General features: G+C 40.6%; 1 protein-coding gene across 2 annotated transcripts; it reads left to right on the top strand.

Moving 5' to 3' along the window:
• Positions 1 to 41,374: 41,374 nt before the first annotated feature.
• Positions 41,375 to 71,099, top strand: MEIS3 (Meis homeobox 3). Of its 2 annotated transcripts, XM_063431271.1 has the most exons (13): positions 41,376 to 41,609; positions 48,526 to 48,728; positions 51,581 to 51,728; positions 53,342 to 53,392; positions 53,791 to 53,841; positions 55,614 to 55,763; positions 58,187 to 58,298; positions 63,095 to 63,240; positions 66,405 to 66,481; positions 66,562 to 66,620; positions 67,894 to 67,983; positions 68,994 to 69,080; positions 70,286 to 70,376. In XM_063431271.1, exons 1-12 carry the CDS (start codon positions 41,598 to 41,600, stop codon positions 69,050 to 69,052), a joined length of 1,158 nt encoding a protein of 385 aa, XP_063287341.1. In that variant the 5' UTR covers positions 41,376 to 41,597; the 3' UTR covers positions 69,053 to 69,080; positions 70,286 to 70,376. The 2 variants fall into 2 exon arrangements, with proteins under 2 accessions (XP_063287340.1, XP_063287341.1); XM_063431270.1 differs by lacking the exon at positions 68,994 to 69,080 and having other exon boundaries at positions 41,375 to 41,609; positions 70,286 to 71,099.
• Positions 71,100 to 72,089: the final 990 nt, after the last annotated feature.

Raw genomic sequence — 72,089 nt, 5'->3', positions numbered from 1 at the left:
CCACACTAAAATAGTTCTAGTTTGTGTATTATTGTGCAGTTCAGAAATGTATTTTAAACTTGATATTAGGTTATACTGCCATCTGCAAACCATGGATAATCATTAGATTGTCAGCTCTGTGGGTTAGCCCCAATTCCATCATTAGAATGTAAGCTCACTGGGGCAGGGAGCATGACACAGCCAGCGTGCTCTAATTGAACACACAGGGTTATTGACTAATAATGTCTGAATTGAAAATGAATGACACATTTAAGGCCAGACTAGTCAAACTGACAGCATAGCTGGCTTGGAGAATGTTTCCAAGTTTGGCTGTGATGATCTTTAGTTTGAAATCTCATTTTAGTAAATAGCTCACCAGCGTTGGTCAGCCATGGACAGGATATACAGAGCTATAACTCCCCCTATAAACTAGCAGACATATCTCCCAGAGATAGAATGCAGCCCCCTCCAACGCCCAGTGAGCCTCCCCCCATGAAGGACATTTAGTACATGGCTGTGTCAGTAAGAAATGGGGGGGTCAAAAAAAGTTCACTCACTACAAAAATGCAGCTTCTTCTATGTAAATGGATCCTGTTTAGGGTGAGGGGGAGTCTGAGGGCCACATGTCTGGATTTCATCAGACAGGGAGCAAAATGGTTAAGGAATGGAAGGGTGGGGGCCCTGTTTACAGGATTCCCCAAACCCACTTATTCTGTAGAATCAAGAAATAGGAACTGATATAAAAAATCACCAATAATGATAATTTATTTAAAAAAAAACAACTATGGTCTCTAGTAGTTTTCTCACCGCATTAGTAAATATAAGAGAGTGTATATTTGTGTGTCAGGGTATGGGCTACAGCGTATTACTGTTTGTTTGTGTGTTAGGGTATTATGTTAATGTGTATTAGGGTATGTGTGTGTTAGAGTATTATGTTAATGTGTGTTAGGGTATTATGTTACTGTGTATTAGGGTATGTGTTACTTTGTATTAGAGTGTGTATGTGTGTGTTAGGGTATTATGTTACTGTGTATTAGGGTATGTGTTACTTTGTATTAGAGTGTGTATGTGTGTGTTAGGGTATTATGTTACTGTGTATTAGGGTATGTGTGTTAGGGTATTTGACTGTGTATTAGGGTATGTGTTACTGTGTGTTAGGGTTTTATGTTACTGTATATTAGGGTATGTGTTAGTGTGTGTGTGTGTGTGTTAGGGTATTATGTTAATGTGTATTAGGGTATGTGTTACTATCTATTAGTGTGTGTGTTAGGGTATTATGTTAATGTGTATTAGTGTGTGTATGTGCTAGTGTATTATGTTAATGTGTATAGGGTATGTGTTACTGTGTATTAGGGGGGGTGTTTTAAGGTATGTGTTACTGTGTATTGGGGGGGGTGTCTTAGGATATATGTTACTGTGTATTGGGGGGGTTTAGGGTATGTGTTACTGTGTATTAGGGTGTGCGTGTGTTAGGGTATTATGTGACTGTGTATAGGGCATATGTTACTGTGTATTAGGGGGTGTGTGTATTAGGGTGTGTGTTACTGTGTATTAGGGTGTGTGTGTGTGTGTGTGTGTGTATTATGTGACTGTGTATTAGGGTGTGTGTGTGTGTGTGTATTATGTGACTGTGTATTAAGGTGTGTGTTTGTGTGTATCAGAGTATTAGGTTACTGTGTATTAGGGCATTTGTCTGTGTATTAGGGTATTGTGTTACTGTGTATTACGGTGTGTGTGTGTGTATGTATTAGGGTATTATGTTACTGCAGGGCTCGACAAATCCCAGGTCACCATGGGATGTGTGAGCCTGTTCAGCCTCCGAGGTGAATGGCTGCCTGAGAGCAGAGGCCAGCTGTCGGCTCATGGAGGGCTGAGGCAGGCGGCTGAATCGTGCACCTTGCAGTGATCACGGGAGCCGGGTTATGACGTCACTCCGGCCCCCGGCTCACTAAACCGTGCGCGAGAGGGAGCAGAGCAGGGAGATGACAGCAGCCCCACTGGACCCCAGGGAAAGCCTATCCTTTCCAGCTCTCCAAAGGTAGTTAGGCTGGTTGGATTTAAATTAAAATACAAAAAGTAATTTTTTGTGAGTATGTCTGTCTGTGAGTTTGTTTGTGTGTGTCTGTATGTCTTTGTGTCTGTGAGTGTGTCAGTCAGTGAGTGTGATTTCCCTCCAATCAAATGGGAAAGGTGTTTTTACTCACCTTTTTTTCCCACGCCATGCTGGTGATGCCGCGGCTGGCCCCACCTCCATGGCTGAGATCATCAATTTTGACGATCTCAGCCAATCCAATGCATCCACAAAGGAAAACATTGGGAGACTATAGTGCATGCACGGCAAAATACCACTGCGGCAACTAAACTTCGCATAGAGATGCAGTGAATCAATGTATCCCTATAGGAAACATTAACGTAGGTGCTGTACACCTAGTCACTCTAGAGGCCGTCTGAATGACTGTCGCTAGAGGTGTCACCAGGCAGCAATGTAAACACTACCGTTTGTCTGAAAAGTCAGTGCTTACATTGAAAAGCGTTTAGGGACAGGAAATAGACTTCAGAACAACTACATTAAGCTGTAATGGTTCTGGTGACTGTAGTGTCCCTTTAAGAATTGTGTTTTTGGCTTTGATTTTTCTGGCTCCTAACTGTTTTAACTGGCTCCTAGATTCCAAGCAAATTTGTCAAGCCCTGTGTTACTGTGTATTAGAGTGTGTGTTTGTGTGTACTAGGATATTATGTTACTATGTATTCGAGTATGTTTGTGCATTATGGTTTGTGTGTGTATTAGGGTATGTGTTACTGTTTATTAGGGTATGTGTGTGAATTATGGTGTGTATGTGTTACTGTGTATTAGGGGGTGTGTGAATTATGATTTGTGTGTGTGTGTATTAAGCTATGTAGTACTGTGTATTTTTCTAGTTGCATATGTGTTTATAGGGAATGTGCGTGGTTGTGTGTGCATGTATTAAGGCTTGTTTATATCTATATGTTAGTATTGGGGTATGTGTGTATAGATCTATATGTGCAATGTTGGGAGTATGTGTGTGTAGATCTATATGTGCAATGTTGGGAGTATGTGTGTGTAGATCTATATGTGTAATGTTGGGAGTATGTGCGGTGTATTAAAGTGTGTGTAGATCTGTATGTGCGTGTATTAAGGGATGTGTTGGGATATGTGTGCGTATTAAGACGTGTTTATATTGTTAGGTGTATGTGCGTATTAAGGCATGTGTATTGTATTGTGTATGTTCGTGTGTTGTATTAAGGTGTGTGAATATCTGTACGTGTGTTTATAAAAGTCAATCATTAGGATATCATATGGGGTGTCTGTGGGTTGGGGGGGTTACTAGAAGGACTCCCTTAGTTTGTCCTCCCATGTAAGTGCTGTATACATGTGTGTTACCTATGTATGCAAGATATGTTAGTTTATAAATGCATACAGAGCTATTTCTGAGTTCACAGAAATATTTACATTGATTTTATATGTGAATAAATCTCTTTCAACCAGAAGCTATAAATAGAGCGTAATATGTATTTTCTGTGACCTGTCATTCTCTGCATGGGGTATAAACACAGAATTGCAGTAAATTGAAATTTGAATTGTAAACTCCAACCTATGACAACTATAGCTCATTTAGAGAATTTGTTTTTTCAAATCAAATATTTTAGCCTCAATTTAGAAAATTTGTTTTCAGTTCCAACTTAGCTTTTAGTTAAAAATACACAAAGTTAGAGAAATGTTTGGCTACTTTGGCCCTCGTCAATCCTTCCCAGTTCTCTGTTCAGTGAATTTGGCCATCCGTGCTCAGCGGCAGACGGCAGCAGGTGAAAAGATGTTGGGAATAAATATAGTGGTTTAATGCGTCCAGCGTGCTCTGCTGTTACAGAACAGGCTGAATGCAGAATTCGCTCACTGTCTGCCCAGTGCTACATAAATCACATTCCTCCTTTAAACTGGATTAATGATTCCAATTTCCAGCAAGCAAAAAAAATAAAAAGGTAAAAAACTCCCGCCTGCTTAGATATGCCTAATGGACTGGCACCAACAACCGCCTGCGTTATTGGGGAATTAATGAAATAACCAACACGTTTGTGTAAGGCAGTGAACTAGGGGCCGTGAACATGGGACACAGGGGGCTGAGAGATTTAGCGGGCCTGCTCTCGGGGGTGGGGGGGGGGGGGGGGGAGACTCAGACCCTGTTTAGGACCTTTCAGTCTTGTAACACAATCTGCAGCCTTTGTCACGTTTTATTTACCCAAACATCAATCCGTCTCCCCCAAGCTTCCTGGGGATGGGGAAATGGGATGTCACAGCTAGTCTGACCTCAGACTGGCACACACTGACTGGTGGGCATCTCTTCAAACGCACAACTTAGATCCTAAACATTAAACTTGAATGTTTGCCCGGCAAGGTTAAATCTCTGCAGGTTTAGTTTTTTCTATGCGTAGAAGAACATCACTCTAAATAATATTATATATATATTATATATATCTTCATAAGAATGAAGTTTATGTATTTATAATTCTGATATAATGTCATAATACTAGGGGAGAAGGGATTGTCCATGGAAATCTAAAAGAGTTGGCGTGTATATGTTGCTGCAGTGTAGGATACCAAATTAGATATTTTAAAAGGTGCAATGTCTAATGTTAAGCTTTATCCGTTTGCTCTAATTACATACACCTGTACAGTGTGCGTAAATATATCTGAATAAACTTTATACATAATTACACAGCTGGTGCCTTTACAAAGTTTAATGTCCGTTTCAGACTCTCTATACTGTACAGGTGGACTCGGACGCCGAAAAGAGGACTGTGGCACGACAAAGTGATCTAAGAGTTAGCATCCCTTGCTTTACAACAGTCTTGAAAACAATTCTTAAGCAGGATTTATTTTTACATTTCAGGGCAGTTGTTAGTTACACTGAGGCTCTTTCTGTACAGTTAGTTGTGTAAATTGCGGACTAGTAAAATTAAAAAAATAATTGTAAAATAAGCGCTCTTCTCAACCGAAAAACATTTGTAGATAAAATCCCACGCACATTCGCTTTTATATTAAGAATAAAGACACTGTGTAAGTATTAAAATCTAAGCACTAGCCCTGTTACTGTATATATTTCATTTGAATTCGCATTTCTATCCAGTAAGTGACCAATGTGTCCTGGGGTCTGTACTTTGAACGGGGAAGGTAATTCTAAACATAGCCTACTTTACCATACATATTACGCCTTAACCCTTTTATTACCAGCTCTACCTTCCCAGGCGCAGCATGAAAACACAAGGTGCCGGATTAAAAGATTGTTTGGTTGTATTAATGTGCAGGATTTGCACAAATCCTATGTTTGGGATGTAAATTCCCCCTTCTCCACCCTCCCCCATAACACTCCCACTCCTATCCATCTTCATAAGAGTTTATTTTTCCAAAGCCAGCTGACACTAATTGGCTCTGCAAATAAACTCATCAGTTAAATGTTTAACAGTTTGTTCTGAAAGGAGATCAGCTGAAAGGAGAGGAAAACCGTGCAAGCCCTCCGATTGTGTGTATGTATATATATACATACAATATATATATCAGATTGTGTGTATATATATATATATATATATCTTATACACTATGCATAAGCCCTGTATTCAGCCCATTAACCATTTCACAGATCCCACTCCTTGTGCCAGCCATCTTCAGCAGCAGTGTGTGTTCACATCGGCTCTGACCTGTAGGGCGTATAGCAGCAGGAAAAACGATATCTGCTTTGATTTCGTTTGGATTTCAACAAAAGAAAACATCCCTTTTTTATCTTTTGTTTCCTTTCCTTTTTGGCAATTTCATTTCTTAGTAAATTTGGTGATTGGGTTAGAGATGACAAATGGAGAGTTGAAAGTTGACGCTAGTAAATAAATAAATAAAAAAAAAAATATATATATATATATATGTTACGATTCTTCAAAATAAGTTAATTAAAATTATGAAATGTCTCCAGGAAAACAAGGAAAAGAAGAGAAACGTCTTTTGTAAATGTTAATAACATTTCATTTTATTATTATTATTATTTTTAAATAAAAGTAATTGTACATCTAGATTTTGATTTTAGGATTATGGTGTTTTACAACTTGCGAAGCATGTCAGCCGAATTTAGTTTTCCAAATATCTCATCAAATCAGAGTTTTATGACCAATAAATCCTCAGCCTCTATTATAATTCTGCATTTTGGTTTTTAACCTTTTTATATTATTTTTTATTTTGTTAAATGTATAAGAGGTAGTTTAAAGGTACATTTTATAGCGAGTTATATAGTAAATTCCGACTGACGTATCGCGCTAACTCCGTACTCACTGCTGCAATCTATATCTTTTATCAAATAGTGTGCTTCTTAGATATTAATGTATAACATATTTTTCATATAATTGTATGATAACATTCAGCCTTTATTCAGTAAATTAGTTTTCTTTTATGATATACTTTAACATAAAATAAATTAAACCTATTGCACTTTATTTTATAATGTGCTCCAGTAATTTTACAAGAAATAAATCATTTACACGGAAAGCACAGTTGACATTTTACACCGTATTTTTCTTTTTGCTGCAAGCTCTTAAAAAGAGCTTCTGATCACACTGTACTTGGTACGCGTCTAAAAATTATCTTAATTCTGTCTAGATTGTTAATAACTTAAAACCTCTGAGAAAATCAGCAGAATCTCAAAACCAAAGGAAGCAGAAAAAAAGACGCCCCATCTGTGATTTTCTGCAGAGCTCTGTGTGATAAATTTGACTCTCGGAGGCGGACATGTAACTCTCTGTGTATTGTATCATATCTTTATATCAAGTATCACATAAGGGACCCTTGGTGATAAATTGCCACAAGAAGCGGAAATCTGTTCTGTGCTTTCATATTAATCTTTATTTTTACCCCTGGATGTGTTACATTTCTTAAGAAATCATTTTGAAATTCTTGTTTTGGATTAAGATCGATCATGCACACATAATTCTCAGTGGTTTTCATTTAATTTAATTCTGAAAAAAAATAGGATCATATCTGCGTTTAAACCATATACCTACATTTTCCGCAAAATATGCTTGCGCTATATAAAAAATAAAATAATACTTCAGATGTTTAACCCCCAAAAACACAAAAGCCAGTTTTTGATTTTTACATTTTATATATATATTTGAATATTTTGTTTTTCCTCATTAATAGTATTCCGTACAATATATGCAAGGAATGATTTGATGGGTTTGTGTTAATTTGCACGTAAATTGGACAACAAACAAAGAATACATGGCCAATTTTTGCAGAATAACGTAAAATGTTAATATGGTATTTACATGCTCATTCGCCAATAATTCTTCCAGTGTCTGCATTTTTACACGTTTTATTGTGAAATAAAAACACATTCCTAAAAAAATAAAGGAATATATGAAAATGGCGTGGGAGGGAGCGCAATATTCAAAACATCACAAAATAGTTAATTGAATTTCACCAACACATAAAGCCATGCGAATAACACAAAGTTAGGAAAAAGATAAAAAAAGAATGCTCTTTTTTATATCAATAAATTAATGGTAAAAAAAAAAACTCACAATATTTTGGCACAACATAGAATAAAACTTTCACAATACCATTAGTTTTAGGCAAAAATAATCTTACAGAAAACCGCTGATTTAAAAAATTTGCTGTTTTGGCCTAAAATTTGAAATTCACTTAGAATTAATTCTAATTTTAACATTGGTATCTATCTATATATATATAAATTACTGACAGTTTTATTATACTCCGGTTTTCTTATATCATCTAGCGATTAGTCCTTCAACGCCCTGTGCTTATTACACATGGCGTTCATTTTGCGTTGTTACTCATTACTGGATGTCTGTTCTAGGATGCACCAAACGTTCAACACAAAATACCAAAAATCTACTCGAGAGGGATGGACGTTACATTTAAATTTATACTCGTATTATGATCTTTGTTTACATGTTTACCTTGTTGAGTTACCCGGCTTTGCAAACTGTTAGATAGAAAGATCTCAGTGTAGCTCAGAAGATATTTGTAAGAGGTTTTCTTCAGCAGACAGCCCCTGTCACCAACATGTAAGGAATTAATTGAGTGTTAATGTATTTTTATCTTTGAAGAACCAGGCCAAAACCTGGTGATGAATGGAGGGGGGTCTGAGTTAATTACTTTATACTGGCAATTATGGCTGACTTATCTGAGTTTGTACAGGAGCAGGGGAGGGTATAACGAGGGAGTGCAGATAGTGAGGGTATAACGAGGGAGGGCAGATAGTAAGAGTATAATAAGGAAGGGCAGCTGGTGGGGTTTAATGAGGTAAGGCAGATATTAGTTATAACAGAGAGGAGGGGGTAAAAAGGGCATGTAGTAGGGGTACAGTGTGGCAAAGAAGATGCCAGCTAAGTTGAGGGCATAGCTTTGGGTGGGGAATGTTGTGCCCTGAAGAATTGCCATCCTAGTGGTAAATTATGCTCTAAAACACTAGTCTAGTATAATAACGGGAAATCCTAATCCAAAGAGCTGTCATTCTAGTGGTATAAGGGAGAGCTTGATGTATTCTAGACCCTGGCTTCTTACACCTGAGTTCAAAGGAATGAAAGTGGTGAAGAATGTTTGGAACAAATGTGGGGGATTATCATTTTACACAGCCTGTTCCTCCTGGGGGGGGTCGATTTCAAAGACCTGTTGTCCCAACATTGAGGTGCTTGGCTTTGTCCCAGTGGTGAATGGAGGAGATAAGATCTGGATGCTCTCCATGGGGAAGTTAGAGGGGTCGCTTGCCCCTTCACTGACCTCAGACTAATACCTTGTACAAACAAGGCCAATCTGCTGCTATTCTGGGGGAAATAAACACAAAATCAGGAAAAAGGTGAATCAGAGATAAGTTGGATTGCCATTTAACCCTTCACCATTTCCTCTTTATCATTTAGCAAACCTCTGTCACGTTCATGACATAGTGACATTTCTCCTGTATCTCTCATTCAAACCATCCACCCATATTTACCATCCTGGACTACAGCAACTCCTTATTACCTGTGTTCCCTGATTCTCATTTCTTCATCTTGTTCTGAGGTCAGCCTCTAAAAACAGCCTACCCACTAGAACAGTTGCCCATCCTCCCCACTGGAACAGTCGACCAGCCTAGTTTCCCCACTGGAACAGCCGCCCAGCCTAGCTTGCCCACTGGGACAGCCGCCTAGCCTCCTCACTGGAATAACTTCTTCACTGGAACAGCCTCCTGCACACTAATAATATCCCTGTCATGACTACCTTCAAAATACATAACTGCACCTACCCTACACAGCCCCCAAACCGATCTAAAATGATGGGCATTAAATTGCACTTGAATTAACAAAATGATTTTATATGAACAATTACAATCTTTACACCATCATTATCATTCTATCTGACCCGCTTTTATTCCATAGTTATGAAAAAAAAGCAGGTTCAGCCACTCCAATGCTTTAGGGCATGTTTATTGGAACCAACAGAACAACACAGCAATGCTTCAAGCCAAAATTGGATCTTTGGCCATTTATTCCATTCGGACTATAATCTGAGACCATAGGCCACATTGTACTCACTATTAAAATGTTTATATACCTCCTGTACTTACTGTACCTCCCTCTAATGTAATGTAACCTGTAAAGTGCAGAGTACACCTGTTAGTGCTATATAAATAAAATATACACTGTATTTACTGTAGCTCCCTCAACTTTCATGTAACCTGTAAAGTGCTGAGTACACTGCTAGCGCTATATAAATAAAATATACATACACTGTGTACCTACCGCACTTACTGTACCTCCCTCTACTGTAAATTGCTGCGTACACCTATTGGTGCTATAAAAAATAAAATATATCTACACCGTATACCTACTGCACTTACAGTACCTCCCTCTAATGTAATGTAACCTATAAAGTGCTGAGTACACCTGTTAGCACTATATAAATATACTGTATACACTGTATACCTACTGTACTACACTGTATACCTACTGTACTCACTGTACCTCCCTCTACTGTAATGTAACTTGTAATGTGCTGAGTACACCTGTTAGCGCTATATAAATAAAATATACATACTCTGTATACCTAGTGCACTTACTGTACCTCCCTCTACTGTAATGTAATCTGTAAAGTGCTGAGTACACCTGTTAGCGCTATATAAATAAAATATACATACACTGTATACTTATTGCACTTACTGTACCTACCTCTACTGCAATGTAACCTGTAAAGTGCTGAGTATACCTGTTAGTGTTATATAAATAAAATATACATACATTCTACTTACTGTACCTCCCTCTACTGTAATGTAACCTGTAAAGCAATGAGTACACCTGTTAGCGCTATATAAATAAAATATACATACACTGTATAACTACTGCACTTACTGTATCTCCCTCTACTGTAATGTAACCTGTAAAGTGCTGAGTAAACCTGTTAGCGCTATATAAATAAAATATACATACACTGTATACTTATTTCACTTACTGTACCTCCCTCTACTGTAGTGTAACCTGTGAAGCACTGAGTACACCTGTTAGCACTATATAAATAAAATATACATACACTGTATACCTACTGCACTTACTGCACCTCCCTCTACAGTAATGTAACCTGTAAAGTGCTGAGTATACCTGTTAGCGCTATATAAATAAAATATACACACTGTATACCTTACTGCACTTACTGTACATCCCTCTGCCGTAATGTAACATGTAAAGCACTGAGTACACCTGTTAGTGCTATATAAATAAAATATGCATACACTGTACTGTATCTCCCTCTACTGTAATGTAACCTGTAAAGTGCTGAGTACACCTGTTAGCGCTATATAAATAAAATATACATACACTGTATACCTACTGCACTTACTGTACTTCCCTCTACTGTAATGTAACCTGTAAAGTGCTGAGTACACCTGTTAGCACTATATAAATATAATATACATACACTGTATACCTACTGTACCTCCCTCTACTGTAATGTAACCTGTAAAGTGCAAAGAACCCTGACAGTGTCATCGCCGTTGGTGGTCAGGTGGCCAGGGCAGGAAAAGGTGAGATTTACTTACCTGAACCTGTCCCTCGCAGGCACCACCATCTTCTTCATGCTGGTCCTATTCTGCATGTTCGAGAGTACAGCATTGAGGTCTATGGAAGAAAACGCGAGACCGCAGGATCCTCCATAGACACAGCTAATATCTCTGCAACCATCATTAGTGACATCTGGGAGATTGACTTTTCTAGTTCTAGAAGACGGTAGTTTGAGAAAGTGTCTAGAAGTATCAGTTGTAGAAAATATACTGAGACAAAGTAGTCCCTGTATCGGTGTTGTGTTACTGACTGTATCGACCTCAGGGTGCAATATCTGTGAATGGCTAAGGGTGTTAAGTATTGAGTTTCGGGCTGAGGGTGCAGAGTTGATGAGTGCTATATTACTGGCTGTGTATGGCAAAGTGTAGTATCACTGGCAGTATCGGGCCAAGTGTTGCATCACAGGCTGTGTATGGCTGAGAGTGCTGAGATGTATCATTGGCTGTATCAAGCTGCCGAAGCTAAGTGTTAAATCACTGGTTGTATAGGGCTGAGGGTGCTGAGTGTTATGTCAATGGTTATGTTTGCTGAACATGCTAAGTATATCCGTGGCTGTGTCAGGCTGAGGGTGTTGAGTGTTGTATCACTGGCTGTGTTAAGCTAAGGGTGCTGAGTTTTTTATCAGTGTTTTATGTCTGGCTGAGCGTGCTAAGTATTAAATCAGTGGCTGTCTGGTTGAATGTGCTGGGTTTTCTCAAATGGTCTATCCGTCTTGCTTTTATGTCATTCAGAGGCTGGTTGACATTTTGTATGGCGGCAGAGGAAGAGTTAATATTTTGTGCAGAGGGCAGCCCTGGGTCACCCTGATATTTGGGTTACATTTTGAATTTACAGCTGCCTTGCCATAAATACATATTCTATGGCTTTCTTTAATCTTCCCACTCCCCTCCACCCCCCAAAACACTTTTAAAAAATGAGTAGTGTGGGTGATTTGGAGGAATTCTTAAAATGTTTGCTTCCATATGACCCCAATTCTCAGGGTTTTATACCACAAAATAAACACTTGACTCTGTGCGTTTTTATGAGCCCAAGTTTAGATAATTTATGGCACAGGATCAGTGCCGCAGGGCAGGACCCAGAGACCCCTTTCCTTATTGGCAGAGCAGGCGTGGGGACAAGGGGAGAAAAGGAATTGGATTTTGAAATCTGAAACGGGTGAGGGTTGAAAGGGAAACTAATCGCTGCTCTAATGCTTTTTGACTTGTTGAACCTTGAAAGAGGGGAGTGTGGCTCAGTCCCACGGGACTCATTATGCCATGACCTTCACAGGTGATGGGTGATCCCTGACTATGCCCCATATACAGTCCCAATTCCACTGCAAAGATAGCGTCAGGGCGCTATAGCAATAATAAGTTCAGGTTATGTGCTAGTGAATCAATGACATTGCACACAAGTATAATAGGTCATGGGAGGTCTTGTACCAAATCATGTAAGCATCATAAAGCTACTTGGCATCAGATGGGTACTGTATGGCGATACCACTGGTTATTTTAAGCCAACCAGAGAAGTGGTTCAAAGTTAGTAGATGTTAGTAGGACTGGCATAATTTGATCCGTAGGCCTAACTGGTGGAAGTGCCAGCATAGCTTCAATGTTCCCTGTTTCATTGTCACTGTAGTGGGCTACATGCCAAGGATTCTGGGATTGTGTGAGATGCACAGTGTTTTGTCATGCTTATAGTTTATATTTCACCTGTGGCAAAGTCCAATCTCACTTTTAAACTAACATTAAATGTTTATATGCACCGGATCATAACCAATGCCAAGTCCCGAGGAGTGCACTGACTGTGTTCAGAGATTACTGCACTATCTGTTTGGTATATATCACATGAGGTGATGAAAGGGTACAGTTGAGGTAGGTGAACATTCCTGGCATTCCTGAATTCTTACAGAGTATAGAGGTGAATATGGCATGTAGTGTTTTGCCGTAGTAGTAATATGTCGCTAGTGAACTGGTATTTGGGATACTCTATACGTGCAGTTACAACTTTGTTCTGTCTGTCCATTTCCTAGGAAACACATCCTTGATATATATTATCACATGGAGCTGTTATTACAGGTTAGTATGACATTGTACTGCTATAAATATTATCACATGAAACTGTTATTACAGGTTAATATCAGATTATCTTGCAATAGTTATTATTACGTGGAGCTGTTATTACAGGATAATATCAGATTATCTAGCTGGTACATATTATCGCATGGTGCTGTTATTACAGGTTAATATCAGATTATCTTGCTATAGATATTATCACATGGAGCTGTTATTACAGGTTAATATCAGATTATCTTGCTATACATATTATCACAGGGCGCTATTATTACAGGTTAGTGTGAGATTATCTCACCTACACATATTATCACATGGTACTGTTATTACAGGTTAATAGGAGATTATCTCACTGATATGTATTATCACATGGCCCTGTTATTACAGGTTAGTGTGAGATTATCTCACCTACACATATTATCACATGGTACTGTTATTGCAGGTTAATATGAGATTATCTCGCTGATACATATAATCACATGGTGCTGTTATTACAGGTTAATATAAGATTATTTCGCTGCTACATGTCATCACATGGTGCAGTTATTACTGGTTAGTATGAGATTATTTCGCTGATACATATTATCACATGGTAATGTTATTACAGGTTAATTATATGAGATTATCTTGCTTATATATATTATAACATGGAGCTGTTATTATTAAAACACAGAATGTGGTTGAAACATTGAAACTGAGCCTAACTATTTGAGTGCTTTCGTTGCATTGATTCTCCCCTCCACTGGTACTGAGGATGTTGCAGAATGTTTGGCTGTCATTTGGGATGTTGTAGTGAAATTGAGGAACAATTATCTGATGCCCCTTTACTCACCCCGTGAGAAAGGAATTGCCTCCCCTCTTAAATAGCTGATTAATGGCTGTTTATCCTGGCTTATCAATGGCTTATCAATGTTTTAAATAGTAGACAGTGCAGGGAAAGAGCTCTCCTTTTAATTAGTTAAAGTGATAAGAACACCTTCAAATTGTCACCATCGCTAGGCTTTTTTACACTCAATATGGACCTTGATAACACCCAGCTACCTTATGCACCTGTCCCGCTCAAACTTTATCATACCCTCCCTACCACCTCTGCCAGTTAGCTGTTCCCTGTATTCTGAATTAACGGAATGATTCCCACAGACACGTGGTAATATTTTTGATGCCAGTCCAAGTCATCAAACACATTATGGCCCATTTAGGGCCAGGAGATCACTGCTAACTGTTGTAGATGGGAGGGGTGGGTTCATCTCTGTGCCAGGATCCAGAGTTTGGCAGACAGTGCTATATTCCACTATTCAGGCCCTTGTTTCCTTGCTATAATTGGATTCCAAGCCCTCGAAAGGCCCATTTTCACCTGTATCATTGATTAGCAAGAGCATCAGGGAGCACATTAGTGGCCCAGCCTCGAATAGAGCAGGGTTTAATGGCTGACTCCCGTGACCTGCTTGGCACAAAGCGAGGAGAGAAGATTCCTCTGAATATCTTTCCATTTTCAGAGAAAGCTACGCTTAGTTCCCTCTGCGTTCGTTTAAATGCTGTTACCGTCTGCCTATCTTAAGACATTTTTTGTTTGATTTCGGGATTGGCAGAACTGTTATAATGAAAGCCCGTTCCATAAACGCATTCAATTTAGTTGGTTCTGAGATGTCGACCGAATCTTATAATGAAGTTTCTTGATACAATACATCAAGGAAAGACTCCTAATATATAGGGATAACATTTACCATTCCCTTATTTAATCTTCTTTGGAACATCCTCTTCTGGTCTCAATAATAAGACAATTTCTCTTTAGTGCACTTTATTATACCTTTATTTTTTATTATTATTTTTATCTTTTTTTGGTTTTCACCTGACTAGCCTTGTTTCTGAATTCAGTTTACCTGACTTGGCCACGTATTGACCTCAGGGTTTTTGTTGGTTTGGCCCGAGACTTTGGTATCTTAGCTTTGATACTTCCTTGTTTCTGTAGGTAGGTTTCTGATTTACATCTTGCTTAGAATCCCCTCTGGGTCAGTAAAACCTACATATCAGATCAAGAGATGCAAACTGAAATGAGTGATATTTAAAGAGACAGTATTGCTTAAACATTCCCTCAAACCCTCCACTTAGTTTCACATTTTCTCCATCATTTTGATTAAATTTCAGCATGTGTAGATTCTCACTTGGGAAAAGGCTTATCACTTCAGACTCATCCTTAAAATTCTAGAATATTATTGAATGTTCCCTATAATTTACACACTTTTTGCTGGGAGTTGCAGTTGTTAATTGTTAAATATAATGTGCAGTGCATTTTGTCCATTGCAGTGCGCAAGGAATGGCAGGTAGAGGCGCCATTCTGTGTGCTAGTGCGCTAGGTGTAATGTTCTGTCCTCACCATGGTCAGATATATAATATTGCAACTTAGCTGGCATTCAACAAAGAGACATGTAAAACATGTTAACTGTTTAATTCCACATTGCCTGTCCCTTTACCGATTCATTATTCAGGTTCGGTCATTCAGTTCATACACGCAGGCCCACTGTTTTCTCTCAATCGTGGGATTAAGGGGTCTCCGACACTAGGCCTATCGTACCCCCGAGGACTAAGATCCCACAGAGCAGATTACCTGCTTTTAAATCCTTGCTTCCTCGTGTTGTTTGTTCCAGAGAGGAACATAGGCAGACTTTACATCAGGGTCCACTCCAAGCATTGAGTGTAACCACCTCATCTAATTGACAGGCAGCCAACTCACTCGGTACCCTCAGTTATAATGCAGACTCCCTGACTGGGCTTTTACTGAATCTCCAGTCATTTATTAAATATGGGCTTAAGATAGCAAGTTTGTGACTTATTTGAATTATAATATAAGATATGTTTTTATTATAATATAAGCAAATAAAATGTTGTAAAACATTGATCTTTATTTGTGTGGGGAGGAGGGGTGTAACAGGTGAACTTTAAATAGTTTATTAGTGTTATTGATTAATATTGGTTATATTACAGATTAGTATTGGTTATATTACAGATTAGTATTGGTTTGTAATATTGTAAGTTCATATTTGCTGTTGATGTTATAGATTAATATTGTGTATTAATATTAGGGATTAATATTGGTTGGTACTGTTTTATATTAATATTGTAGCGGAATGTTGGCTCTTAGTATTATAGATTAATATTGGTTATTCGTATTATAGATTAATATTGGTTATTCGTATTATAGATTAATATTGGTTATTCGTATTATAGATTAATATTGGTTTTTAGTGTTGTTAATTATTATTGATTATTAATGTTATAGTTTAATATTGTTTTTTTGTTTTATTGATTAATATTGGCTATGAGTGTTATAAATTAATTAGTTTTAGTGTTTTTGATTAATATTGATTTTAATGTTATTGGTTATTAAGTTTATTGATTAATATTGGGGCTATGAGTGTTATTAATTAATATTAGTTTTTAGTGTTATTGATTAATATTGGTTGTGTGTTATTGATTAATATTGCTATTAGTTATATAAATTAATATTAGTTTTTAGTGTTATTGATTAATATTGGTTGTGTGTTATTGATTAATATTGCTATTAGTTATATAAATTAATATTAGTTTTGAGTGTTATTAATTAATATTGATTTTATGTTATTGATATTGTTTTTTAATTTTATTGATTAATATTTTTGTGTTGTTAATTATTATTGATTATTACTGTTATAGTTTAATATACTTTTTTTGATTAATATTGGCTATGAGTGTTATAGATTAATATTAGTTATTAGTGTTATTTATTTATTGGTTATTGCACAGATTGGAGAGTAATGATACACTCTGATTGAAAGTAGCTCTGGAGGTTTATCTAACAAAGTCACTTTTCATCTGAATCCAAAATTTGTGATTTGTGAAGGAACAAAGTCAGAATGGGAGAGATCGGAGGACAGTTACATGTAAGAATAGATTTAATGCAATAAATTGAAAGGTAACAGATCCTTGTTACTCAGAGCCGTGTGAGGACAGGAAGATTTCTGTGGCAGTTGTTAGCACGATATTAAGTGGAAGGGATGACGTGGCTCATGTCATGGCTTATACTGATCTCTGGATGCCCTCCGACTATGTTTCAGGCTTGTGTGGCATATAGCATGTTTGTGTATTGACTTGTGGTTTTATCAGGTTCATCACGTGTTATTTATTTAGTGTCAATTGATTATTTTATTTATCCATATTTAAAGGACCACCCCCCACCCCAAAAGCCCTTCAGCTTGTTGAAGTACTTTATGGGTGAGGAGTACCCTAATTTATCCCCTGTTTATAAAAGTATTGATTTCTATGAGAAATCAGCACTTTTATGAATTAAAGGGAAACTATAGTCACCCAGACCACTTCAGCTCAATGAAGTGGTCTGGGTGCCAAGTCCCTCAGGTTTTAACCCTTCAGATGTAAACATAGCAGTTTCAGAGAAACTGCTATGTTTATATTGCAGGGTTAATCCAGCCTCTAGTGGCTGTCTTCCTGACAGCCGCTAGAGGTGCTTCTGCAATGCTGGATGCGAAAATCGCATTCAGCATGCAGAACGTCCATAGGAAAGCACACTGCGATGCGCGAGTGTGCACAAGCCGGTTCGCGTGTGGACCAAGTCAGAGGCTTCTCAATGAGATTGAAAGTCTCTTTTGGGGGGATGGGGAAGGAGCTTACAAAGGCTGAAGTCACAATAACTACAGCTTTTTAAATCTGTTTAAGACTATACTCCCAATGAATACATGCATAAAAATATGCATGTATGTTTTTATTGGGGCTATATCTACTAAACTGAGGAGGGGTTTGGGGTGGGTTGGAAGAGTGGAGTGGTCCTTTAAGTATTATTTGCTTTTAGTGGAGCTTAGGGGCAATGTGCACTCGTGATTTGTGTGATGTATATTATTGATTTAAAGATTTAAATAATATAGTGTTAATAGATAAAATATCGCTGTGACGCTGTCTTCTTTCAAACATTTTCTGTATAACTCACATTTGGGATTTTCAACTGGGTATGGAACACAAAATGTATTAGTGGAACAGATAAAGATGCAGAATTCTACAAATATTCATTATTTTATGGAATTTTCCACTTATTTGATTTTATTTCTCTGCCGATAGTGGCATATATTTTCGATGTCTCAGAATGAGAAAGTTTTCCTATGATTTTAGAAGCTGCCCAGGTAGAGTTCAGACTCAGAACGCAGACTCACTAAGCAGCGGTGTGAGATGAAAAAGCACAAAGCTCTTAGTCATTGTGACAATAAATCTTTAGCCCATTCCAGAAACACGCATTACTTAACAGCTGTTTATCAAACTTGTCGGGTTTAAATGATTTCCAGGCATGCTTTGCTGCTGGGCAGTCACATCTCCTCTCTAGATGTCCATGATAATGTGAAATGTGAGGCCAGTAGAGAAACTTACAGAATCGGCATAGAACAGTAGTGTCCAACAGATTGCGGTCCAGATCTGATCGAACTGCAACTTCTATGATGCTTTGCCAGCATGGCGTATGCTGTGTACTGGATACTAAGGAAGGCAGTGTCCGTTATTCTGAACTTATTAGTGACACAGTGATTTAATGATTCAGTGATATAATGATTCAAAGCATTGGCGGAACCAGTGGGTGAAGAGCTGGAGCAGAAATTGTATAGTTTACATTCTTGAACATAGGCCGTAGGTCATGGGGTGAAGACAGAAATAACTCTGTAAAGGGACACAGTAGGCACTATAACCATTTCATCTCAATAAATTAGATATATTTCATGGAGTCCCCTGGGGCTGTCCTTGCATTCAGTAATAACAAACAAAAAATGGAACTGCACTCAATCCATTAATAAAAGCCTGGGTGCAACCAAACCTGGGGCCAACACCAAGACCCAAAATGTAGTTAAAGGGACACTCCAGGCACCCAGACCACTTCACTCTTAGCCCTGCAAGTGTAATTAATGCAGTTTTTATAAACTGTAATAATTACCTTGCAGGGTTGCGTCCTCCTCTAGTGGCTGTCTATCAGACAGCCACTATAGGGACTTCCAGGTTCTTAAAACACGAAAAGCGCTGGATTCAGGTAAGTCACTGAAGGGGTTTTTAACCCCTTCAGCAACATGGGATGGGGGGTGCGAGGGAGGGGAGTACTGCAGGATTCTGCAGTGCCAGGAAAGCGGATTTGTTTTCCTGGCACTGGAGAGTTCCTTTAATAGTCACCAAAGAAATGTCCAGGCAATCAAAGGCTTAGGTAGTCCTTTTATTAGAACTACAGTGTCCAGCAGCAACGTTTCGATCCTTGAAAAAGACATGTAGTCTAATAAAAATGCCTATCTACCTTGGAGTGCCTGGACCTTCTCCTTTCTTTGGTGACTATTAACTATTTGCATTCAGTAATAACATTGAATGAGGTTCCCTGACCGGCCCCCACTGGAGGTGTGGCAACTGCAGAAATTCCACACTTCCTTCTAGCTGTACTAATTCATACCAGCAATGGGTGCAGTGATAGGCTAAATTCTCAGCCACCCATTGCTCAGGTTAATGCTTCCTCATTAGCCCAAGCAGCACATGATCTTTAACACTGGACACTACAACCACTTCAGTGAGATGAAGCAGTTGCAGTCCTTACAGTGTTCCTTTAAATTAGAGCAGAAGATGGGATGGTTAAAACCATATACTGGTATTGGGGCTCTTCAGTAAAATCAAGAGACCATTTGCCCCTGTTGGTAAATACTATATGGCATGTGGCATCGATCATTCATGGCAAATCCCTCATAGACTGGTACCATCAGGAATTTGATCTCCCCAGTTATATGAATAAATGAGGAACAAGCTCTACTTAAAATAATCAAAAGGGTTTGGCTCCAAAATAAGCCCTTCTTTTCCTCTTGATCTCTTAAAGATGTTTCAGATCTGTTGAACTTATGTTTCTTTGTAAGAGAGGAATGCTTTAGAAAGGTGTGTCCCTTCCTAAAGCATTTCTCTCAGTGAGGGACACTGATTGGCTGAGACCATCAGATGATGCTCAGCCTATCACCAGCATCCAAGGGAAAGACTTCTGCATTGATATTGGCACCTGAGGAGCTGGTAAAGGGGCTGAGTGGATGGGCACCGTCAAAAGGACTCTGGGCTTAAACCGTTTAAAAGTGATTTACCCCATAAGATAAGACAGTGCCCTGGTCCTCCAGATACCATAAAGGCTTTATTGAAGTTAAGTTGTTATGGAGCCCAGAGTAATCCTTTAACGGCTGTTGTTGAGGCGTAGACTTACATTGTGTCAGAAAAATGTAAATGTAAAATAACAACGCTCTGATTACAGAATGTTTGCAAGCTACTTTATCAGTAATAAGCAGGGCATATAAAGTTGAAAATCCTTCGTAATACGTACTTGAAGCAGTACTCAAATAAAAAGCCCTAAGGAAGTTTCTTTGTGGAGTTTCTCATGTTAAAGAAACCTTATATGTGAGAAAATGAATTATCACAGGCTCGGAAATTCAATTACAAGCCCTTAGACCTAGAATTTTCCCCTCTGATTTGCTCTGCGTGATGCCATCGGTGAAACACACAAAATCTACCTGATTGCCAGTTACTCAAAATATGTACAAGCTCTATATTAAAGAAAATAAAACCCCTATGTTTCAGGGGAAAGAAGAGATTGCTTTTGTATGTAAGCTGTGTAATCAATAATACCATGCAGTGATGTCATTCCGAGGTTTGATAATTTGATTTCTTGAATATAAAATGCTGTAACACAGTTGTTGTGCTGAATTTGCCTGGCTAAGGGACAACGAAAGATTGTGAAAGATCCAGATAACAAAATAATTCATATCTTGTATAGCAGGCCCCAGTCTAGAAACAAGGGCTTAATTCTAGAGACTAACTGGTTTTAGTAAATTAAAGAGCAGCATCACTAAGATAACACCTTGACGTGGATTGTAATGAATTGAAAACCAAACTGTGAAATTTGGACAGCAGCATCTGATTTGGAAAAATTCTCCATTTCATCTACAATCACAGCTGGACTATTTTTCCTAAGTTTTGCAGTTCGGTTTCCATTAACTACAGTTTAGTAAATAAATATCCTTGTATTTGAAGTGCAATCTTTAAAGACTGTTTAAGTGGGATATTAATTCTGTTTGCAGTTTGTATCACTCTATTGCTCTTTCCCTCTCGCTGTCTATTTCAGCTTTAGTTGTATATCTTGTCTAATGAGCTTGCACTCTAATGAAGACCAGTAAATCTATTATCTTGACCTAATTTCCCATATATTTTTTGACTAGGTGGAGTGTAGAAAATATAATGTGTGTTCAGTAGACATGGGGTTTTCTAGAGAAGCAGGTAGCTGACAAGCTAATAACAGCCAGTCTGGCATTGCACCCTAAATTTCAAGCTGAGATAAAAATAAAGGAAATGCCCGCTGATCAGCATCAGGACAAAAAAAACATATCAGCATATTATGTAAGGGAATAAGCATGAGATGTATTAAATGCAAATAAATCCTCTATTAACAGCAATGGAGGAAGAAGAGAGCATCAAAAATAGTAGAAGATGAAATAAGGAATATCCCTGGTATTTGGAGGCTAAAGCCTTGAATTCTTCATGGCGTTGGTCACTAGATGGCATTGGACCAGCCAAAACTCAAGACATTATGAGTGCGGAGAAGTCAGTTGCATAGGTTGAGGGAGTCTCTGGTGTGTGATGCAGATATAAGTCCCTACAGGAGGACATTGAAAGAATATCTACTGCCATGAACCCCTGATTGAAGACCCCAGCAGTATTTATATGAAATGTTATCGAATTTATATGAAAGTTTATTTTACCAGAACCATCCTTTGATTGCATGGTGGAAAATAAAAAACAAGTCTGACGCCATGGCAGACAATACAGGGAGTGCAGAATTATTAGGCAAATTAGTATTTTGACCACATCATCCTCTTTATGCATGTTGTCTTACTCCAAGCTGTATAGGCTCGAAAGCCTACTACCAATTAAGCATATTAGGTGATGTGTATCTCTGTAATGAGAAGGGGTGTGGTCTAATGACATCAACACCCTATATCAGGTGTGCATAATTATTAGGCAACTTCCTTTCCTTTGGCAAAATGGGTCAAAAGAAGGACTTGAAAGGCCCAGAAAAGTCAAAAATAGTGAGATATCTTGCAGAGGGATGCAGCACTCTTAAAATTGCAAAGCTTCTGAAGCGTGATCATCGAACAATCAAGCGTTTCATTCAAAATAGTCAACAGGGTCGCAAGAAGCGTGTGGAAAAACCAAGGCGCAAAATAACTGCCCATGAACTGAGAAAAGTCAAGCGTGCAGCTGCCAAGATGCCACTTGCCACCAGTTTGGCCATATTTCAGAGCTGCAACATCACTGGAGTGCCCAAAAGCACAAGGTGTGCAATACTCCGAGACATGGCCAAGGTAAGAAAGGCTGAAAGACGACCACCACTGAACAAGACACAAGCTGAAACGTCAAGACTGGGCCAAGAAATATCTCAAGACTGATTTTTCTAAGGTTTAATGGACTGATGAAATGAGAGTGAGTCTTGATGGGCCAGATGGATGGGCCCGTGGCTGGATTGGTAAAGGGCAGAGAGCTCCAGTCCGACTCAGACGCCAGCAAGGTGGAGGTGGAGTACTGGTTTGGGCTGGTATCATCAAAGATGAGCTTGTGGGGCCTTTTCGGGTTGAGGATGGAGTCAAGCTCAACTCCCAGTCCTACTGCCAGTTTCTGGAAGACACCTTCTTCAAGCAGTGGTACAGGAAGAAGTCTGCATCCTTCAAGAAAAACATGATTTTCATGCAGGACAATGCTCCATCACACGCGTCCAAGTACTCCACAGCGTGGCTGGCAAGAAAGGGTATAAAAGAAGAAAATCTAATGACATGGCCTCCTTGTTCACCTGATCTGAACCCCATTGAGAACCTGTGGTCCATCATCAAATGTGAGATTTACAAGGAGGGAAAACAGTACACCTCTCTGAACAGTGTCTGGGAGGCTGTGGTTGCTGCTGCACGCAATGTTGATGGTGAACAGATCAAAACACTGACAGAATCCATGGATGGCAGGCTTTTGAGTGTCCTTGCAAAGAAAGGTGGATATATTGGTCACTGATTTGTTTTTGTTTTGTTTTTGAATGTCAGAAATGTATATTTGTGAATGTTGAGATGTTATATTGGTTTCACTGGTAAAAATAAATAATTGAAATGGGTATATATTTGTTTTTTGTTAAGTTGCCTAATAATTATGCACAGTAATAGTCACCTGCACACACAGATATCCCCCTAAAATAGCTAAAACTAAAAACAAACTAAAAACTACTTCCAAAAATATTCAGCTTTGATATTAATGAGTTTTTTGGGTTCATTGAGAACATGGTTGTTGTTCAATAATAAAATTAATTCTCAAAAATACAACTTGCCTAATAATTCTGCACTCCCTGTATAAAGCAAGTCTAATCCCATCACAGTCCATATAAAACAAGTGTGACTTCATTGTGGACCATATAAAGCAAGTCTAACTCCATCACAGACCATATAAAACAAGTGTGACTCCATCACGGACTATATAAAACAGGTCTGATTCCATCGCAGACAATATAAAACAAGTCTGATTCCATCACAGACCATGTAAAACAAGTATTTTTCCCTCACGGATCATGTAAAACAAGTCTGATTCCATCATGGACAATATAAAACAAGTCTGATTCCATCACGGATCACATAAAACAAGTCTGATTCCATCATGGATCATGTAAAACAAGTATTTTTCCCTCACGGATCATATAAAACAAGTCTGACTCCATCGCAGACCATATAAAACAAGTCTGATTCCATCGCAGACCATATAAAGCAAGTCTGATTCCATCGCAGACCATTTAAAACAAGTCTGATTCCATCGCAGACCATATAAAACAAGTCTGACTCCATCGCAGACCATATAAAACAAGTCTGATTCCATCGCAGACCATATAAAACTAGTCTGACTCCATCGCAGACCATATAAAACAAGTCTGATTCCATCGCAGACCATATAAAACTAGTCTGACTCCATCGCAGACCATATAAAACAAGTCTGATTCCATCACAGACCATATAAAACAAGTCTGACTCCATCGCAGACCATATAAAACAAGTCTGATTCCATCACAGACCATAAAAAACAAGTCTGACTCCATCACAGACCATATAAAACAAGTCTGACTCCATCGCAGACCATATAAAACAAGTCTGACTCCATCACAGACCATATAAAGCAAGTCTGACTCCATCAAAGACCATATAAAACAAGTCTGATTCCATCGCAGACCATATAAAACAAGTCTGATTCCATCACAGACCATATAAAACAAGTCTGATTCCATCACGGATCATATAGAGCAAGTCTGATTCCATCACTGATTATATAAAGCAAGTCTGATTCCATCACAGACCATATAAAACAAGTCTGATTCCATCACAGACCATGTAAAACAAGTCTGACTCCATCGCGGATCATATAAAACAAGTGTGATTCCATCGCAGACCACATAAAGCAAGTCTGACTCCATCGCAGACCATATAAAACAAGTCTGATTCCATCGCAGACCATATAAAACTAGTCTGACTCCATCGCAGACCATATAAAACAAGTCTGATTCCATCGCAGACCATATAAAACTAGTCTGACTCCATCGCAGACCATATAAAACAAGTCTGATTCCATCACAGACCATATAAAACAAGTCTGACTCCATCGCAGACCATATAAAACAAGTCTGATTCCATCACAGACCATAAAAAACAAGTCTGACTCCATCACAGACCATATAAAACAAGTCTGACTCCATCGCAGACCATATAAAACAAGTCTGACTCCATCACAGACCATATAAAGCAAGTCTGACTCCATCAAAGACCATATAAAACAAGTCTGATTCCATCGCAGACCATATAAAACAAGTCTGATTACATCACAGACCATATAAAACAAGTCTGACTCCATCACAGACCATATAAAACAAGTCTGATTCCATCACAGATCATATAAAGCAAGTCTGATTCCATCACAGACCATATAAAACAAGTCTGATTCCATCACGGATCATATAGAGCAAGTCTGATTCCATCACTGATTATATAAAGCAAGTCTGATTCCATCACAGACCATATAAAACAAGTCTGATTCCATCACAGACCATGTAAAACAAGTCTGACTCCATCGCGGATCATATAAAACAAGTGTGATTCCATCGCAGACCACATAAAGCAAGTCTGATTCCATCACAGACCATATAAAACAAGTCTGATTCCATCACAGACCATGTAAAACAAGTCTGATTCCATCACGGATCATATAAAGCAAGTCTGATTCCATCGCAGACCATATAAAACAAGTCTGATTCCATCGCAGACCATATAAAACAAGTCTGATTCCATCACAGACCATATAAAACAAGTCTGATTCCATCGCAGACCATATAAAACAAGTCTGATTCCATCACAGACCATATAAAACAAGTCTGACTCCATCACAGACCATATAAAACAAGTCTGATTCCATCACAGATCATATAAAGCAAGTCTGATTCCATCACAGACCATATAAAACAAGTCTGATTCCATCACGGATCATATAGAGCAAGTCTGATTCCATCACTGATTATATAAAGCAAGTCTGATTCCATCACAGACCATATAAAACAAGTCTGATTCCATCACAGACCATGTAAAACAAGTCTGACTCCATCGCGGATCATATAAAACAAGTGTGATTCCATCGCAGACCACATAAAGCAAGTCTGATTCCATCACAGACCATATAAAACAAGTCTGATTCCATCACAGACCATGTAAAACAAGTCTGATTCCATCACGGATCATATAAAGCAAGTCTGATTCCATCGCAGACCATATAAAACAAGTCTGATTCCATCGCAGACCATATAAAACAAGTCTGATTCCATCACAGACCATATAAAACAAGTCTGATTCCATCGCAGACCATATAAAACAAGTCTGATTCCATCACAGACCATATAAAACAAGTCTGATTCCATCACAGACCATATAAAACAAGTCTGATTCCATCACAGACCATATAAAACAAGTCTGATTCCATCGCAGACCATATAAAACAAGTCTGATTCCATCACAGACCATATAAAACAAGTCTGATTCCATCGCAGACCACATAAAGCAAGTCTGACTCCATCACAGACCATATAAAACAAGTCTGATTCCATCACAGACCATATAAAACAAGTCTAACTCCATCGCGGATCATATAAAACAAGTCTGATTCCATCGCAGACCATATAAAACAAGTCTGATTCCATCGCAGACCATATAAAACTAGTCTGACTCCATCGCAGACCATATAAAACAAGTCTGATTCCATCGCAGACCATATAAAACTAGTCTGACTCCATCGCAGACCATATAAAACAAGTCTGATTCCATCACAGACCATATAAAACAAGTCTGACTCCATCGCAGACCATATAAAACAAGTCTGATTCCATCACAGACCATAAAAAACAAGTCTGACTCCATCACAGACCATATAAAACAAGTCTGACTCCATCGCAGACCATATAAAACAAGTCTGACTCCATCACAGACCATATAAAGCAAGTCTGACTCCATCAAAGACCATATAAAACAAGTCTGATTCCATCGCAGACCATATAAAACAAGTCTGATTACATCACAGACCATATAAAACAAGTCTGACTCCATCACAGACCATATAAAACAAGTCTGATTCCATCACAGATCATATAAAGCAAGTCTGATTCCATCACAGACCATATAAAACAAGTCTGATTCCATCACGGATCATATAGAGCAAGTCTGATTCCATCACTGATTATATAAAGCAAGTCTGATTCCATCACAGACCATATAAAACAAGTCTGATTCCATCACAGACCATGTAAAACAAGTCTGACTCCATCGCGGATCATATAAAACAAGTGTGATTCCATCGCAGACCACATAAAGCAAGTCTGATTCCATCACAGACCATATAAAACAAGTCTGATTCCATCACAGACCATGTAAAACAAGTCTGATTCCATCACGGATCATATAAAGCAAGTCTGATTCCATCGCAGACCATATAAAACAAGTCTGATTCCATCGCAGACCATATAAAACAAGTCTGATTCCATCACAGACCATATAAAACAAGTCTGATTCCATCGCAGACCATATAAAACAAGTCTGATTCCATCACAGACCATATAAAACAAGTCTGATTCCATCGCAGACCATATAAAACAAGTCTGATTCCATCGCAGACCATATAAAACAAGTCTGACTCCATCACAGACCATATAAAACAAGTCTGATTCCATCACAGACCATATAAAACAAGTCTGATTCCATCGCAGACCATATAAAACAAGTCTGATTCCATCACAGACCATATAAAACAAGTCTGATTCCATCGCAGACCACATAAAGCAAGTCTGACTCCATCACAGACCATATAAAACAAGTCTGATTCCATCACAGACCATATAAAACAAGTCTGATTCCATCGCAGACCATATAAAACAAGTCTGATTCCATCGCAGACCATATAAAACAAGTCTGATTCCATCACAGACCATATAAAACAAGTCTGATTCCATCGCAGACCACATAAAGCAAGTCTGACTCCATCACAGACCATATAAAACAAGTCTGATTCCATCACAGACCATATAAAACAAGTCTAACTCCATCGCGGATCATATAAAACAAGTCTGACTCCATCACGGACTATATAAAACAAGTCTGATTCCATTGCAGACAATATAAAACAAGTCTGATTCCATCACAGACCATGTAAAACAAGTCTGACTCCATCGCGGATCATATAAAACAAGTGTGACTCCATCACGGACTATATAAAACAAGTCTGATTCCATCGCAGACAATATAAAACAAGTCTGATTCCATCACAGACCATATAAAGCAAGTCTGATTCCATCACAGACCATATAAAACAAGTCTGATTCCATCGCAGACCATATAAAACAAGTCTGATTCCATCACAGACCATATAAAACAAGTCTGATTCCATCACGGATCATATAGAGCAAGTCTGATTCCATCACAGACCATATAAAACAAGTATGATTCCATCACAGACCATGTAAAACAAGTCTGACTCCATCGCGGATCATATAAAACAAGTGTGATTCCATCGCAGACCACATAAAGCAAGTCTGATTCCATCACAGACCATATAAAACAAGTCTGATTCCATCGCAGACCACATAAAGCAAGTCTGACTCCATCACGGACTATATAAAACAAGTCTGATTCCATTGCAGACAATATAAAACAAGTCTGATTCCATCACAGACCATGTAAAACAAGTCTGACTCCATCGCGGATCATATAAAACAAGTGTGACTCCATCACGGACTATATAAAACAAGTCTGATTCCATCGCAGACAATATAAAACAAGTCTGATTCCATCACGGATCATATAGAGCAAGTCTGATTCCATCACTGATTATATAAAACAAGTCTGATTCCATCACAGACCATATAAAACAAGTCTGATTCCATCACAGACCATGTAAAACAAGTCTGACTCCATCGCGGATCATATAAAACAAGTCTGACTCCATCGCGGATCATATAAAACAAGTCTGACTCCATCGCAGACCACATAAAGCAAGTCTGATTCCATCACAGACCATATAAAACAAGTCTGATTCCATCACAGACCATATAAAACAAGTCTGATTCCATCGCAGACCATATAAAACAAGTCTGACTCCATCACAGACCATATAAAACAAGTCTGACTCCATCGCGGATCATATAAAACAAGTGTGACTCCATCACGGACTATATAAAACAAGTCTGATTCCATCGCAGACAATATAAAACAAGTCTGATTCCATCACAGACCATATAAAACAAGTCTGATTCCATCATGGATCATGTAAAACAAGTATTTTTCCCTCACGGATCATATAAAACAAGTCTGATTCCATCACGGATCACATAAAACAAGTCTTATTCCATCATGGATCATGTAAAACAAGTATTTTTCCCTCACGGATCATATAAAACAAGTCTGACTCCATCGCAGACCATATAAAACAAGTCTGATTCCATTACAGACCATATAAAACAAGTCTGACTCCATCGCGGATCATATAAAACAAGTGTGACTCCATCACGGACTATATAAAACAAGTCTGATTCCATCGCAGACCATATAAAACAAGTCTGACTCCATCACAGACCATGTAAAACAAGTCTGATTCCATCACGGATCATATAAAACAAGTCTGACTCCATCACAGACAAAATCCCTTAAAAGCAATGGAGGTCATAGACAAAGAGCAAAAGTAAACCACATAAATATATATATATATGTACAGCTATATTAACCTACAGATACCTATTGGTGGGGTAAAATCACACTAAGCAATGCGTAAGAAGTTTGTTTTACTTTCATTCCCTCACTATAGCACTCACTATAGGGAGCACTTTTTTGATATTTATTTGTAATTTTTACCACAGTTTAATAGTTTAATGAAGGAGATCTATTCAGGATATCAGTCTCCTCCACGTGCAGTGGACAGATTCAAGCTGGGAAACTTTCCTGGGTTTAGCTAATCTCTTTCCTCCCATTACTCTTTGTCTCTGTCCTCCTTTGTTTTTTTTTACCTTTCTCTCTCTGGTATGTAGGCGCACTCTTTGCTTTTTGATGCACTGAGGTAGCCAAAGGGACCTATTTTAGGTATACCCTTAAGAGTGGTGAGATTATTTCCCACCCATAGGCATCTGTAGGTATATAGAGTCCCTTCGTATTAGCTGTAAATTTATATTCCCCTTTACGTTTCCCTCCTTTAGTTCAGTGAGTGGTTTGGAGGGTGAACCTAATGGGGATTTAGTCTTGTTATCTAATATTTTAGGTCCTAAGACTTCTGCTATAAGGTTTTGCCTCCTTTCATTTAGCCCACCTGCATATACCACTCACAGTTTGTCAGTCAAACTTTACTCACCGTTCCTTGTATATATGCAGGTAATTCTATACGTCTATTTGTTTTATTTTTAGGTTACCATACCTTTAACCCCTTAAGGACTGAGCCAAATCTACACGTTTTGATCAAAATAAAACGTAAACAAAACTTGGAATTTGACTATATGTCTGTTCATCCGTAATTCACCTCTTTCATATTAAGTGCACCCACACCTATTAAATATCATTTTATTCTGGAGAGTTAGAGCTTTCAAGTAACATCAAATATTTAGCTATGAAACATAATTTAATATGAATAAAATATTTTTAAAAAATTGAGAAATTAAGAAAAAAAAAGTATTTTTGTTCTGTATGACATTTTAACTGTGAATGTCTTAATACTGTTAGCTTTTACTGCACTAAAATACACATATTTGTATTCAGCAACGTGTAAAACAGCACCCCCTATGTACAGGTTTTATGGTGTTTGGGGAAGTTACAGGGTCAAATATAGCATGTTACATTTTTCATTTTTTTCACATTGAAATTCGCCAGATTGGTTACAGTGCCTTTGAGACCGTATGGTAGCCCAGGAATGAGAATTACCCCCATGATGACATACCATTTGCAATAGTCGACAACCCAAGGTATTGCAAATGGGGTATGTCCAGTCTTTTTTAGTAGCCACTTAGTCACAAACACTGATCAAAATTGGCGTTCAAATTATTTTTTTGCATTTTTCACACACAAACAAATATTACTATATTTTTTCCACCCAAGGTTCAGTCCTTGGTTCCTACTGTTCTACATCTATACTGCCTCCCTTGGTAAACTCATTAGCTCCTTTGGCTTCCAATATAATTTCTATGCGGATGACACGCAAATCTATCTGTCCTCTCCTGATCTCTCCCCATCCCTCTTGACTAGTGTCTCTGACTGCCTCTCTGCTATTTCTAACTGGATGGCTGCCCACTTCCTTAAACTTAACTTGACCAAAACTGAAATTCTGGTCTTTCATCATTAAAAACCTACTTCTTCATAAAAGCATATTAATTAAACTGTTAAGAGCTACAGACTTATTTCTCTCTTGCAACTGTCATTAGTCCAATACTATCCTTACCTTTTGTGTCACATTACCCCAGTCCCTCTAGCATGTAAACTCATTGAGCAGGACCCTCAATCCCTCTGTTACTGTCACTATACCCCACTCCCTCTAACATGTAAACTCACTGAGCAGGGCCTCAATCCCTCTGTTACTGTGTCACTATACCCCAGTCCCTCTAGCATGTAAACTCATTGAGCAGGACCCTCAATCCCTCTGTTACTGTCACTATACCCCACTCCCTCTAACATGTAAACTCACTGAGCAGGGCCTCAATCCCTCTGTTACTGTGTCACTATACCCCACTCCCTCTAGCATGTAAACTCACTGAGCAGGGCCCTCAATCCCTCTGTTACTGTGTCACTATACCCCCACTACCTCTAACATGTAAACTCACTGAGCAGGGCCCTCAATCCCTCTGTTACTGTGTCACCTTACCCCACTCCCTCTAACATGTAAACTCACTGAGCAGGCCCTCAATCCCTCTGTTACTGTGTCACTATACCCCACTCCCTCTAACATGTAAACTCACTGAGCAGGGCCCTCAATCCCTCTGTTACTGTGTCACTATACCCCACTCCCTCTAACATGTAAACTCACTGAGCAGGGCCCTCAATCCCTCTGTTACTGTGTCACTATACCCCACTCCCTCTAACATGCAAACTCACTGAGCAGGGCCCTCAATCCCTCTGTTACTGTGTCACTATACCCCACTCATTCTAACATGTAAGCTCATTGAGCAGGGCCCTCAACCCCTCTGTTCCTGTGTCCAACTTGTCTGGTTACAACTACATGTTTCTTCGTCCACCCACTGTAAAACGATGCGGAATTTGTTGGTGCTATATAAATAGTAACATAATAATAATAATATATTATTCCGTTCTAAGTGTATTTTGATATCAACATATATATATATATATTAATATCAAAATAGAGTTAGACAATTCTTCTTAACTAATGATACCCCGGGAGCCAGGCCATCGGCAATATGGGAATCCCACAAGTGTGTGATCCGGGGACTTCTCATCAAACATGGCTCACAGCAAAAGAAACTCCGTACCCAAGAGATATCGGATTTGCTGACCCAGATAGCACGCTTGGAATCCTTGCACAAGGACACGCTAGAGGACACCACGTATAAGGAACTGACGACGGCCAGAGCAAAACTGCAGACGTGTCTGACGGCCAAAATCCAACTACAGTTCCGGCTAGCACGTAAATCTTTTTACGAGTTTGGGAACAAATGTGGCAAAATGCTTGCTCGAGCATTAAGAGCCAGGCGACAGAAATGTTATGTGCCACAGATTAACCAAGGGGGAGAAAGCCATAGCAGAAGCTTTTAGACAATATTACGCCACCTTATACAATCTCAAACCCACAGCAGAGAACGCAGAAGGAGATACCACAAGTATTCAAGATAAGCGCTGGGAGTATGTCACACGCCACATCACCTCTAAACTAAGCACAGAAGCAAAAGAAGCACTGGACGAACCCATCTCCATAGAAGAGATACATCAGGTGGTGAAGCTCGCGAAGACAGGGAAAAGCCCGGGGCCAGACGGGTTCACCGTACAGTACTATAAAAGATATGTGGCGGCCCTAGCGCCACAACTGATGACAGTCTTCAATTCCATCAGAGAAGGGAACACACTAGATCCTGCCATGCTGCTGGCTCACGTGGTGGTACTACCGAAGGAGGGGAAGGACCCAACAGAGTGCGCCAGTTATAGGCCGATCTCTCTGTTGAACGCCGACTTAAAGCTTTTTACAAAGATCCTAGCTCTCCGCATCCAACCACACCTGCCGGGGCTCATCCATCCGGACCAGGTGGGATTCGTCAAAGGCAGGGAGGCAAGAGACAACACGGTAAAAGTCATCAACCTCATACACGCAGCTCAACAGCACTTGTCCCCTGCACTGATGATATCGATGGATGCGGAGAAGGCGTTCGACAGGGTGGATTGGTCATTTCTTATGGTAGCGCTTAAACAGGCAGGATTCGGGCCATATATGCTCTCGTGGATACAGGCTCTCTACTTTTATACCAGCTGCAAGAGTCTGTGTGAATGGGATTCTATCACGCCCATTTGACATACGCAATGGAACCCGACAGGGATGCCCCCTATCGCCCCTACTCTTCGTTATCAGCCTGGAACCATTCCTCAACGCAATACGGGGGAACTCGGAGGTGAGGGGCAGTGGGGGGGCCCTGGGGAGAAAGCAAACTCTCGGCGTATGCCGATGATCTGCTTTTCTCAGTCACAGACCCGGGTACGTCCTTGAGGGCGCTTATGCACGCATTCGAGGAATATCATCTCCTCTCGAATCTACAGATCAACTACAAAAAATCGGAAATCCTGAACGTAGGATGTGACACGCGTACGGTGCGAAGAATTCGCGACAAATTCCCACTACACTGGGGTGGCGCAGCCCTGAGATACCTGGGGGTGTGGGTAACAGCAAAGCTGTCCGACTTATTTCACCATAATTTTGACCCACTCTTGGAGAAGATACAAAAAGACCTCCGACAATGGGCACTACCGCACATCACATGGAAAGGGAGAATAAACGTCCTCAAAATGAACAAGCTAGCCAGACTGCTATATCTCCTCCAAACTCTACCAATTCACATACCGAAAGAGTTCTTCGCCAGGGCACGAAAATCCTTCACCCAATATGTATGGAACGGGAAACAAGCAAGAATAAGGTACGAGATACTCACACAGACTAAACAACGAGGGGGACTGGGACTACCGGACCTGCTAAAATACTGTCAAGCAGTGCATCTGCAGAGGATCGTGGAATGGAGTCAGGCGCCCCCAGAGAAACTCTGGATTAAACTGGAGAACGGCCTCGCTGGGATCCCACTGACAGCGCTACCGTGGGTGCCGCCGGGGACGGAGGGGCTACAGGGGGGGATCACCCAACCGTCACCGCCACGATGACAATGTGGCGAACGCTGGCACCGCGGGAATACATAGCACCGGCAGGGCCGCGCTTCCCACCGGCATCTTCCCCGCAGTTTCTGAGGTCTTTGGGATTACCCAGGAACTGCAGACTCAAAAACATAACCACATGAGGGGGAATAGTGCCTCTCAGGGACCTACCGGCACCTAACCCCTCGAGCTTCCTGACGCAGTTCCAATACCATCAGTTGGCAGGGCACGTACGGACTATCCCACACCTGGAATTGACACACAGACAACCCACCGCATACGAAGCATTGTGTGATCAAGACACCGCCTTAGCGCACGGGATATCGGTACTATACCAAATGATACTACCTACCCAGAGAGGAAATCAACCCCCATATTATACTAAGTACTGGGAGAAAGACCTGGGACACACGCTCACGGATGACCAATGGCTAGAAGTATTTGTGAACATACACAAATCCTCAATTAGCACAAAGTACCAGGAATTGGGATACAAGCTAGTTACCCACTGGTATAAGACCCCCACACCTGGAATTGACACACAGACAACCCACCGCATACGAAGCATTGTGTGATCAAGACACCCCCTTAGCGCACGGGATATCGGTACTATACCAAATGATACTACCTACCCAGAGAGGAAATCAACCTCCATATTATACTAAGTACTGGGAGAAAGACCTGGGACACACGCTCACGGATGACCAATGGCTAGAAGTATTTGTGAACATACACAAATCCTCAATTAGCACAAAGTATCAGGAATCGGGATACAAGCAAGTTACCCACTGGTATAAGACCCCCGCAAGGCTTTCCGCAGCGGGCCTAAGCGGCAACCCAGAGTGCTGGCGCTGCGAAAAGGAACTGGGCACACAATTCCACATTTGGTGGAACTGCCACAACATCAAACCCTTCTGGGAGGGGGTGCACAAGATCATTACCGATTTAACAGACGCCAGCGTAGAGCTCACCCCTGAAGCCTATCTGTTACATGTCACCTCTATGCCACCTACGAAATACAAAAAGACAGTGATACCGCACTTACTCAATGCGGCACGTAGCCTGATACCCAGCCACTGGAGACGAAAAACAGTACCCACCACTAGAGACTGGGTAAAAAGAGTGGAAGAAATCAGAGAAATTGAGGAATTCATTTTGACATCAACAGGGCGGACTCAACGATATTACCAGACCTGGTACCACTGGACAAAATGGCTCTCAGATGACCCAGCAAGCGGACAGAGGGCGCGGGGGTTGGGGCTGACATCTCTATTTCTGCCCATACCCCCCCCCCCCCCCCCCAAGCCTGAAGTCCAATAATCCCGATCCCCCTCCAGCAGGGGCACTGGGGGAGGGAGGGGACAAACAAGACACCGCAGGGAGACTTACGCACCAGCCATAGGAACAGGTCTCTCAATGCCCCAATCCCTACAATGACCGGGGGGGGCGTGGGCTGTGGGGGGAGGAGGGGAAGGGGAGGCGGCTGCGACAGTGCACTCCAGCACAGAAACCGGGGGGGGGGGGACGGTCAGGGGGAGAGGAGGGGTGACCCCGGCTTCACCTCAAACAGGGAGAAATGAGAAAAGCAAAAGCATGAACAACTGAGGGTCATGAGCTATAGCCCACACTACTCTCAATTAATACCCACACCAGAAAAGGGAGTAACCAAGCTGTAATATCTATAAATACACAAACACTGGAGGGAGACCTAGGGTGGAACCAGGGGGAAACCAATTTGATAGGAGGGAAGGAGGATGGCGAACAGGTACACACACAGGGACAGCATATGAAGCGGAGAGTCTAGTTAAAAGGCAAAAAGAAAACAGTTAAGAAAGGTTATGGTTCACGAGATTAAGCCACGATTCTAGGTAGTTTTAACTCTCTTTTTCTATCGCGGAGGTAGCCACAATAGTAGGTTCGAGAAATGCACGAGTTCAGATAGGTACTAGCCGATACATAGACAAGGAATGTGAATTACCATGTTGAATAACACTCAAGTGGCTCTGATAGTAAATTTGTAAACTATGTCAAACTGTACAATTGCATCAATAAAAATGCTTTAAATAAAAAAATATATATATAGTTAGAACAAAATTACACATATATATTTTAATTTATTTTTTTATTTTTAACGTATTTATATATTTATTTATTTTATATTTTATATATATATAATTAATATCATTCTACGTTTATTTTGATATTAATATATAATTATATATAAATATTAAAATACACTTACACAGTATATGTGTGTGTATGTATGTGTAAGTGTATATATATACGTAGATCATATATATAATATACATATATGATCTAAGTATATATTATTTTATTTTACACTGTTTTTAATCTAAAATTTTACTTTATTACAGGCAGCAGGGGGGCTAACTGTAATTCCAGGCACTCCCCCTGCTGGCACTGCTGTGGACGGCTATTCCATCCATGTAATCGTGAGGTCCTCGCGATCACATTGCCCAGGATGGCCGTATCAATCGCAGGGGAACTGCCTGGGATGCCAGGCAAGTCCCCCCATCGCGATCGCCAGCGAGCAGGTAATTCCCCTGGACGGCAGGGACGTACTATGCCGCCTGTCGGCGTTTAGAGCCGGGTCTCCAAGGACAGCATAGTACGCCCAACGTCCTTAAGGGGTTAAGCTGTATAGGTTTATTTACCCTAATAGCTTAATTTATACTTTTAGATTTGTCTCCTACATAGGCTCAAGACCAATCCCTTTAATTTTTTGTTTGCTCAGCATGCAGATTACACTGACCCCAGATGCTGTGTGCATCCAAGGTGTCTTTAAGTAATGCAATGAATCCATAGAAAAACATTGTTGGAGGATTGAGGTGATTGCATGCATGCCTCGTTACTTCCCTATGAGAGCACCTGATTGGGTGAAATTAGTCTTGATGATGATATATATATATTTATATATATATAATTGGTCCATAAAATCCCAGTTGTGACACCAGTTTCCTCTTGACAATGTTCTAACTAGCTGTTTTGGTCTTAGTATAGATGACAGTCTCTTTTTTTCCAAATACGTTTTATGCACCTCTTCTTGGGTCTGTTGTTGCAGGAGCAGTCAAGCCGGTCTAGGTTCTCACTTTACAAAAACAGATCCAGACAGATAAGCAAGTAGTGGCCAACCAAGCTGGCATTGTGGTGGTAGACAAGGAATGAAACACTGCAGTGCTGGTGGATATGGCAGTACACACTTCCCATAACATCATGAGGAAGGAACATGAGAAGGTGGACAAATACCAAGGACTGAAAGAATTGCTAGAAAGGTCATGGAAAGTGAAGGCAGTAGTAGTCCCAGTTGTGATAGGAGCACTCGGCGCTGTGACCCCCAAGTTGGGGGAGTGGCTTCAACAGATTCCAGGTGGAACATCTGAGATCGCTGTGCAGAGTGCATTCTGGGAACAGCTAAGATACTGCGCAGATTCCTCAGACTATCAGGCCTCTGGTTGAGGAACCGAGAATGAGGAATAACAAAAATAGCACCCAGAGGGGTGAGAAAGTCAGTTTTTTTTATTAGAATGTTAATTAAAAGGAGCACTCTGGGCACCATGTCAATAAAGTCATTATGATGTCTGGAGTTTCTGAGCTGTCTTACCGTATATATGATTAAACTGTTGTCAACATTTTAAACTCAAGGTGCTGTTCATGGTGTGCAACATTTCGGTACCTTTCTAAAACATATCACTGGCGCCCAAGGAAAAGGTTTCTGCATGGAACCCAGGATCAGAGGAGGCAGAGAGGCCAAGAGTTTGTGTGCTGCGAACAGCATTTTTTGGGTTACATTCTTAAAAGAAAAAGAAACTGTTTAACCATATAAGGTAAGGACGTCTTTATAGAGACTGAGTCTCTATGGCACCCGGAGTGGTGCTTCAAGCTTCTGAATTGTTTGCCTCTATTAAAATGTTGGACTACAAGGGGATACATTATTTACTTCAGGGCAACTGACCCCAGAGGATCCAGACTTCACTCAGTACTCTCTTCTGGGGTAACTAGATTGCGAGCTTATGAGTTAAAAGAACAATCCAAGTACTGTATCCACTACAGCTTGCTAAGCCCTGGTATTATCCCAAGGTAAAATGTCAAACTGCTTTATTACAGATTGACAACATACCTGGGTCCTACCTCGAAACCCACCACTGCGCCATCTGCTTCTCGTACTTTAGTAGAATCTGCTTAGCACTACTGAGAAAATCATAGCTGTTCAGGAAATCCTTGGCTCATTCAGCGAATGGCTGTGCTTCTTCATTGGTTGTGCCTTATTCTATTACTCCTGCTGGAGAAGACCAAACGTGGCACCCGATGACCCAAGTAAACTGTCAAACCACACTAAAACAGTTTAATATCTTATTGTTAGGATGGCTCATGGGTGTGTAGTGGTTATGGTGCTTGGAGTGTTCCTTTAATGGTAAATTACATCAAAATGCTGTAGTTTTATTCACTAAATCGAGAAATGTGGAGAATGACAGTTTAGTGAATTCCTTGTTACATCATATTGTGTTGGAAAGGATGTGACACATGATTTTAGATTTGAGGGATTTGGAACAAAGTATTTGGCATTTGCTCAATCAAAGGATTGCAATTTTAGGTCAAAACAGCCAAATTTGAAAAATTCCCAAACAATACATTATTTTCCGGTTTGCCTCTTTTTAGCCTAAAACTTGTGGTTCCCTTGTCAGATCTCCAGAGATACCAGTTGGTGAATCTCCCCATGCAGCTATGCAGTAGTGTATTTTAGATTTGTGCTGCCCTAGGCACTACTAATTTCGGGCACCCCCGAAATCTAAATTTGCCCCCCCAATTCATGTCAAGGCCACTTTTTTGACTGACAGACACATGCACTGATATACACTCACTGACAGATACAGTCATTGGCACACACTGTTTAACCAACACACACTTTCACTGACAGACACACACTCTCAGATACACATAAAATGACATACACATACTGACACACACTCACAGGCACACCCATTCTCACTGAAAGACACACACTTTCACTCACTCACAGACTCACACTGACAGCTACACTCACTCACTCACTCACAGTAAGGTGGACAGCCCCAGAACATGAGGCAAACAAGGCATTTGTCTGGGAGCTTAGGGTGGCATTTTTTGGCGCCCCCCCTGAAAGTGCCGCCCTAGGCAAATGCCTTGTTTGCCTTGTGGTAAATACATCCCTGCAGCTATGTGAACAGGGGCCTATCCACTAAACATAGAATTGGAATCTCCTAGGAACCAAGGGACCCTCTCTGCTAAACACAATATACGAATGTATTTGATTCCAGTATTTGGGGAATATGTATTAGTTACATTCCTGTATCCATTAAACACATTAAATGCATGAATTTGATTGCACACTCTATGGAAGGGTGACATTAAAGATACATATCCGATTGCAATGTTATATTTCTCTGTTAGTGCAATTGATGTTGATGGCTAGCGCTTGGGAAGAATTAACTTCCTTCGGTGAAACATAATAAAGAGTGCTTTTGATTGCAAACTCATGGGAATGTTTGGCATTTCACACTCTTCCAGTGTTAAATAAATGGTGTGCATTTGATCATTGATAGTTCCTGTGCCCCTCATGTTCCATCATGCATGGATCTCCTGCGGTTAGTGTGCCCACGTACTAGTCAAAAGGCACAGGGCAATGAGACTGCATTTAGTAGATGCACAACTCAGATGGTCCATTCTCTGGCAGTGGGTGCAGAGCTGTGAGGGTGCAGTGGGTATAAGGCAGTGTGCGGGCTTCGGGTGCAGAGCTCTGTGGTGCCAGTGGGTGCAAAACTGAGGGCAGTGGGTGGAAGGCAGTGTACATACACTGGGCTGTGGATGCAGAGATTTGTGGGTAAACTACACAGTCAATGCAGAGCTGTGAGAGTGCAGTGGGGGCAAGGCAGTGTTCGGGCTATTGGCTCAGATCCGTGGGTGCAAAACTGTGAAGGCAGTTGATGCATGGCTGTGTGGGGGCAGTGGGTGCAGGGCTGTGTAGAGACAGTGAGGGCAGAGGAGTTAGGGCATTGGTTGCAGTGTGGGTGTAGAGCTGTGGGGGGAAATTGGTGCATGGCTGAACACAGGTCCAGAACTGTGTGGGGGTGGTGAGTGCAGAGCTATACGGGGGCAGTGGGTGCAGAACTGTGCAAAGGGCGTACAGGGCAGTGGGTCCATGGTAGTGTATGGACTATGGGTGCAGAGCTGGATATGTGCATATTTGGTGCAGGGCAGTGTGGGGAGAAGTGGATGGAAAGCTGTGTGGGTGCAGAGCAGTGCTGCGCACGTGGTTGCAGGGCTGTGTAGTGGTAGTGGGAGCAGTAGGTGCAGAGCTGTGTGGGGGCAGTAAGTGCAGAACAGTGTGGGGGGTGGGCAGTGGGTGCAGAGTTAGGGCAGTGGGTGCAAGGTTGTGTGGCGGCAGTGGATCCAGATCAATATGGGTGCGTGCAGGGCTATGCGGGGCGAGTTGGTGCAGAGTAGGTGCATGGCTGTGTGGAGGTAGTGAGTGCAGATTGGGGGTAGAGTGTTGTTGGGGCAGAGCACTGTGAATGCTGGCCGGGTTGTGACTGGGCAAAGTGGGTGCAGAGAAGCGTAGGGGCAGTGGTGCAGTGTGGGGACAGTAGGTGTATGGTTTTAGGAGATGTGGGGATAGTGGGTGTAGAGTAGTGTGGGGGCTGTGGTTGCATAGCAGTGTGGGTGCATGGCTGTAGGGGCTGTGGGTAAAGTGAGGATAGTGGGGGCAGTGAGTGCATGGCTGTGGTTGTAGTGGGGGGTAGTGGGTGCATGGCTGTGGTTGCAGAGTGGGGGCATTGTTGTGGGTGCAGAGGGGGGCTGTGGGTGCATGGCTGTGGTTGTAGTGGGTGCAGAGTCGGGGCAGTGCTCTGTTGAGGGGGAAGTGGGTGCATAGCTGTGGTTGTAGTGTGGGGGGGTAGTGGGTGCATGGCTGTGGTTGTAGTAGGGGGGCAGTAGGTGCATAGCTGTGGGGGCAGTGGGGGCAGTGAATGCATTGCTGTTGTTGTAGTGTGGGGGGGTAGTGGGTGCATGGCTGTGGTTGCAGTGGGGGCAGTGAGCGCATGGCTGTGGTTGCAGAGTGGGGGCATTGTTGTAGGTGCATGGCTGTGGTTGTAGTGGGTGCAGAGCAGAGTCGGGGCAGTGCACTGTTGTGGGGGCTGTGTGTGCAGAGTGGGGGCAGTAGGTGCATTGTTGTGGGTGCAGAGCAGAGTGGGGGCAGTGGGTGCATGGCTGTGCTTGCTGGAGGGTTAGGGCTGCTGGGAGGGGCTGGTCTGGCAGCTGACGAGTTAAAGGCCCCTGTATTTCCGGATCTGCTCATTGCTTGTTGGAAGGAGAGGAGGGACCCCCGTGTGTGAGCACCATGCCCATCTGACACCCTGCATGGGCACCAGCCTGAGGACATCTCCAGCCACCAGCTCCCCGTCCATTGTCCTCTCGTCCCCGGGATCCTCTCGGAATGGCACAAAGGGTAGGTCCAGGCCGGGCACCGCTTCACCAGGGCTGGGGGCACTGACTGGATACGATGTATCGGGGCCATTGACTGTAAACACTGTATCCCGGGCACCGGGGGCACTGACTGGATACAATGTATCCCTGATCCTGACTGCATAACCCGGGCACTGAGTGGACATAATGTATCCCGGGCACCGGGGGCACTGACTGCATACAATTTACCCTGGGCACTAACTGGATATAATGTATCTCGGGCACTGACTGCATACAATGTACCCTGATACTGACTGGACATAATCTATCCCGGGTACCGGGGGCACTGACTGGATACAATTTATCCCGGGCACCGGGGGCATTGACTGGGCATAATGTATCCCTGATACTTACTGCATATCCCGGGTACCGGGGGCACTGACTGGACATAATGTATCCCGGGCACCGGGGGCACTGACTGATTACAAAATATCCCGGGCACTGACTGTATCTCGCTAACGTTCCATCCCGGGCACCGGGGGCACTGACTGGATACACTATATCCCGGGCACTGACTGGACATAATGTATCCCGGGCACCGGGGCACTGACTGGATACAATCTATCCCGGGCACTGACTGTATCTCGCTAACGTTCCATCCCGGGCACCCACGAAACCAAACATCTGCCCCCCAAAACACCCGGCTGGAAAACTTTTACTGTGTGGGTTTAACTTTCCTAAATGTGCCACCCTGTCCCCGAGCACCCCCATAATAACTGCCAGCCGGGGGAAGTTCAGTAAAAATCGCAGTGATTTCTATGAATTCGCTCTGACAGCCTCATTAATGGGATTTAAACCGTTACAGTAAGCTTCATTGTGATGGACAAACATGGGATTTCAAGGAAGACAGCAAAAATAGCATTTCAAGGGCTAAAAGTTTTAACAGGATTTAAAAATGTTAAAATATGTTGTGGGATTTTATTCCTCTCACCAGCCCAAATCTTTCTCTAAATGTAATATATAGTGTTAATGTCTATGTAATTAATATATAATATTAATAGGATGAGTGTGTGTAATATATAGTTTATTAATATAATGTGTGTACAATATATAGTTTATTAATATAATGTGTGTGATATACACTGTATTGATATTATGTGTGTGTGTGTGTGTGTGTGTGTGTGTGTGTGTAATATATTGTATTGTTATAATACAGTGTTTTAATAAAGTGTGTGTGTCATATATATTATATTAGTATAATTTGTGTGTAAGATATAGTGTATGTTGGGTATAGTGAATTGTGTGTAATATATAGTATTCATACAATTGGTGTGTAATATAACATGTATATTATGTATAGTGTAATAGAATGTGTGTGTAATATAAACTGTATTAATATATTGTGAGTGATATATAATGGTGTATTAATATAATGTGTGTGTAATATATATATGTATTTGTATATTACATTTTTATATGTATATATTTATGTATAGTATGTGTGTCATATAATATATTTACATAATGTGTATGGAACAATGTGTGAATGTAAGATAATTTGTTTGTAGCTATAGTGTATGTGTCTAGTATATAATGTAGTGTGTGTGTGTGTAATAAAATGTATATGTAATAATCAGCACACTGTGATATAGTGTGTGTGCATATTGTGTGTATAGGTAGATATGCCACGTAATGTGCAATAATGTGTGTATGTGAATGTAGAGCATGTGTATAATACATAGTGTCTGTATATAATATATAGTATTTTTGCTATCCTGTATGTATTTAATATATATTATGTTTAATATATGATGTGTGTAATATATTGTGTATGTATATAATATGTATGTGTGTGATATATAGTGTATGTATATAATATATAGTATGTTTAGTATATGATGTGTGTAATATATAAAATATATATATATATAATATGTAGTATGTTCAATATATGCTATGTGTAATATGTTGTATATAATATGTAGTATGTATGTAATATATAGTATGTTTGTAATATGTAGTGTATGTATATAGTATGTTTAATGTGTGATGTATGTGTGTAATATATATGGTGTATGTATAATATGTACAACAACATGCATGCATATAGTTTCTGTAACATAATGGAAATGTGTATAGTGAGTGTGCATAATATATAATGTATGTGTGTTGTATATAATGTGTGTATATATACTGTATATTCTATGAATGTAGTATGTTTGTATATAATACGCAGTCTGTATATCCATAATGTGTGTGTGTCTTTGTATTATATAGTCTAAAATATAATGTGTAATATACAATATATGTGTTTGAAATGCAGTCTATAACGTGTATGCATGATATATAATGTCCAGCGTTCATGAAATACACACCATGCTCACATTAGATAATGTACACATACAGTGTAAGTTATATCACACACACCTTTTATTTGTTTTTTAAACTCATTATATGAGGTTTACAAAGCAGTATAGAGAATTTTATTGTTATTTTTTTTTCCTTCACCACAAGAGGAGAATCAGATCATTTTACTGTGAATAGCCCTGACCCTCCCAAGAGTTGGTTTAAAAAATCTTATTTTAAGTTTGAAAAGTGTGTATGTGTGTCTCAAATCAGTGAGCAGCAATTTACACGCTCTTTTAACTAAACGTAAGCTGAACAACTGCTTTAAACATCCAGGGCACCAGGGTCTGAATCTGGGGGCTGTGTAGGGGAACTGGGGAGATTCCATTTGCTGGAGAGTGGTTTTATTTTTTATTTGTATTTTTCTTGTTGTTTTTTAATCAATCGTCCTTACTGTTTTTGAGAAACTCTTAAATTTTAGACATTAAAGTAAAAAAAAAAAAAAAAATCACGGAAAAAAAAAAACAACTTAAAAAGAAAGCCACTTTTAAATATGAGTAAATTCCTGGGGGCAACTAGGGGGTTTTGTCATCAAAATGTAGGATGTTTTCTGTTTAAATGAAGAGATGTATTTTCTTTATGACAACTGAAAAACAACAACTTTTAAGCAAAAAAAGTTTTATTCTAAGAGAGAGTTTTTAAAAATCTATTATTTTTGGTAGGCCAAGCAAAAATCAGTCTGTTTGTTTAATAATTATTATGTTTGTAAAGAAAGTGTGTTGTTTGTTAGATGATCTAAAAAGATAACCTAACTCCAGAGTGGCCAACTAACTGGGAATGATACAGAACACTTTCTTTCCTAAATCCTTTAGTGTGAAAATCCCTTGTTTCAAAACTTGACTTTTCTGTTTAAAATGAGGGTAATTTCAAACACTAATTATATTTACAAACTAATCCCGTCAGGCGGAAATAAACAGGCTGGGCTTCTCCGAGTAAAACGTATTTTATATTGACAGATTTATTTTTATTTTCCAACATCCCTGGGGTTTAGATACGATAAAACCTAAACAAAATGTTACTTTAAATTGAAGCACAAAACAAAAACCCCTCTAAAACAAAGCCAAACAGTTTACTTATTATAATATTCGGGGAGTTTAGAGGAAAGAGTTTGAAAATCGTTAAGGAAACAATGACTTGCTAAAAAAAAAATTGGGGGAGTTTAGTGTTTGTACACGTTAATATTATTGTTTGTGTGATTGTCCTTCAAATTGTTTTCTTTTTCACGTGTGTGAATTCATGTTTATTTAATGGGATATCTGGAATACAAATCTTGGATTCATAGCTTGGAGTTTATTGCAGACAGGACGAGGTAAAGGCGCTGTAAAAGAGCCCTATAAAATCTGGCTCTCCTCCGTTAGATATATTGAATGAATATTTTTATATACAGTGAGTGTATGAGTGGGATATTTTGTTCCTTGTTGAGTAGTGGATATAAATATATATGTGTTCAGTATTATATTATATGTGGACATATTTAAGCAATGTGATCATTTAATCCGATGGATATCGCATACGAAATAGTAAAAGGACTTTTCCCAAAGTTATAGATACCGTATTGGTAGATAATTCTTAAATGTGTTACTATATATATATATAGTATCAGCTCCATGCTATATAATATTATGTTTTAGATAAATATATAACTGCAGTATAGATATATGATGTCTTCCTGTATAATAGTGATATCAAATATTGGATTTTGTGATGTTTTTAATAGTGCAGTATGTAGTTAGTTTATACCATATGTTATATGAATTCATAATAAAGTTTTATAATCGTGTAATGATAGTAATGAGTGCAGTCTTACAATAAAATTTTAGAATGTCTCATCATATTCAGTATGGCAGCATAATGTTAATAAGGCAGTTTCTGTGTTGAGTTGTATAATAAACTCCTGTAATAATGTGTGCTTCGAAGCTATAGGTTTTGTTTTGTGATAAAACAGAATACTATATAGCAGGGTAATATATAATATTTTAGTGTCTCTCGTTGTGGATGTATAATTAAGTTATGTCATATCCATTAAGCAATAATGCATGTTATATAGCAAATCTCATTTTGATATATATGAGTTTAATATAATATAATATATATATGCACATTGTAGCAATATACTCCATTGATTCAGAAAGTTTTAGATATAACTAGCTGATTAAGTCACTAATGTCGAACCATATTGTCCACCTCCCTTTCACTCTCCCATAAAGTAAACGTGTCTATTTCGAGGCGTTTGGTGTGCTGGGTGATGTGTGATATTTAGCCGTATCATCCAGAGTAAGTCTGTCCAATGTTTTCAGTAAAAGGGCCGTGGACCAGGGCTCTGGCGTTAATAAATTCTGTAAGGGGGCCACATCAGTACATGCCAGGATACACACAGAGCTGACATAAAGGTGTATATTGTATATAATATACCTACACGCTGCTCAAGGATATGTTTATAGGGGACAGTCCTCGCTGTAAGGTAATAACACTCTGTGTTATAATTTTTGATAGCCATTTATTGGATATCTAACATTATGTATATTGCTTATTTTATACTATATTCATATCTCATACTGTGGAGATATATCATGTATGCATGTATAGTGTAGTATATTTTAGAACACATTACTGTATTGGTGAAAGTCCTGCACTACTAGCTGGGCCTTACAAGTTAGTCAATGCTGAAAGCCATAGACTGCTTACCAGGGTTGAATTTCAATGGCTATTGGCGGGTGGATGTGTAATAATATTATATTATAGTGTTTATCAATGTAAAGTAGTTCATAACTTATCACTATTAAGCAGTATATAGTATTTAGTGCTGTGTTATAATCACATATAATATATAGCTGTATAGATCATGTGTAACACAGTCTATCCTATATGTGACAATTTCATTACTAAATGACATATCACGTATACGAGGATGGCTTGCTGTTTGTAAGCCGCAGCTGGTGTATACCATATAGTATTGGTTATTATTAATGGCAGACCATATAGTATTGGTTATTATTATTAATCGCAGACCATATAGTATTGGTTATTGGTAATGGCAGACCATATAGTATTGGTTATTATTATTAATCGCAGACCATATAGTATTGGTTATTATTAATGGCAGACCATATAGTATTGGTTATTATTATTAATCGCAGACCATATAGTATTGGTTATTGGTAATGGCAGACCATATAGTATTGGTTATTATTATTATTAATCGCAGACCATATAGTATTGGTTATTATTAATGGCAGACCATATAGTATTGGTTATTATTATTAATCGCAGACCATATAGTATTGGGTATTAGTAATGGCAGACCATATAGTATTGGTTATTAGTAATGGCAGACCATATAGTATTGGTTATTAGTAATGGCAGACCATATAGTATTGGTTATTATTAATGGCAGACCATATAGTATTGGTTACTAGTAATGGCAGACCATATAGTATTGGTTATTATTATTAATCGCAGACCATATAGTATTGGTTATTATTAATGGCAGACCATATAGTATTGGTTACTAGTAATGGCAGACCATATAGTATTGGTTATTATTATTAATCGCAGACCATATAGTATTGGTTATTAGTAATGGCAGACCATATAGTATTGGTTATTATTAATGGCAGACCATATAGTATTGGTTATTATTAACGGCAAACAATATAGTATTGGTTATTATTAATGGCAGACCATATAGTATTGGTTATTGGTAATGGCAGACCATATAGTATTGGTTATTGGTAATGGCAGACCATATAGTATTGGTTATTATTAACGGCAAACAATATAGTATTGGTTATTATTAATGGCAGACCATATAGTATTGGTTATTGGTAATGGCAGACCATATAGTATTGGTTATTATTAACGGCAAACCATATAGTATTGGTTATTGGTAATGGCAGACCATATAGTATTGGTTATTGGTAATGGCAGACCATATAGTATTGGTTATTATTATTAATCGCAGACCATATAGTATTGGTTATTGGTAATGGCAGATCATATAGTATTGGTTATTATTAGTGGTAGTACATATAGTATTGGTTACTAGTAATGGCAGACCATATAGTATTGGTTATTATTATTAATCGCAGACCATATAGTATTGGTTATTGGTAATGACAGACCATATAGTATTGGTTATTATTATTATTAATCACAGACCATATAGTATTGGTTATTGGTAATGACAGACCATATAGTATTGGTTATTATTAGTGGTAGTACATATAGTATTGGTTATTATTATTAATCGCAGACCATATAGTATTGGTTATTGGTAATGACAGACCATATAGTATTGGTTATTGGTAATGGCAGACCATATAGTATTGGTTATTATTAATGGCAAACCATATAGTATTGGTTATTATTAATGGCAGATCATATAGTATTGGTTATTGGTAATGACAGACCATATAGTATTGGTTATTGGTAATGACAGACCATATAGTATTGGTTATTGGTAATGACAGACCATATAGTATTGGTTATTTGTAATCGCTGGAACATATAGTATTACTTATCGGTAACTAACCGCTCTCCACTTTCCTCCTCAGTATGATGAAATGGTTCATTATCCGGGATTAGATGGGATACCTCTGGCTGGATTTGGAGATGCCCATGCGGGACGAGCACTGCAGCACCATTCTCTAAGTCAAGGCTCTCCGTATGGCTCTGCCGGGGCAGGTCACAGAGTCCCAATGCCCCCTGGTATGGGCAGCAATGACGGCTTAAAACGGGAAAAGGACGAGATTTACGGGTAAGATCTCCTTAGAGACCGCGATAGATAGGGTAGTCAGGGCCAAAAATGGGCATCACCTGGTTCTGTTTACAAATTTTAAATTATAAACACACAGGACACATAATACTGTTATTGTTATTTTTTTTATTAATTTGTATATTAGTTTATAATGCCACATGTAATATTAACACACACAACCCAGGACATACTTGATAACGAGATAAATCTCAATGTATCCATCCTGGTAAAATATTTTATAAATCAATAAATAATATACACAGAGAGGAAATCTATAGATAGAGTGTTAGGCTAGGCACTGGTTGTGTGTGTAATACACAGAGCGAGGGTATTTAACTACCGGTAAATGTAACTAGAGCTAGGCTAGGTGAATAACTGAGCCTAGAAGTCCAGCTGCAGCAGTGGTGTTCCAAGTTTTTGGGCTCACAGTACTATTTCCATCATGGACTGAACTGCACCTATAGGACTTGGTGGAACATTTGCCTTTGGCAACATGAGCTTTTGCACATTAAATTAATTATTATGTGCCACTTCTCCACGTGAGTGTGTTTGTTTGTCTATATACATTTTATGTTTATTAAAGGTTACGCTATGGTGTTTATGTTTGGTTTTTTTTTCTCTTTTTATGAGGTTTCAACATTCCAGCTCATAATTTTACATATACAATAGGGATTGTGGCACCCTGATCCTTTTTGTTTTTCTCTTTTCTGTGATTTAATGCCACACTGAGTAATATGTTGTGCATGTATGTACACCTACCTTTATATACACACACAGACAGTATATACAGACTGTATAGTTTGCATGTATGTACACCTATCTTTATATATACACACAGACAGTATATACAGACTGTATAGTTTGCATGTATGTACACCTACCTTTATATACACACAGAGACAGTATGTACAGCAAAGCACCTTTCTTTATATACACACAGACAGTATACACAGCATCTTCCTTTATATACACACAGACAATATACACAGACTGTACAGTTTTCAAAAAGTTGGAATCTGCCCTGTGCTTAGGGTTTTACATACTTATTATTTTATTGCATTGCAAATGTTTGTGAGGTTTATTTACAAAAACTAAATTGTTGAATAATAAGTTAAAGAAAAAATTTCTCACATTTAGTTATTTTGTTCACGTTTGGTTGCACATTCAATATTTAGTGTATTGTACGTGTGCACATTGTTCCACCCTAATTTTATGTATGTAAACTGCTGGCTACGCGCGTTAAATCTCAGCCTGACGTGGCACTTAAAGACTGCCGTGGTTCTCACAGATTGTCTCATTCTCCCATGCCTCTCGCAGACTGTCTCTGTCTCCCATGCTTCTCGCAGACTGTCTTATTCTCCCGTGCCTCTCGCAGACTGTCTCATTCTCCCATGCCTCTCGCAGACTCTGTCACCCATGCCTCTCGCAGACTGTCTTATTCTCCCATGCCTCTTGCATGCTGTCTCTGTCTCCCATGTCTCTTGTTGGACGGATATTCTTTGCAGTAATAAGTGAGCTGCTGTAATATATACAGGAAATGTTTTTTTTATGTGCTGTATATGTGACTGTAGTTTCTCCGTACCCACAGCGGCTTTACAAAATATTCTGTACAGCATGTACAAACAGGGGCTCTGACCCCTAAAGCTTACAGTCTAAGTTTAATGCAGCTAATAACATTTTACAGTGTAATCCGTAGCAGGCGAATGCCTTATTAATCAGCCTGTTCGCGAAGCTCAATTAATCCTGTTACGATCACGTTTAAAGCTTGTTGTGGTTTTAAGAGAATGTGTGAAATTCCTTCTAATATTACTCAAAGGTTCATAAACCTGTGCCAATCTGAACACATAACACATAGCATCCATTATATACACACACACACACACACAAAAGGTTAAATATTTATCCTATTACTCTTTAATTTGAAGAAACAGGAAGATGACGAGTTGGGGTATAATGTAGTAATGTGTAACATATAATAACATGTTATAAACATACAAACAGCTTCTCGTTAACGTGTACTTCTAGTAAAATCTATATCGTTTTTTTCACCCATCTGCGTGTTTCAGAAACCATCTGTCAGTATTTATCCATTTGTCTGTACATGTGCGTGCCTCAGAAATTGCACTTTTCGTTATTTGGGGTCAATGCAGCTTCAATTTATTCGAGTCTGCCAGTTTGGTGTTGGCATTAGATAGCTGTATCGGTGTTGGCATTAAATGGCTTTATCTAGTATTGGCATCACGTGGAGTACCTGGTGTTGACATTAAATAGCTGTACCCATGTTGGCATTATGTGGTGTTCCTGGTGTTGGCATTAGATAGCTGTATCGGTGTTGGCAATAAATGGCTGTAACAGGTTTTGGAATTAATCTGTGTTGGCATTATGTGGTGTACCTGGTGTTGGCATTAGATAGCTATATCCATGTTGGCTTTAGATGGCTATATCCGTGTTGGCATTAGACAGCTGTCTCTGTTTCGGCAATATGTGGTGTACCTAGTGTTGGCATTAGATAGCTGTATCGTTGTTGGCATTAAATGGCTGTATCCGTGTTGGTATTAGACAGCTATATTTGTGTCAGCAGTAGATAACTGTACCCATGTTAGCATAACTTGGCTGAGCCTGTGAGATGTCGCAGTTTGCATTTGGTGAATGGACATTGCGGTTATGCAATAGTGTCAGCATGCGGGGTCTGTAAAGACATAATAACTTGGCGTAGATGTTAAGTAGATTGCAAGCTCTTGAGAACTAAACCAGAAATGTGTTTGTAAGGTAGTACTCATTGTATCCTGTGCCATATCTGTTTTATTAACATTTGGTGTCCACTTAACCCCCCACCCCCCTTTCTTTTCCAGGCACCCACTCTTTCCTCTCCTCGCTCTGGTGTTTGAAAAATGTGAATTGGCAACATGTTCCCCGCGTGATAACTCAGGCTCCTTCCCAGGGGGTGATGTCTGCTCCTCTGATTCCTTCAATGAAGATATCGCAGTGTTTGCCAAACAGGTTAATTTACATGGGGGGGTATTTTCATGCCGTGTGTTAGTATACCTTCCTGACAGCCGAGCACAGTCACAGACTAAGCTTACAGGTACACTATAGTCACTATAACAACTTTAGCTTAATGAAGCAGTTTTGGTATGTAGGTGCATGCTCCTGCAGTTTCACAGCTTAATTCTCTCCCATTTAGGAGTTAAATCACATGTATTTCTGCCCATGAAGCCCTAGCCACACCTCCCCTGGCTGTGACTGACACAGGCTCCATGAAAAAAAAATGGTTTCATTTTCGATTACATTAACGTACGTTAAAAGTTTTTATCTCCTGCTCTGTAATTTGAACTTATATCACACACAGGAGGACCCTGCAGAGTATAGAAAGCTATTACCAGAGCCGGGAATAAGAAATTCTAAATTAAACAGAATGTGCAAAAAAAATAAGTGTAAACATTAGATATCTCTTTACACAAGTGTTCGGGAAGGCTGTGTAAGTCGCATGCAGGGGGGTGTGCCTGTGGCTGCATAATCAAAGTTATGTAACGCGTAAATGGCAGAGAATTAAGCAGTGACACCGGGACATGATCTGTACTGCTTTATTAAGCTAAAGTTGTTTTGGTGACTATCATGTCCTTAAACAAAAAGAGACCAAATTTCAGCCCAAACATGCAATAATTTCAGACTCCAATTCCTATCAGCCTCAGCTAAACACAGCCGTGGCCTGGAGTAGGAAAAAGTGTGTGTGCAACCTGTCTTACTGTGAAACGTTATACCCCCAGCGTTATCTGCTAGTCATTAACACATAATAAGGGATCAAGGGGTAACCTGAAATGAGATGGACTAGCATTCACAGAATGCATGCAACCTCCACCTAGCCGCAGTTGTAGTTAGAAATAATTTGAGATGGCTGAGTAAAACCTGAGCTGAAAGGACTGGCAGATAGGTCTGTGACAGCTACACGACCTCGATTATGGCCTAAGCGTATTTCACCTTATATGAAAATGTCGTCCCTTTAAAAATCTCCAAGCATTTTTTTTTCATGAAACGTGAGACACAGATCCCAGAATGCACCTCAGCGCGTTGGGCAGGGGACGCAGATCCCAGAACGCACCTCAGCCTGTTGGGCAGGGGACGCAGATCCCAGAATGCACCTCAGCGCGTTGGGCAGGGGACGCAGATCCCAGAACGCACCTCAGCCTGTTGGGCAGGGGACGCAGATCCCAGAACGCACCTCAGCCTGTTGGGCAGGGGACGCAGATCCCAGAATGCACCTCAGCGCGTTGGGCAGGGGACGCAGATCCCAGAACGCACCTCAGCCTGTTGGGCAGGGGACGCAGATCCCAGAATGCACCTCAGCGTTTTGAGCAGGGGCTGTTTTAAGGATACAAATTAGCATTTCAGAGTTTGACTAAAGCAGGTATTGTACAGAATCGATAAGGAAATTGCACATTTAGACCAGCCTAGAAAGCTTTATTCGAGGTTTGTCTGTTTTAGCCTAAAATGTGCTTCAAAAAATGAGAAAGCTCATATGTTATTAAATAAGGAAGGACAGTGGGAGAAATTGCCTGAAGGATTTTTTTGGTCAGAGATCTCATGTACAAATGTTCTTCATTCTGTGTTTGCAGGTCAGGACGGAAAAACCTTTATTCTCCTCCAATCCAGAATTGGACAATTTGGTAAGATATCCTTTGCCCTGATACAAGACCGCAAGCGAGTGTGTTAGGGCTTAGCACTAATAAAGGTAATTTTATTCATGTATTTAAACAGAAAGTTAAATTTTGCTTGTCACTGATTTCTAAAGCTAGATGTTCTTACCCAGCTCACTGGTGCTCATTTTATTGGCATTAGAAAGCTAAAAGGTTTAGTTGAACTTGCTAGGAATTGAACCCGTGGGAGCTCTCCACTGAGCTGTCTCACCGCTGATTAGTCTGAATGTATTTCTTTTATTAGCTATATTCCAATATTGCATCTGGTAGAATGGACAGGAACCGTGACTGCATAAGAGCTGGTAGTGCTAGGACCACATGCAGCATGCTTGGCCAGTCCGCAAACTAATTCCTACTTCCTTTTCCAGATGATTCAAGCCATCCAGGTCCTGCGATTTCATCTCTTAGAATTAGAAAAGGTGCGTCTGGAGCTGGTGATACCAGGATTTATGGGGTGCAGAATGTGAGGGGTTTTATTTTAGGGGATTGCTGTTTAATCATGCGATTCAGCTGCATATAAACAGAAGCTTAACCTTTGAAGGCTAGAGGTGAGGGGGCAAATATAACATAACGTGAAATGACTATTCAGACAGAGAGTTATAGATTTCAAAAAATACTTAAATCTGTATGGGGGGGGGGGGGATATAGGATGACACTTTACAAACTCTGCATGTCCTGAACCCCAATATTGGGAAATATGTGTGAGAAAGGGATTAAGTTTGAGGACTCTGGCAGTATAAAACTGTTACTGTTATGGCTATTCCAGGTATCTACTACCCTTTCTATATCACTGTTACTGCTCCCACTGGAAGGCTGTTCCATGTATCTACTACCCTTTCTATATCACTGTTACTGTTCCCACTTGAAGGCTATTCCATGTATCTACTACCCTTTCTATATCACTGTTGGCCTTTACTGCTCCCACTGGAAGACTATTCCATGTATCTACTACCCTTTCTATATAACTGTTCCTGCTCCCACTGGAAGGCTATTTCAGGTATCTACTACTCTTTCTATATCACTGTTAGCCTTTACTGCTCCCATTGGAAAGCTATTTCAGGTATCTACTACCCTTTCTATATCACTGTTACTGCTTCCACTGGAAGGCTATTCCAGGTATCTACTACCCTTTCATTATCACCGTTGGCCTTTACTGCTTCCACTGGAGTCCGTAGAGCCTTGTTTAATGAATGAGGCAAGTTTGGGGGTCGGTGCAGAGTTTCTGGCCTGCAGTGTATTTCGGGTTCAGTCAGCTGGCTATTTAGGTCACTGGTTGGGCAGTGTGTGACCCTGTATTGGTATTTTGCTGGGCGGCACGCTCTCTGTGATAATGAGCCGCACATGTAGCGATATAGATCACAGGGTGTCATACAACGCCTGCAGGCAGGAAAACGTAAATTCTACAATCAAAAGGTGCACCCCCACTGTCTTCCCACATGGTGAATCCCATGAAGCATTAAATATATTGTGCTGGCACATACCACTCTGAGAAGCAGGGGGTGGTGGGAGATGAAAGGCATGCTCTGTGATTTGGCCTTTTGGTTTGATAAGCTAATGAGCTCATTATGAGATACAAGAGGCAATGCTATCCCTCTCTGTAACCAGATAATCCCCTTGTTAATGTGCTAATTAACCCTTTGATTCCCCCTGGCTACTTGCTGGCAGTGAGGGGGATTAAAGGGACCAGTATTGGGGGGAGGGGGAGTTCTTCCATGAAGTGAATTATACTCCCAGCCAGGGGCCAGGGACACTCCACATTCCAAAGGGCACCCCAATAAATGTTACACACACAGAGCATTTTATCCTCTTTATGTTATAATTTATTTTATAATTCGCTTGGCCTGCATAGTATAATTATTTCAAGTTTATATTCCAGTCTTTAGGGATTGTGAATATGGCGGACTATTCTTTAATGCACGAATTAACCTGGGTATTTCAAGTTTTTGGCTAAAATTGCCGAATTTATAAAATCGCTGTGTTGGAGATTTTTATTTTTATTATATTCTGGTGTTATTTAGCCAAAATTAGAAATTTCCTGGTGAGCGCTGGGAAATTGTTATTTAGTGAATATGTTGCATTTCTTAAGGAAATCCTCAGTGTAGAGTTGTTATTTATCTATATCTGGTATTATTCCCCACCGTGTTGGTGGGTCCCCCAGTCCTCGTGCCTCTAACAAGGTTATCGCTCGCAGGTTCACGATTTGTGCGATAACTTTTGCCATCGATACATCACCTGTCTGAAAGGGAAGATGCCGATAGATCTGGTGATTGACGATCGGGACGGTTCCTGCAAGTCTGACTTGGAAGATTTCACTGGATCCTGCACTAGTTTGTCAGATCAGGTGAGGAGACGTGGGGTTCTTGCCGGGGGCGATATTGGTGCTATGATTTGAATGAGATCCTGTGTTCTGTATCAATTGCTGGATCCATTATTTTCTGTAGGCATGGGAAATAGACACATTGACCACATGTGTGTCTATTTCTTAATGTTTAATGTGAAATGATGACGAATCATTTCTTTTCTAAGCAGTGATTTAGTATCTGAGATAAAAACATGCTGCATCTTGTGGTTTAATGTATGATCTAAGGTGAAGAATATGCAGAAACTGCTAATTGTCGGTAGTGTGACCCTTCAGATAATATGGGTCTGCACTGCTCTTCCACCCCGCCCCCAAACTTAACGCATCCAGTGCATTTGCCTATCGCTTGACTGATGCATTTTTAATATTCCTTCAGGCTATAAGCAAACAGGGTAGGAAGATCGGGCGCTGAGTGTGCGTATTCCAAATTCGAAGCAGAAACCTATTGTTGTCACCCTGTCCGCAGCACCAAGGCTCTTAACCTCTTCCTTCCTGCACCGTAGCATACAGCTATAAACAGCTGCTGCGCAGTAAGATTTTCTGCTGTAATGGTCGATATTCGTGTACGTTGCTATGTTTAGCGTTCCTACTAATGCAGGCTTGCTTAGTCAAACAGAAAATGGATCCAGGCGAGAGTCAGCCTTCTGGAATTGGAGCAGTTGTTGGAATGTAAACACTCTAGTGCAGGCTGTGAGGCCTAGTCTGTTAAACTGTGTGCCCGTTCGTTGCAGAGTGTTGGGAAACAACACGCATTGAACATGTCGAAATCAAATGGTCTCTTTTCTTGATGATTCACACGCTTTAAAAAAAAAAAGTAAATTTTTTTCTAGACATTTATTGAAGGCGTTTTGAACCACATCTGGATAACTGGGTGAAATAATACAGATTTAGAGTGGAAATATAAATGGTGTAAGGCTTCTATATCCATATTATATAGATAAACATATCACTGACGTGTCACAGTCATTAGTACGCTGTGACCCTGGGAGGGATCGACCCTTAAACATGTCACTGTCATTAGTACACTGTGACCCTGGGAGGGATCGACCCTTAAACATGTTACTGTCATTAGTACACTGTGACTCTGTGAGGGACTGACCCTTAAACATGCTCTGATAATAAAGAACATGTCTCTGTTTTTAGATGCAGTGCTGGTGATAGTGTCTCTATTTTTGGATGGGTTGCTGGTTGTTGTGTCTTTGTTTTTGGAAAATGGGCTGGTGGTAGTGTTGCTGTTTTTGGATGAGTGCTGGTTGCGGAGTCTGTTTTTGTATAAGGTACTGGAAGTTGTATCTCTGTTTTTGGATGAGGTGCTATTGTCAGATTCTTGGCATGTACTAGATTTCCATTTTGTGTTTAATTAACCTCCTGCAGAAAACAAATCTCAGTGCAGGAGGTCACATTCCCTTTAACCCTTCTCGGTCTGCCTTCTGATCACAGGCTGTAAGTTAGGATAGTACCTGGGCTCTTTCTCCTGTTATTTCACCCCCAGCTGGGACCCAAAACTGTGTAAACACCTGAAGCTTTCAGGGTAGGAGCCCAGAGGCTGCAGGTCCCTTTGAGTAGGGGATTAAAGAGGTCAGTAAGGGTCAGTTTAGCTCCCAGAGGGGGTGTAAGTACAAATGAAACTGACCCTTTCTCATCCCAAGCAGTGAGTTCCCATTCATCCCTCTTCTTATCTCCTGGTGTTATGTTCTCCAAAAGATGCGTCCCTTCGTGTAACTAATTTCCACCACTTCTCCGTCCTAAGGCAGAACTGTTGGTTTTTCAGACCCTTCACTAACCCTTCTATGCCCTCTCTGACATAGAAGGGTAGCGAGTGCACCCTGCGTAATATCATATGCTTTCTGACATGTAGTTAATTGATTTCCTTTTGATGGATGTGAATTCTTCAAACTGTCTACCAGCACCATTCGAAACCAAAAGCACGTGGAATTTAGTAATATTTGGCACATTTTACATTAAGAAAGGAACAGTAAGGAGTCTTGTAATGTGTGTTACTGGTTCTCTCCAAAAAATGTTCTAAGGGTTTCACTAGTGGCCCTTATTAACTAAGCTGTGTGTTGTGCTTTATCTCTATTATCTTGTTAAATCGTGCTGAGTGTGTACAGAAATAGTTAATTCCTTCAGCCCAGAAGCCAAAAGCAGACTTAAGACATCTCCATAAACGCTCAGGTCTCTGCATCACTACTAGGCCCTCCACCTGCGCTGTAACTGCTTCGTTTAGTCTCAGGCAGACAACACCGGCAGGAAAGGGGGTGGGCACTCCTTTTTCCTTTATATGGGTGAGAAAAGGAGAGACTTCCAGGACCAACATAACATAGCGTAGTCCATACTGTGTTTGGGGGTTGCACACTGAAAGCTTAGGGATCCTCTAACAATTGTATTTATATTTATTTACATAGAATAACTCATGGATCAGGGATCACGATGAAACAGGCTCCACCCATTCAGGAACGCCGGGACCCTCCAGCGGAGGTCTGGCATCACAGAGTGGTGACAATTCCAGTGAACAAGGTAAGAACAGTTATCAATAGCCAGACAATTTTAAACCCGACAACTCTCCCGCTGCGTCCTTCCAGGGTGAGTGCTCTCCCAGCTCATTGTAATATTTGTTTTAGTTTTTGCTGATTTTATATAAACCCTGATCTTCTCAGCACTGTGAGCAAACGTTGCTACTCTGGGTTACATTTTTAGACTTGGGGGGAGCGCCATTGAGGGTCTCAGCGGTGACCTCAGTATGTAACACTGAGGGCAGTAATAAGCTTAATAATCCATATCCAATAAAGAAATCGGGTTTTGATTACCTAGACATGACCTGACTTTGTCTTGTAGGGACTGACAGCTAATGAGACAAGATCTAGATTATTAGATATTAGATTATTAGATTATTAAATGTTATTAGCTAGTTCTGTATATACAGATTATAGATGTTTAGAGTTTTATTTAATAAGGATCTCCAAAATAGCATATAGTATTATTAATTAATATTAGATGTTATTAAATAGTTCCATCCATCTGTGGTCACCCCCTTTCCTGCCGGAGAAAGCCCAGTGAGTGCATATGGTTACCCCCTTTCCTGACAATGAAAGCGCAGTGAGTGCATATGGTTTCCCCCTTTCCTGCCGGGGAAAGCCCAGTGAGTGCGTATGGTTACCACCTTTCCTGCAGGTGAGAGCGCAGTGAGTACGTTTGGTTACCCCCTTTCCTGCTGGTGAGAGCGCAGTAAGTGCGTGTGGTTACCCCCTTTCCTGCTGGTGAGAACGCAGTAAGTGTGTTTACCCTCTTTCCTGCTGGTGAGAACGCAGTGAGTGAGTGTGGTTACCCCCTTTCCTGCCGGTGAGAACGCAGTTAGTGTGGATACCCTCTTTCCTGCCAGTGAGAGCGCAGTGAGTGAGTGTGGTTAGGCCCTTTCCTGCCGGTGAGAATGCAGTGAGTGCGTGTGGTTACTCTCTTTCCTGCCGATGAAAGTGCAGTGAGTACGTGAGGTTAACCCCTTTCCTGCCAGTAAAAGCGCAGTAAGTGTGTGTGGTTAACCCCTTTCCTGCCATTGTGAGTGCGTGTGGTTACCCTCTTTCCTGTCAAGGTTCGAGATTACAGATGGTGACCCTAGACATTAGTAAAATAAAATCTTATTTTTGATTGAACTAACTCTAAATGAACCATCAGTAATGCTATTCTGGGTTCTGCATGTTTGTGTGGGCTGCAGAGTGCAGGGCAGACACTCAGGAAAGCCAGATGGATTCTGGATATTTGGCAAAAGGAATTTTTGTGTTTGCCTACAGATCAGGATGACTGATATGGTAATTTGACTGAGATTCCAGGAGTCACCATCTGAGTCCTCACAATGAAAGCATTGCTGGCCTTAACTTTCCCTACAGTCCCTTATTTGTCCACAGGATTTAAAGCATTAACTGCGCACTGCCTCCGATTGTCTTCTTTCACGTAGAAGTATTTCTGGATAACAATACAGTTGGCAGCGTGCATGTCCAAGATGGAGGTCAGAGCGACCGTTTATGTGTGTATTTTAGTATGATGGCTATATCACATTATAGGCTCCTCCCACTGCGAAAGAGTAAACCGTGAAATCACAGCCTGCTGGCTTCCTTGCCCCCCCTTCCCACAGCTTCCCGCATATCTCTTTTGCAACTCCAAGGTCATCGATAAAAGTGTGGAGTCAGTGCTGAGCGGCATCTCAGCTGCCGAAGTTTGCTTCCCCTCTGTGTGTGACCTCTCATTCATAAATGTGTACACCCCCCCCCCCCCCCCCCACCCACCCGCCCCTTTCTCATTGCTGCTTCGCTCACTGTCTGCTTCATTGACTCCCACCATGGTTTGCAATAAAGCCACAGGGAGTGTTGGTTAATCACAGAATAATTCTAAGGGGGCCCTCAGCAATCCCCAGTACTGCTCTCCATCTCTCCAGCCTCCCCCACCCTCGGTGGCCACCCGCCCTCTGCCAGAGCTCCTTGCAGTATGTAAACTGGATTAGAGGAAAATAAACAAGTTGGACAGACGTGTGCTGGCTGTGATACAGGCGGCTGCTCTCTATAACTCTGGGCTCGGCCTACTGTGCGTGTAAAGCCATATCTGCTCTACCACAATTCTACAGAAAGCAGGCCAGCCATCTTACGGGGAACAACTGCAACGGGAATTGTGTAGAACTAGCATATCTTCGGCCATAGCAGTCAAGCTGGAAAAATAGCAGAGTAAATCTTTCCAATTTAACGGTTTTGTTATAAAATGTACAATTCCATTTTCAATACATTTCTTTAGTGAATAAACCAGTGTGATATTTATTCCTGTATACAATAAGACAGTATTGGCGTTACATGGATATGAATGTGGGCGCTCATGTCAGGCCAAGATGGTTTCCGTAAAAGCCTTGAGGAGAAGGTGTGCAGGATGATGGCAGCGTGAAGGTCCAAGACGGAGGAAGGCCTGGGAGACTCCACCATGTGACCTCACATCCTGTGTCTTCATGTTTGTTTTAGAAAGAGTCTCATGCTCTGGTTCTGGATGTTAAGGAAATCATCTTTGCCTAACGTAAGCTTCCAGACTCATCCAGAAGGAAATATACATCTTGCTTTGAACTATCCGCATGAGTTGATTTTCATACTAAAGTGTTTGCCACTTGAATAATTTCCTGGCCAAAAAGTACTAAATACAATGAAAGTTTTTAATTTATGGCATTAAAAATGTTGCAATGTATTATTGCAATGCATTGCAGCACTGCTACCTTGTAACCCAAGCATCAAACCTCAGCGAGAAGATGGAAGCAGTGTACACTTTGCATGGCTACATCCGTATACAACATACTGTAGTTTTGGCTTGGAAAAAGGTCAGGGGATGCTTTCTGTCAAGATGCTGTTACTCCCATAATTCTCAGTCAAGCAAAACCAGAACAGTAAATTCATTCAAACTCAAAACCCCTCCTAACATTAACTCCAATAAGCTGCAATGTGGGGTACACTGCTGTACTTCGTCCATCCTTTACAAGCTGCAGCATCTTTTCTTATAGTGGTTTAAAGGCGCCCTATTTATTGGTGGTAAATTTAACTTTTAAAGTGAATGGGATTGTGCACCTGTGTAGGGGCTAGTAGCAGTGATTGGTGGGGAGGTTGGTATTATTGGGGGCGAGGATGATAACATGTGGGGCAAGTACAGAGAAATGGTCTTGGTGTAGTTGGTGCCTGTCATAGGGAGCTTGTAATATATATAGGTCTGATAGACAGTGGCTGCTGGAGTTACAACGTATGACATCATATCTCCAACATGAAGCAGCGTGCACAGAGATCTGGACGTCGCTCAGAGACACCGACTCGGTTTCCCAGACACCTTTGTGCAGCCCTCCTATGAGATTCACATCATAGTGTATTTTAATGCAGGAGTTGATCAGGAATGATGGGAGTATTAATACAGGATTCAATGCCGGATCTGGTATAATTAAGCTTTAATAAGTAGCTATAGTAAAAAACATAATGGACTGGAACTGTGAGACTGTAGGGGGGCAGAGGTTGAGTATTCACTGTTATACACAGTTTTCCCCATGTGCTCTCAGGTAAAATAGACTCCAATTTACACCCCCCTTTCCTCCACACACTCTTCTTATTACCCCCAGTGAACTGAATATGTATTACCGGACAATTTAAGCCCGCTATCCCTACCCCAAGGTCTGAAGCCTTTGTTCTACAGATCCCTTTGTAAAGCAGCGCTATAAAAATTCATCAGAGCCTCGGTTTTGCATAGAAAACCAGGGGTGGGGGGGGGTGGAGGGGTGCTGTAATGGAGGTAAAGGAGACCCAGCTAGGCCGTGTAAGACAGCAGCGAGTAGACACAAGCCCGATGCATTATTTACTCCCCCTGCAGGCTAGCTTTTAAGCTGCTCTTTTGCCGCAGGTTATGGGGAGCTGAGCAGCTGTTAGATGGAGCCCTCCCCTCTGATTTATGTTTATAACATCGCAGAGCGAGGGCTTTCGGGGCACGGAAGAGAGATGGAGATCTTACAGCATGGAAAAGGGTTGCGGCCTGAGAGGGATAGCTGCCTGGTTTGGATGAAAGCAGCCTGTGCAATGTTTAACAGGACCGGAATAAGTCATTATTGGCTCTTTAATATTAATCTCCTGCTGCTAACACTGGCTCAGGGGGCGGAAATTCACCTTAAAATCTGACCTAGATGAAGGCGCATACAAGAGTGATATTACAACAAATGAGAAGAGTCTGTATCTGCATCTTGTCAATATTCTAAATTAAAACAAATAATAAAATAATTACAGCCAATGAGATCCAGTGTCCAATTGGCTGCAGTCGAATTGTGGATCTAAAATGTATACAGCCCTCATTCCCAATCTGAGATGTAAAATGTACACATCCTTAATAGTAAGGTCACATGGCTGGTAATATTGTGGAGTGCTGGCTACTTTTAACTCTTTCAACATGAACACCCTTTACTGTCCATGTCAGGTGCACACCTGTTTATCCACGTGTGACGTGCTGGGACTGTACCACGACACATCATGTTGTATTTTTTATCACCATTTCACCTACAGCTCTGGCTCTGACTATTTGGCTGCTTTGAGGCTCTCCTAGTCACCTCATGCTGCTTTAAACGCGTGTATCAAATCGTTAATAGTTAGACCTCATTTATAGCCAGTGCTGCCAAAGTCGTTGGTAATTATGTTATTTGCTAAACATTTTTTTCTTTTCCTCTGTCCATTATTTGTTTTTTTCTCTGTATGTGCATATATAAAAAAGAATGCAAAATTATGCATTTATGAATAATATATTATTTTGTCTTTGTGTCTCTGCTACAGGCGATTGTCTTGATCACAGTGTGGCGTCGCCCAGCACCGGGGACGATGATGATTTAGATCGGGACAAGAAGAGAAACAAGAAGAGAGGAATCTTTCCCAAAGTGGCCACAAATATCATGCGGGCGTGGTTATTTCAACACCTCTCGGTAGGGCTCGCATGGCCTAGTTTTATTAGTTATATTTTACAAAGCTTCATGTATTATTTGTGTTGGATTTAAAGCTTTTAATATAGGAGCCCTGTTGCCTTCCAGCCTTCCTGGTGTTACCGTACTGGTGGCTATTCAAGTAATTCCTCGTATTTTAGATTATTCACTGGTTTCATTGGAACTCCCATCTATTTAAAATTATTTTCCTTTTTGTTGCTCTGACTACCATGTAGGGCACTACACTCAGAATGTTAGAATAAACAGTGTAGATGTTGCATAAATATTCAGAAATGCTATTTTTTCGGTTCTGAAAAGTCTTGGTTTATACAGAAGACAAAAGCTGGCTATAAACGGTCTAATTTCTGGTAAAAGTGCAATAATCTGGGAAATCTTGTCTCTAAAATGTTGTGTAAACAGAACGATTCGCGACGAGTGTTTGCATGTTACTGATCCAGAGGATCTGTGATTATTGATGTCCTTTCCAGCACAGTGAGCAGTCAATATTGCGCTTCCCCAGGTACTGTCCCTTTAAATGTTCTGCGCTGTTAATCAGAGTCCAGAGTGTTAGTTAATGAATTATTGCGGATCACATTCATCTTGTGCTTTCTGCTTTAGATTTAGTCCTTTTACTGCCTTTAATTTACAAAAAAAAAACACACTGACGTATTACTGTAGAAGGAGCTGAGGGCCCTGATCCCAAGAGCTGACACTCCACGAGAGGCTGTGGTATTACACTTACATAAAGACTAGGTTGGGAAAGGGCCATACAGGGCATATAATGGTTCTGGGAAGGATTTTGGAATGTGTTACATACATTACCTTGTAATAGCAATTTACATTGTGCTAGTGGTGCAGGGGTCTCAGATTCACCATGCTTTCCTGGAGCATGCTGGTAGCCATCACATGAAAAGGACTGCCCTGTTCCATGTGGCATGCATACGCTGCAGGCCAAAAATCTGTTAACTCCTCAAAGGTATTCCTTAATGACTACTTCATTATTGATGAAGGAGGGATAGATGTCCAGAAAGATGGTGGATAGAGGAGAGCTCAGCATTAACATGTCCAGGATTGGTACCCAATTTGAAATTAAATGTTTTTAATTGCAATTGTTTTTATTATTTTTTTTGCTTTTTGCGCATCACCAGTTTTCTACTGAAAGAGTTAATTTATTTTCCACATCCTTTTTTTACCTCAACTCCCTTCACATGCACCCCGAGAATGAGATTGTTAGGCTACATGTCCTTTATTCCTAAATTGGCAGCGCAGACAATGTGAGAGCTCTGATTGTCTGCCATCGCTCCCCACCAAGCAAGCCTCGAGCGAAGTCTCAGCCAGCGGACTGTTCAGAAACAATTAGTCGGCTCAGCCTGTCCCTGCCTAGTTAAACAATGCAAAGTTAATGAACGCTGACCAATTAGTTACTAATTGACAAAGCTATAAACCTATTAGAAGCTGGTAAACGGGTAATCAATTCTAGGTAATTACCCAGAACCTGCTTAGCGGCAGACGCTGGATGAACCCTGGGAGACTCTCCGCGTACTGAGCTAAGGATCTAGAATATTTTACATTTTCAACAATTCTCTGAGTCTAAGCTTTCCTGTGCTGCTGTTTTGGTTTAATTGATGACCAAATTCACTTCCAGATCATCACAAATGACCAGATGGGAGAGGGAAAAATGTCAGTTATGAAGAGAGTGACTTTGTAATGGGAGGGAGAAAGCAAGGACATTGGAAGTATGGGCAAATACTTAAAGAGCAAGTTAAGATATAGTCCCTGATTGTCTTGATCAAAGTATTAATTCACTGAAAAAGAATATCTTTTAAAAGAACAGCTAATTTGAAAATGGGGAAAGAAGCCGTTTTTGATGTGTAAAAAATATTTGTTAATCTGCAAGGCCTGGTCCTGTAACCCTTGGCAACCATGGAGGTCTCTGCATTTCTGTGCCCCCCTCCCCTTCCCCGTAGGCCATGGTTCTGGGCCTAGCGCCTAGTCAGGTCTGCTCCAGAGCACTTCATCTGTCACCAGGCTGTCAAGGGAAGGTCTCGGCATGACTGCAACCTTAGACCCTCAGCCTCATCCATCATGGCCGTCCTTGACAGCTCCATGGCATTTTTTCTTTTAGTGCCTCCTAATCAACCAAAAGGCTAGTTACACATTTCCTGGGTCCGTGCAAAAGAAAGCAATGTTTGTGGCATACCCCATCTGTTCCAAATCTACAGAGGGTACCGACCACCCCAAACCCCCCCTTAGCAAACCAGATGGTTCTATGTTTTACGGAAGGGAGACCCCCTTGCTCTTCTTTGTTTGGTCCAAGTTCTAATGGTTATCCTTGGCTTTATTAAAGTATTTGATTAGGGGTTTTTCTTTCCTTTTTTTTTTTTTTTTTTTTTAGTGTTTATAAAATACTTAACTTTTTAAAAAAAATTATTTGGAAGATCTATTATTTCTGTTATAATATTTAGACTATCGATCACTGACATCCAGCGTGGCGTTGGGCCACAGATATTCCTACGTGGACTATTCATTTTATGTGGGGTTACTTTGTGGATCATTATTCTGTGTTAGCCACTTTGTAGAATAACTTTCTTCCAGCGACCTACTGCTTTTTAGTTTTACTTCTTGCTTTTTCTGGATGAGCGTAAGCAATAAGGCATCGCCGCTTAACTTTCCCAATCAATCATGCTGTTTGGACACTAGCCAGATTCTAATGACATACAGATGTGGATATCATGTTAGTGGAGCTTTTTTATTTATTTATTTTTTCATTCTTTGCAGCTGCTCTGTTTCCTTGTTGTCCAAAATCAGTGGTGTCACCTCCTTAGCTAGGTTCTTGGTGGCAGTTCTTCTGCCCTGTAGCCCATCCTACTAGGCTGCCCCGAGTATCTGGCATTCCTGCTCCCGAAGTTAAACAAAGTTAACCAATCAATGTGCCAACCATCTTGTTAATAACATTAAGAGCTAGTTTTGTAGGAGTTGCTGTGCATGCACTAACAGCCATCTTTAAAGGTTATAACATGTATCAGAGTGGCAGGCTAATATGGAATTGGCAGTGCCGGGCAGGAGACATATATGTAACAGAACCCTCTGTCTGGCTAGACACGTACTACACCTTCTAAACCATGTTATTATCACTAAAACTAGCTTCTCGTTTTATCCTTCTCCAGCACCCGTACCCATCAGAAGAACAGAAGAAGCAGTTGGCACAGGACACAGGACTTACGATATTACAAGTCAATAACTGGTAAGCCCCAAAATCCATCCCCCCTCTGTCATAGCTTTCCCCCATGCCCTCTGCTCACCAGTGTTTGTCTCTTAATGCAGGTTTATAAATGCTAGAAGACGAATCGTCCAGCCCATGATTGACCAATCAAATCGTACAGGTAATACCCACAGAAAGCCTTTAATTCATCCAAAATATAAACCATAAAAAATACTCTATTATAAAATCAAAGCAAACGGCATCAAACTGTAAAATCCCATTTGATCATTTATAAAAAATTGTGATTAAATATACTGACTTTTTATAATCTCCCCAATAGTCTGTTTTTCCAATGAAGCACTGATTGCATTTGCGACTCTGAAGATTCTTCCAGTTTCATTTATTTCCTAAATGTTAAAATAGCCAGACATGTAATCTAGCTGTACATGTGATATAGCCCAACATGTAATCTACCTGTACATGTGATATAGCCCAACATGTAATCTAGCTGTACATGTGATATAACCCAACATGTAATCTAGCTGTACATGTGATATAGCCCAACATGTAATCTACCTGTACATGTGATATAGCCCAACATGTAATCTAGCTGTACATGTGATATAGCCCAACATGTAATCTAGCTGTACATGTGATATAACCCAACGTGTAATCTAGCTGTACACGTGATATAGCCCAACATGTAATCTAGCTGTACACGTGAAATAACCCAACGTGTAATCTAGCTGTACATGTGATATAGCCCAACATGTAATCTAGCTGTACATGTGATATAACCCAACGTGTAATCTAGCTGTACATGTGATATAACCCAACGTGTAATCTAGCTGTACACGTGATATAACCCAACGTGTAATCTAGCTGTACATGTGATACAACCCAACGTGTAATCTAGCTGTACATGTGATATAACCCAACATGTAATCTAGCTGTACACGTGATATAACCCAACGTGTAATCTAGCTGTACATGTGATATAACCCAACGTGTAATCTAGCTGTACATGTGATATAACCCAACGTGTAATCTAGCTGTACACGTGATATAACCCAACGTGTAATCTAGCTGTACATGTGATATAACCCAACGTGTAATCTAGCTGTACATGTGATATAACCCAACGTGTAATCTAGCTGTACATGTGATATAGCCCAACATGTAATCTACCTGTACATGTGATATAGCCCAACATGTAGTCTAGCGGTACATGTGATATAACCCAACATGTAGTCTAGCTGTACATGTGATATGGAATGGGGTGTGGGAGTTATAAGATCCTCTATCTGGGTTGTTTATTAAAGTGAAAATTTCAAGTAAATTTCAAGTTGCATAGTGGATTTAGAGTATATTTCCAATTCGGCTGTTGTGACCTTTAATTTGAATTCTAAAATTTGTGAACAACCTTGTTTCACATTATTTGTCTTGTGTTGTAGGACAGGGTGGCGCCCCCTACAGTCCTGATGGCCAGAACATGGGTGGGTTTGTTATGGATGGTCAACAGCACATGGGCATCCGCCCATCAGGTGAGTCAAGACAAGTGGTTGGTACTTTGTGGCTCCAACATCTTTGAGTTGGCAATGACAGAGGAAGGAGGCTGCGTTAGTGAGCTGGAGGCTGGCAAATACGTTGCTGTCTAGTTCCAGGAAGAACGTGGCCAAACTGGGCGGTCCTTACTGATGACTATGTGTGTGTGTATGGATGTATAACTCCCTGTGTAAATGAGAGGGTGTCTATTGCCAGAACACCAACCTTATTTTCCGGTTTTCCTAAATGAAAAATATGCAAAAGGTGGAAAAAGGCAAAAACAAAGGGATTTTACAAACATAACCATAAAATGCTGCAAAACGTGCACATGTGGCCTCTAATACTCCTGTTACAGATTCTTCTGGATATAAAACAATGTGATCCGGTATGTTACAAATTATTTCCCTGTACAGACCCTGTCCAATATGGCGGCAGTAACATCATGCTGATATGCAAACGCTTGTCTGTGTCATACCTGTCATACCCACTCTGGCCTGCCTGTACTACACAGAAATCTAGAGAACTCTCTTTTATAAGAAATGCTTTTATAGTTTATCTGATGTTTCATAGAATAACTCACTCAGACCTGTCCACCAGACATGCAATGGCCTGGTGTGACGCGTTGTAGTCCTTATGTCCGGATGGTCAATAGTCCCTTGTGTTTTATCCCATAACATAATGTTGCCATGAGACCAGCTGTGATACAAAAGTATTTGTTGAATTTGCTGTTGGAGTTCCAGATTGGTGGTTCTGAACTGTGTGTCAAATTCTACAGTCTATAGCGTCAGTGAAAAAAACATGCAGACCTGGCTTGGGACTCTTTATAGATTGTCTGTGTGTTGCTTTCAAATCATTTTTCAAGTCAATGTAACTTTTTGTTTGTGAAGTTGTGACTCTTTGGGGTTGTTTATGATTGAAAGTGCACCAGTGCCACAAGGTGGGTGTGGTGGGGAAGGTTGCTGATGGGATTTAATTTTTGTTGGTCTTAGTAAACTATTTCCCACTCTAGGAGCGATGGCAGGATTAGGCATGTCCGTAGGTATGGAAGGGCAGTGGCATTATATGTAACTCCTGCCACCTTGCCGCTACTAGGGATGTAAGTAAATATTTATCTCTCTCTTGTGGTGCGGGAGGAGGGAGTGCTTGCCAGTCACCTCAACATCTCGTGAGCTCCCCTTTCCTCACCTCCCCTCTTCACCTCACATTGGATCACCGTCCCATCTCACACGCATGTTTGTACAAAACATGTCACATGCATGTACTTCACTGCACGTGGGGATTCTTTTTGCCAATGTTACAATGTTTAATCTGAATATCTGCAGTGGGTGAGGGGAGTTGGCGTAATGTGAGGGGTAGAGAGGACAAAAAGCATCAAGATTTTTATACTGGGATAGACGATCTGTGCAGAAGGCTGAGCCCCCCAAAAAATCATAAACTTCTGAGGCCTAGAATCTTGTTGCTTGGCAGGGAGACTCACAGAATACTGAATATAGAAAGAAACTCTGAGAGCGTCCATTGACTGGGTGAGAGGACAGAGTTTAGTTCCTGTCCATCAGATGAGATTTTAACTGAGAGTATCAAAGGAGGGAATTGGCACAGAAAGATGTCATCGAGTGGCAGGGAGAAGAGAGCAAGTGAGACACAGGGCCTTGGCGAAACTCGGGAGAAGCAGGAGGATGGGGGTGGGGCTGCGAGGCAGAATTAGCTACAGAATATGAAGGATGCGGGACCTCAGCAGGAGCTAATTGATAAGCAGTGAGCTAAATAGGCCGTCTCTCTCAGCGTGTCCAATCACAGTGACTGCGCAGGTATGTAGATTTCTCTGCTTCTGAGCAACGTTTTATCACGGGTCAGCAAAGGCTGTAGGACGCTATAGCGGAAAGTAATATTTTTTTTTATATATATAATTGATGGATTTTATTAACCCTTTCCAGCAGCTAATATCTATAGGGGGCACATGGGGAGCTGTGAGATGTTTTGAGGTGTAAATACATATATTCTGTATAAAGGCATTCTTTGCAGATAGCGCAGGACAAGTCTGCAACATCATCGCACTGTCTGCGCAAAGCAGTTAACTAAAAAGAGCGATGCAAGAGTTAGACCAAATGAGCCCAGCTGGCAACATTGTTTGTTCCTCACAGAGTATTGTGTGGCCTAGCTTTCATTTGGCAGTGTTGGTGCAGTGTTTATAAACCTCGGATGTTAATTACCAGTGTAGCACTGGGTATCCTATTTGAATACAAACTAACTGACTGGTTTTGTTGACTAAATAGTTGACCATTGCTTTCTCTTTTCTTGCAGGCTTCCAAGGAATCCCAGGAGATTACACTGCAGCCCCCAGCACTATGTCCATGGGATTCCCACCGGCCGGTTACACACCCGCAATGCCCCCACACCCTGCCGGCCTTCGCCACGGACCGTCTCTACACTCCTACCTCCCAGGGCACCCCCACCATGCCTCCATGATTCTACCAGCTGGCACCTCCCCTCACCATCTGGTGTCCGCGCAGAGTCCAGCTGAAGCACTTTTGAATGGTCAAAACATAGACATTCACGCGCACTAACACCTGGAGCCGCTGGTGCGGTTTAACTTTTGATTATTTTTTTCCTCCAACATCTTTTATATTTTTCATTTAATGGGTTCTTGTTCAGTACTTGTCATCAAGTAAAGGAAAATAATGTTGATAATTAACCCATGCCCTGCCGCCCTCCAGCTGCATTTGGACTGGAAGGCGAAGAGCGTATTCGCAGGAACTCACCGAGCGGCAAAACCAAACCTGGCGTTAATTATTTAACTGCAAACTTCAAAAACTGAAGGAAATGAAGAAACCCCGACAAAGAGGAAATCTATATTGTGTTGGATTTTTTTATGCACACCCTAATTACCCCACAATTCTCTTTTGTGGACGGACCAATGTGTTTGCTCGTGGACTGAAATGGAGAATAAGAGAGTTTTTTTGTTTTTTGTTTTTTTTACGTTGTCACTTGGAGCAGGGACTAAGTTAACTTGTACATTTTTTTTTTATTAATATTATAATTATTTGGTATGATACTTGTCTTGTTTTATCTGTTTTTTATGATAAAGTGAAAAAAATTTCAAAAAAAAACCCAACGTGGATGTAAATATATATATGTATAAATATTTATAGCACCTATAAAATTCAGGGTCATTAGAGGTTTGTGTTGGTTGGTTTTTGTTCCGTGTTTTTGTGGTGGTATTCAGCGAACACCCCCTAGAGTTAAAGGGGGAGGGGATAGGATCACTATTTTGTGGATAATTAACTAGGGTTCACATTTTTAAAGAAATTCTCCAGCTCGGCGATTGTTTTCTAACCAGCATCCACTAAACTCGGATCATCTGATAAACCAGCTCTTTCTTTTAAATGTCTCTCACTCTCCCTCAGCTAACTTTCACCCCCTCTCTGTTTGCTCTGTCTCTCTCTCCATCACCTCTCACTCTCGTTAGCTCTCTCTTTCTCCATTACCTCTCACTCTCGTTAGCTCTGTCTCTCTCTCATTACCTCTCACTCTCGTTAGCTCTCTCTCTGTTAGCTCTGACTCTCTTTCTCCATTACCTCTCACTCTCGTTAGCTCTCTCTCTGTTAGCTCTGACTCTCTTTCTCCATTACCTCTCACTCTCGTTAGCTCTCTCTCTCCATTACCTCTCACTCTCGTTAGCTCTCTCTGTGTTAGCTCTGTCTCTGTCTCTCCATTGCCTCTCACTCTCGGCAGCTCTCTCTCTGTTAGCTCTGTCTCTCTCTCCATTAGCTCTCTCTCTGTTAGCTCTGTCTCTCTCTCTCCATTACCTCTCACTCTCGTTAGCTCTCTCTCTGTTAGCTCTGTCTCTCTCTCTCCATTACCTCTCACTCTCGTTAGCGCTCTCTCTGTTAGCTCTGTCTCTCTCTCCATTACCTCTCACTCTCATTAGCTCTCTCTGTTAGCTCTGACTCTCTCTCTCCATTACCTCTCACTCTCGTTAGCGCTCTCTCTGTTAGCTCTGTCTCTCTCTCCATTAGCTCTCTCTGTTAGCTCTGTCTCTCTCTCTCCATTACATCTCACTCTCATTAGCTCTCTCTCTGTTAGCTCTGTCTCTCTCTATTACCCC

Source organism: Pelobates fuscus, chromosome 9 (genome assembly GCF_036172605.1).
Source record: "Pelobates fuscus isolate aPelFus1 chromosome 9, aPelFus1.pri, whole genome shotgun sequence".
NCBI lineage: Eukaryota > Metazoa > Chordata > Amphibia > Anura > Pelobatidae > Pelobates > Pelobates fuscus.
The sequence above is the reverse complement of the archived record's forward strand: the minus strand, read 5'-3'. Positions and strand labels throughout refer to the sequence as shown.

Bases quoted from the DNA above. Each gene is read 5' to 3' on its own strand.
- MEIS3 (XM_063431270.1), top strand. The intron at 51,729-53,341 runs GTTAATTTACAT...CTGTGTTTGCAG, and splicing joins TCGCAGTGTTTGCCAAACAG to GTCAGGACGGAAAAACCTTT. The intron at 63,241-66,404 runs GTAGGGCTCGCA...ATCCTTCTCCAG, and splicing joins GGTTATTTCAACACCTCTCG to CACCCGTACCCATCAGAAGA.